Source organism: Temnothorax curvispinosus, unplaced genomic scaffold (genome assembly GCF_003070985.1).
Source record: "Temnothorax curvispinosus isolate PA1 unplaced genomic scaffold, ASM307098v1 QBEX01013120.1, whole genome shotgun sequence".
Lineage (NCBI taxonomy): Eukaryota > Metazoa > Arthropoda > Insecta > Hymenoptera > Formicidae > Temnothorax > Temnothorax curvispinosus.
The window spans coordinates 82,257-139,560 of record NW_020222900.1 but is presented as its reverse complement, the minus strand read 5'-3'; the positions used below and the strand labels follow the sequence as shown (position 1 = coordinate 139,560).

At 37.4% G+C, this 57,304-nt stretch overlaps 5 protein-coding genes across 5 annotated transcripts; all 5 read left to right on the top strand.

Annotated features, from left to right (window-relative positions):
• The first annotated feature begins 6,867 nt into the window (after positions 1–6,867).
• LOC112463178 lies at positions 6,868–9,232 on the top strand. The gene is made up of 2 exons (XM_025029375.1): positions 6,868–6,882; positions 7,322–9,232. Exons 1-2 carry the CDS (start codon positions 6,868–6,870, stop codon positions 9,230–9,232), a joined length of 1,926 nt encoding a protein of 641 aa, XP_024885143.1.
• A 6,696-nt stretch (positions 9,233–15,928) lies between these two features.
• On the top strand, positions 15,929–18,260 carry LOC112463177 (keratin, type I cytoskeletal 9-like). Its single transcript, XM_025029374.1, has 2 exons — positions 15,929–15,940; positions 16,911–18,260. Exons 1-2 carry the CDS (start codon positions 15,929–15,931, stop codon positions 18,258–18,260), a joined length of 1,362 nt encoding a protein of 453 aa, XP_024885142.1.
• Positions 18,261–21,171: 2,911 nt separating this feature from the next.
• On the top strand, positions 21,172–24,008 carry LOC112463176. Its single transcript, XM_025029373.1, has 3 exons — positions 21,172–21,200; positions 21,773–21,890; positions 22,503–24,008. The coding sequence occupies exons 1-3, from the start codon at positions 21,172–21,174 to the stop codon at positions 24,006–24,008; spliced, it is 1,653 nt and encodes a 550-aa protein (XP_024885141.1).
• Positions 24,009–31,154: 7,146 nt separating this feature from the next.
• LOC112463175 lies at positions 31,155–35,573 on the top strand. The gene is made up of 7 exons (XM_025029372.1): positions 31,155–31,286; positions 32,481–32,765; positions 33,037–33,313; positions 33,617–33,861; positions 34,085–34,480; positions 34,998–35,209; positions 35,286–35,573. Exons 1-7 carry the CDS (start codon positions 31,155–31,157, stop codon positions 35,368–35,370), a joined length of 1,632 nt encoding a protein of 543 aa, XP_024885140.1. The 3' UTR covers positions 35,371–35,573.
• A 12,270-nt stretch (positions 35,574–47,843) lies between these two features.
• On the top strand, positions 47,844–51,641 carry LOC112463174. Its single transcript, XM_025029370.1, has one exon. The coding sequence runs from the start codon at positions 47,844–47,846 to the stop codon at positions 51,639–51,641; it is 3,798 nt and encodes a 1,265-aa protein (XP_024885138.1).
• The last annotated feature ends 5,663 nt before the right edge of the window (positions 51,642–57,304 follow it).

Here is a 57,304-nt window from a genome sequence, read left to right as displayed (position 1 = left end):
GCGTCTTTCGACGTAGACGAAAAATGTGGGCAAAAAATCAGAGAGAGATATGATGTCCAACAATCTAGACTGTTAATGAGTCGATCGCTTTCGCGTTTATAGGACTATAAAACGTAGCAGTGAAGATGCTAAGCCTAATATTAATCGTTATTTTATGCAAGTGCGTCATTTTTTGCTGGTTATATAGTATATATGTAAACTAAAATTTTAATAAAATGCAGTGCAATCGACGCCGAAAAGGATATTTTTGTTTAAATATTGAGGTCATGAGACTAACCACTCTAATTTAGAAATGCAATTATGCGGCGTCACCTTAAAAAAATATCTGAAATATTGTATCTTTTTCAAGTGATTCGTGGGCTGACAAGTATCCTTGATCTTTTCTGTCAGGCGGATATATTTACAGATTCTACCCGTTCTATTAGGTCGAAGCAGAATCCAAAATTAGGTATGACTACTGAAAATAGTTCCGTAATCAATGGATGAAATATGAACACGAAACTTTTTATTTATTACTATGAACGGGAAATGTAAATTCGATACAACACAATGCACGTGTCAGGAATCTTAAGCTGGGATTCATGAGCAGAAAGTAATATCTATGAGTACATCTCATAACATTTTCTTTAAATAAAATAATATATTCTCGAAAATGCTTTTACGCGAAACTACGTCTCAGTTTACGTTTATTTATTTCGAGTTATTATTTATATATAAAATTAAATATCATAAATATTTGCAAAAGAAGGCTAGTTCAAGCGAACGGTTTCAAACAGAAACAATTTTGTACATTTTAATTAATTAAACGTGCGTACATCAACTGGATATTTAATTAATTTTTGCAAATGTAAATATGAGCAATCGCATAACAGAATTTGCACCGCTATAGTAAATGTAGCTATGTAACATATAAACAGTCTCGTTGGGATTTTAAGGATTAATTTGTGATGTCTAATAAATCCACATTATTTAGAAATAGTAAAAAGATTTCATAAACCATTTTTGGAAACAAATTTGATGAAAATAATACTATTTATAACTTTACAAAGTTATAAATCTTCTTTCTAGCACACCTTTATTTCATCGAGTATTTGAAAAATTATTGGAACAATTTTAAAAAGCATTCTAGAAATATTTGCTGAAAAATGTTCGAATGTCGCAAGGTGAAACAACTGGATGAGCCAGACATAATAAATTAACTTCATTTGGCTACAATTTAGCCAAAATTGGCCAAATATTTTACTTGAATTTTTCCTGTTATATTTTGGATCGTGGTTTATTCAAAGTGATTCAATCACGAAACCGGTATTATAATAATCACATTTGTATAATTAACTATTATAGTTAAAATCTTTCTTTGTGCTGTTAACATATACAATAATTTTATTTTTTCCTCTTTGCGCAATACGATAATTTATAGTTTTAAAGAAAAATTGTGTAATTACGCTAAAGTACGTGAGGTACGCATAATTAAGCAAAAAAATTACACAGAAAATCTTATTAATAAAAATACTCAAAATAGAGTTTACAAGTGTCTAATAAAGTTTCAATATTTCAAATACATTATTTCTGACATTTTATCAATTACAATGCATTCACAATAATAATTCATGAAAAGTTTTGCTGTAATTAAATCTATTATTTTAAATGACACGTGAAACATTTGAAGAATAAAAACACAGATACACTGCAAATCCAAGTGTGTTATTTTAACCAAAGCTCTTCTTACACATTTCTTGCGTTTTAAATCACGTCATTTAACACAGTTAAACATATTAACTTTTAATATGATTAAACGTGTTAATTTAACACAAAACATGTAAAACGAACTTTAGTCAAATGTGCCATTTTTAAACGTTTATACGTGTAGAAGTAACACTTGGATTTACAGTGTACTCGTATACATATACGAGATAAATATTAAAATATACGCATGTGTGTATTAAAATGTGCACATAAATGTGCATATATAAAACTGTAAATGGAATTTTATTTTGAAATCTGACTAAAGTGAGCTTGACTGATGGGCAATAATTAATTTGCGCCTTAAGGTTTACTGAGCGTGTATCTAGGAAGCGAGCACGGCAGGCAGTAATAATTATGTCATCGTTATAAAACTTTCCTCCGTCTTTGGCAAGTTGCCAAGGTCCCTTGCCTCACCCGAGTTCTATCCATCGAAGGTATGCGAGTACATCGCGGAATACGTGAACGCGATGCCTTGTCAGATCGCGCCGACAAGGATGGTGATAGCGCACGACCGCGAATTACATATGAGAAGGCGTAAACAATATGCGCCGTATAACAACCCCATGCAACAGTTCGCAGGCACACGCGACACACACAAACACACACGCGCGCGCGCGCACAAACACACACACACACACACGCATTCACACACGATCTGGTGCGTCCCCGTGCATTGATCAATCGGCTATAGTGACGCATGCAGAATACTCGGACTGTCGGGTATATAAGCCATCCGCCAAAAAGCAGAGGCATCACATTCAGTTACTGTTCATCAGCAGCTGATCTTCCAAAACTTCTAATCAACTATGAAGTGCGTCTTCGTAAGTATTCAGATAGATCATTCTTCAATATCTTTGCATGCATATTAATAGGATAAAAGCACCGTTCGGACAAATCGCTTGAGAATTTATAATTTTCTGCATTTTGGGGCGATTAGTTGAGCCTCGGCGCATTCATTATCGCGCCTGAAATATTTTGATAGATTTTCAAATTAATTCACTCACCGATCATAATACTCCGATTACAGTCTAATTACCACATTACCGCGATTATCTGTAAATCGATCGGCTTGAGTTTGGCTGTATGTTCCGGTTTCAGATCATGCTTATCATCGTATAATACTGTAATATTCTAGTGTTTCTCCGATAATTAATTATCAGAGAATTTGCTTTTCTTTAGAATCTCTTGCTCCGGCAGGTTTCTCTCCCTCCGGAGATTTGTTTTGATAGTTCCAGTTACTCAACGAATATAAAATAGCAAACTTAAAAAATGTATTTAAAAACTTGCTAAATATTTCCTCTTTAGAATTGTAAATTGTATCTTTGTTTAACTTGGATCTTCGCAATCTTACCTCTCACCTTATTTAGCATAGCTATTAAATATTCTTACATTATTTAAATATATTTATACATTATTTCATTTACGAACGTGTGTGATATGTAGCGAACATATCAGCGAGTATCATAAAATTCTATTGAGCATCTATTACAATAAAGAATGCATTATAAAATTTTGTTTCTATTTTTGTTTCTATTTTCTTATATGTCACAATTATTAATAAAAAAAATACAATAACTCTTTAGAGATTCAGATATATAATATTTTTAAGATATATTTCCTAACATCTTACAGTAAATTAATTTTATTCGAAAATACATCCTTCTTGTGTTAATTGAAAAAACGGCTTGTTTATCTATAAACCAAGTGTTAACTTTTAATTTTTATTTTGTGCCACGTCGACTGCGGATTAATCAACGCGGATTAATCACTTTCAGGCTATCCTTTTCTTGGCTCTCGTTGCCGTCGCCATTGCGGCCGCGGTGGAGAAGACGTCCGAAGCTGAGGAAAAGGCACCGCAGGCTGCCGATCTCGGCAGAGACAAAAGAGGTCTCGCGTATTATACACCATACGCATATGGCGCATACTCACCGTACGCTTACAGCTCACCGTACGCTTACAGCTTGCCGTACGCGTACTCTCCGTACGCCTATTACCGTTACAACTATCCCTACATCTATTAGTTTGAAACGTCGACATGCACAGTGACTCAGAATTAAAACGGGCATAAGACGAAAATCTCATGGAAACCTCATTACCTCATGGAAATCTCATGGAAGAAGTTTTGCTCTCGGACTTTATATCCAATCGATCCCGAAACTCTTGGTGTTTGCAAATATGATCGCGTTTGAGTTTTTTGACTGTCGATTTCTTTTTCCTATATGCTTATTGTAATAAAACTACGCTACATGTGAATGAGATAAGTTTTCTCTGTTAATTACCCTCCTTTTATCCTCCCTTGTTATAACCTTGTTATTTTCCCAAAACTTGAAACGTAATTTTTGTTTCCAAGATAATATCTGATAATCGCGCGTACGCGCAATAAGCTATTAAACTGCAAGCTATTTTATTATAATTTGCAAAAGCAATATTACAAATGAAAAAGCGCGGGAAGAGAGAAAGAAATAATTCATGATTTATTGTAATTGGTAATTTTCGGTGGAATATTACGCTCTGTTTGGAATAACGTTGCGTCCTTAAGCTGCCGAAAGAGTTTATTAAAGGGGTCATTTGCGCTTATTTTATATGAGATACATTACTAGATAAACAGCTCGCGGTAATTACGGCGGATAATTAACAGGAAAGCATTGCGAATTTTAATGATTGCCAAAACGCGTTAATTCGGATCCAATTTGTGTAGCTGCCGAACGTGCGCACAGCCGTTGTGAATAAATTAATGGCACAGGACATTTTCATAGTCAAATCCGGCGAGTTCATCGCGCATGCATTTGCGGTTTCGTACGAGTGTTTAATGTATATGATCGATAACGCGGATTTTCAGATGCGATGTAGGAAGATGTCAAACGGATTGGCGTCATTGAGAGACCGAATCTGCAACGAAATGAGTTGAAGCTCATAAATGCGTATATGGGGTTGCATTAGCGTCGCGTCTCATCATTAGCCGCGAGTATTGACATCGCGGTTTCATATGTGGCACATGAATTTCGTCAGAATATTACGTATCTATGTAGATGGCAAGAAATCATATTGTTAGGAATATGATCTTTCTACGTAATATCTTAGATAAAAAATAGAATAGGTAATCTTTTTCAACAATTGTCGATCAATACATACTCTTTACCGTAACTGTAGAGAGAAACTCACAGGAATAATTTTGTTTAAATAAAATACTAAAGATTGATTCTTCGTCTATTAATTATTTTTTTAATGATATATTTTCGATTATATCATTAAGTAAATTAATTTAATTATCGATTCAATTATATAAATTTAGTTACTATAAAGCTTTTTATAAATCAATATCGGAAATACAATTAACAATTGATACAATGTTAGAAATAATATATCTGAAGTATAAACGTTTTTTTAGATACTCGTATACTTTATTAAGTATTATTTTCAGAAGATATTGCTTGATTGATTTATAATGATGATAATAAATTATATAATAGTTTGTAAAACATGAAGTTGATTATCTTCTCTAAAATGACTGATAAAAAAGTTTACATATAAACTTTGATATGTCGCGAAGCAATATTTCTTGACGGAATCTTTGAACAAACCTTAGCACACCTTGAAGGCAAAGATAATCTAATTAAGAACATCTTAAGGATCGTCCGAAAAAAGTGTAAGAGATCATTTCTGTTCTCTAGCATATTTACTGTGTGTTTCATGGATCTGCGCTGTTCGGTACATAATTAAGTCGCACTTTTCCTTTCAAAAGTTATCTGTTTATGGATTCAGTTGCCGAAGAAGGTCGACGAGCGCGACGTTATCCAATCCTCGATTTCTGTTTCGCGCGACATTAAATCGTGTCCGCGTAATACATGCAGGCGTCGGAACTGACACGGCCGCGGCGCGGCGGTTCGATTTACGCATAATCTCGACGCGTTACACAATACATGTCCCTACGGAAACGGGAACGCTTATTCCGTATTCCCCGAGATTTCGCCCGTTCCCCCGTTGACTTTCACTGAGAGACCCGGGCAAGGAGACTGAGAGAGGAGACCGAGCGAACGTGACCGGAATGGCAGGACGGAGTTGTCCACTGCGTTTCGCACGACATCGTCGCGCCGTCATGACCTCGTCGGAAGTTCACGATGCTCGTTTCCTTTACCGTATTTCCCTATTGAGGACATAATTTACGGACGGATGCGAAGCGCGCAGAGTGATGATCGCAAATTTCGACTTTTTATCCGCTCTTTCATAGGGTGCATATATAAAGCAAAATGCATATCACCTCAACGATGAATGAAGCGGTATGAAGTATTTGGGCGAAATGCGACCCGCGTTTACATTTTCATTAAAATATTGCAATTTTAAATGTCTTTCCTCTGTGCCTTCTCGTAGAAATTAATAGGCCAATTTGGTCTTTCACAGACTTTTAGCCGTTTTTCATTATTTTTTTTTCGCATAGATTTATTGGGGAAAGTTTTTAGAAAGATCAGATAAGTTTTTTTTCTTAATTCCGCTAAATTATGCGCAATGTTATTAATGATTCTATCACTTGAGCTCCAAAGAGCACATCCTTTGATTCAATCTAGATGTTTTTAAAAGATTGTACGTCTAATTTTAATGTACAATAAATAATACACACATGCATGCTAATAGAGATCATTACAGTATAGTTATGTATCCTTTTTCTTAACCAAAATCTTTATTGTAAAATTTTTTATTCTTAAAGAAACATATATTTATATGATGATCACGTTATCGAGAATAACAGACTTCGGTAAGCCGCGGCTATACGAAATTTCGATTACAGGACCGCGCTGAACATACGACGTACTTTGCATCGATATGTATAACATCACGAATCCGTAACAGTATTGCTTAAGTTCGATCGATGAAAGCCCGTAAGAAAGTCTATTATAATTCGTGGATGGTCGCGACCCGATTGTATTTATACATGTGCTGGTATGGCCGTAGCCTTAGTCGACGCGGACTTGTCCATCCTCAAACAAATTAGTTTCTTGAGTAGAGCAGTCTAATTCAATGTTGAGACCCCATGGGAAATAGCGTAGTTTCCTGTTGAAGAAGATAGCTGAATTGCCTCAGTGCAGTGTTAAGTGTGCAAGAAGGATTATATGTACGAATTTGAAAATGCGGATACTTCTGGTATGTAATAGTATACAGTAAATAAAATAATAAAACATTCTTTGATGTGGATTATCGTATTGTCTATTCACATATTGATTCGCCTATATAATGTAAAATTTTGATCTTTTAATTTTTGTAAGAAACATAGAATTTCATTACGTTAATATTTTATGTATAAATTGATTGTAAGAAAATTTTTTACATATAAGAGAGATAGGCAAACTAATTTATAAATAAATAATATAATATTCAAACAATGTTTATGCCTTTTCTTTGCAGTTATAAAATTTCATTATTTTAGAAAATTAATTTAAAAAATATATTTAGATAAAAATCACTTATAAAATAATTACATTTTGTGATTTAGCTAAAATATTTACTTTGTTTCTCTTATATCTTTAGTTTTATATTAAAACGTTTGGCTATCTTTGTGTAAGAAAATCTGATTTACTCTTAGGTCATCTACGTTCTCATACTGGTGTTTTCGCTGACTCAAGCTAAGCAGAAAGCCGAAGTGCAAAAGTCACAAGTCACGAAGCTGGAAGTAGTGAATCTCGGCGAGATCGAAGTTGAATCCAATTTCAAGCAATCCGACGTCCAGCGAAAACGAGAATCCGGATACACCTATAACAGGCCGAATCGTATCTCTTCAAATGCTCGATTTCGCGTCCAAACGCATCCGTCCAGAAGTCAAATCGCATTCAAGGTCCCTGGCCAGTTAAGCAGACCATTTACGCAATATGGGCCGCCAATTCACTCAACGTCCGGTTCGACGACACACGGATATCATGCTCAGCAGCAACATCGAGACAAATTGCAGCACGACGTCAGTCAACAGCAATCGATCGGTTTCGGTGGAACAGGACTGATGGAACAGGAAGTACCAAGCCCGATCAGAAACGTTGATTTCGCGGAGGTGAATCCGATCGCTAGTCAGAATGACGAGCCGTTTGGCATGAACACCGCTAATTATTTACCGCCACAAAATCAGAAACTGCCGACTTATATTTCAACGGACAATTTCGATCCGCAACGCATTCCAGGTCGGGGACAAATTCACGATACGAACTTACAGAGCCAGAACTTCGTGCAGGCTCAAAATCAAATTTCTGACGCCGCGCTTTTCCTGGCCGAGAACGCGCAGGCGATCCAGCAACTTTACGGCGCACCCGCGAGCAATCAGGACTTCGCGCCCAGCAACGATCAGTTTCAGGATGTCGGCAATCCGATTCATAATCTGAACAGTCAGTTCGAGAGTACTTCGCAGAGCCCTGAGGGATTCCGCGGCACGTTACCGTCGTATGCGTCGGGAACGCTCGATCCTCGAAACACTCTAGAACAAATTCAATCTCTAGAAAAAGATCGTTTGATTGTCCAATTGCAGCAGGCCCTTGCTCAAGCTCAGACTAACCCGAACGTGGCGAGAAGATATGCTCAGAACCAAGCAGGTTTCATTCAGAATCAGGAACTTCTCGCCTCTATAAGCCAGCAAGTGAACTCACATATTCTTACAACGCCGCAGTCTGCAGCTTTTAGTCCTGGAAACACCGCGTTCAGTCAGTCTACCTTCCTACCAGAAACTACGGTCAATCCCATGAGGTTTCCCGTTAACTACGGTATTCCAACCACTACGCAAACTCCGACTACAACAACTACGGCCGGAATACTCACTACGCAATCCCCATTGCAACCATCCAAGAGCGATGGTATTGCCCAAGCAGTGTCATCGCACCCCGCTTCTAACCAGCCTGGTTCTTCCACGACCGGATCTCCCGCGGGAATCCCCCTTTACGGTGGATTTGTACCGTCTTTCATCACGGGAACCAACTTTCCCAGCTACGGCACCAGCATCTTTACATCTGGCTCCGTCAGACCTGTGCAATCCCCCGAAACATCGCCCACCCATTTCGGGATACCGATTCCCACGGAACCGCCTCAGAAACCGGTACCGGGATCGGCACCCTCGACCCCAGCGACGACAATACCTTCTCTCTCGCCCGCCTCGTCATCAAATCGACCGGGGTTCGCTCTGACACCGGTGGCCCTGCCAATTCATCCGATACGACCTGTTGCTCCTTTCGCGACACCGGTGCGTCCGATCGTCGCTCCCCTGCTACCAGCGTATCCCGCGCAAGTGCATCCGGCGCAAACCGCCCCGGCCGTATCATCCAGCGTGCAGCATACGTTCAGCGTGCAGAACGCATTGATCAATCCCGCTCTCTATAAACCGGTTAAAGCGGTCTATCCGGTGTACTACTATCCCGTGGACATCGCTTATCAGCTGCAGAAGCCTACGTCGCCGAGTTATCCGTGGAATTACGCGCCTTCGTACACGACGCAGACGGGACCGGCGAAAATATGGAAATGAGACGTTCAAATGGATCGCAAGTCGATCCGCGGTGCTGTGGCTGACTGTCTACTCGTGTGGAAAAGGGAGAAGGAGAGATTGAAGAAGAAAGTACGGTAAAGAAGAGTCACTATCGCAATCGTGATTTTGATGTGCTAATGACGCGGCGCTACATCGTCTGCTAAACTTTTTCACATAAAGATTTCATTTTCTTCTTTTAGTAAGAGTTTTAAGCTGACAAAAAGAATTGCGCTCTGCTAATCATCCGTTACAATAGGGAGTTTTATTTGTTTCTGTTGACATAGAACATTCTTTGTTTCTGAATTGCATTGTTATGAGAAAATTATAAGTAGATGCACGATTTAATTTAAATTTAGCTCATATTTATCTATTAGAATTTCATACATTCTAGCAAACTATTAATTTTTGTTTGATTTATCATGAAAAATAACGTAGAGTTAAATGAGAAGTTTTGTATAATTGTAACAGATACATTTTCAACATTTGTAGTTTCTTTACAATTTTATAGACAGTCGTGTATACAGAAGTTTATACGTACCTATATAAATTCGAATAACATACATGACTCTAATCTGACAAAACTTATAATTTCTAATATTTTAAATTTTAGAAAACGAGATTATTTTTCTCTTTCTCTAGTTCTTTATATAACGTTTAACATACTTAGCCTACTTAAGTTTCTCGCTATTGAAGAATAACTACGATGATTCTTCAATACACGCCTCATACATCCGCTGTACCATCTGTCATTGCGTATCCGCTGATTTCGAAATTCATCATTGAGAAAGTGACATTATGCAGGTGATAATTAGCGCAATTGTCTCATTGGAATTGGGGTACTGTGACAAGAATGTCAAGTGAGCGTTTCTAAGCGTCACTCGTCGTTCCTAGTTGTCGATCACACGTAGAAAAAACTTCGCCATTCATACGAACGTTTGAAGTGTTAGTTATAGAATAGGGATATTCGTTGATTTTTTTAATATAGTGTTCCTTTCACTTTGTCCTATTGTTGGATTATATAAGTTAATGTATGTATGTGTGTGTGCATATATAATAATATTGTATATATTATTATATATACATAATATAATAAATAATTTGCTGATCGATTTAATAATATTAGTATATAAATGATGATTGCGGAATCTCATACGTACTTCTTCTGCCGTCTTAGATTTATCTTAGATTTATCTACATATGTAAATACACATGTTCTATTTATTTTGTCAAATAAATATTTTTTTTACTTTGGAAAGTGTTTCTTCTTTGATAGCGTCTCGTTTTTAGTTTAATGCTTACAATTAATCTACTTTCAATCAGGTCAATTAACAAAATCGATATTGAAACGTAGTTTGAGCATGAGCAGCACTATTAAGGAACTGCAAACGGCTGAACACGTAAATATTTTTTTTACTTTGGAAAGTGTTTTTTTTTTATAGCGTCTCGTTTTTAGTTTAATGCTTATAATTAATCTACTTTCAATTAGGTCAATTAATAAAATCAATATTGGAATGTAGTTTGAGCATGAGCAGCACTATTAAGGAACTGCAAAATGGCTGAACACGTGCGTCTAATTATAAAATGCATTATACATAACGTTAATCTAATTGCAGATAGACCGTGATATGCATGTGGCGCATCTCAAATTATCGCGATGGAAAGCTGAACCGAGGAAATGAATTACTGCCACTTCCGGCCTCGAATGGATCTACGCGAGGAAACTCTCACCTGTGCATTCGTGACCATCGGGCACGATCCTCATCGCCACGCCGTTCGATTCTGACCTCGAAAGTCATTCGATAATTCCAACCACGGTCAACGCAGTCGGATTATCCGAGCAATCCTAAGCATGCATGACGTTTGCTCGCAGGTGTAGGAGATTCCCGGACGATTTCGTAATCCTTCAGGTTCTTATTAGGAGATGAGGAAAGACACGTGCTGCTGCTGTCAAGTTCTAGATCATCGAATGGAATCCACAGATCGAGATCTTCAGATAACCGAATAGAGGCGCTTTATATTCATTTAACAATCTGCTGACGCTTTCTAATCCTTTCCGATTATCTACGCTTCTTTTTCTTATTGAAATCGATAATTCCTCTTTTGATCGCTAAAATTTTTAAAATCAAAATAAGATAAAAATGCATTACTTTCTATTGTGAATATTGTTAATATTGTTAATCACGTTTTATTGTTATTTACGATGTAAATGTGAAACATATATTTTTGAAAAAACGATAATTGAATTTATTCAAAATTACAGAGAGAATTGAAGAAGTTACTGAGTTCACTTGGAAAAAAAGATGAAATTTCGTAAAACACCTATTACAGGAGACAATAAAGCAGTATCTATGCATCTGTAAATCATTTTTATTTATATAGCACGCATATGTGTATGCATACAGGTTACTGCATCTCCCTTATGTTAATATTTAGTCGGTATTCTCGAGGAAGTTTCTAAGTGAAACATGACTAAATCGTATACCGTTACGAAAACCAGATTTCCACGTAGTTTCCCCAAACGTAGTTGCGAGCGGTATTTGAGGGGTCAAGCATGCACATCTCGAGCCCGGAGAATCACGAAGTCACCGAGAGTCTCGAAAGCGTGGCTTGACCCTGAGAGCCCAGCAGGCTTGTCGCATTAAACCTGTTATCAACTCACTTTCCGCAAGTGACCCATATTCTACTGCCCGGTTTCCGTTTTATTCCGCTGCACTTTTGTCACTTTATTTTATACGAACTCGCATAAAGTTTCTCGGACATTTTGAACCCTATTTAAGAAATCTTGCATTTTTCATTGTCAGTTATATAAATTGCTCTTGTTACACACAAACTAGGCAATTACGTTCTTTTTATTCAATACTCTTTCAATTATTATGGACAGTTAAATACCAACTGTTTGAAATAGTCTAATAGCGAGAAAGCGAGAGTTCCGGCAATGCTCACGACTAAATTAACAAGAAAGACGAGGAAGTAAGATGTAAAGAGATTTATAAACATATAAAAAAAAGTGGGAAGCAGTGGGAAAAAGTTAGTGGGAAAGTGAAGGAATTGTTGAATATGAAAAAGGGAAGACAAATCTTAAGTGACAAGAAAGTAAAAGACGAAAGTATTGCCAGGTAATGGATTTAAAGAATCATACGTTCTAATGAAAGAGTTAAGTTGAGTGCGAAAAAGGAGTTGTGTGTGACGGTGCAAGAAAATTATAATAAAATGATGAGAACGCACGAAAAGCGAAAGCGATTTTAAGATGACTTTTATCCGAAATCATATATGAAACAGAATAATGAATCACTGACATTGGCACATTTCCAAGCAGCGTTAATTCTAAATGGTTTTCTTGATAAATGATAGAATCAATTTTCTTCTAAGACTAACTTCTTTAACAATGTTCTAATATTATTTTATCAATTTATTTATATACTAGCCTTTATTTAAAAATATATAAATTGCTTAATACAACATAAATGTATTATATGTACTTTTTTAGTATAGTTTAATACTGTGGCTACTTATTTTTTTTTATCGAATAGAGTAGATTTTAAATTCTATTTTAAAAGCAATATTTTTGAATAAATAAAACGTTTTTTATTTAGTTTTATTTCTATATTTAATTAAATTTTAAATAAAAATATTTCATTATATTTTATTTAACTTTTATTAAAATTATAATTTTTTTCTAACAATTTCAAATTTTATAATAATATAATTATTAATAATAATTTTTTAATTAAATTTGAAATATATTGTAGATTACTCTTAATATATATAAATAAAATAATTTTAAGATAACTATGAAATATTTTATATTTTGTATTTATATTAAATTTAATTTAATTTAGAAATGTACATAATTCTCAAGAAGATTAATAAATTTATCTATCTAATTTAATTTAATTTAATTTAATTTCAATTTAAGCGGAAAGAACTAATATTACTAACAAAATCTGAGCATTTCCTTGTTTGTGCGGAACATTGTCTTTAATGCTTCGTTTTAATGCGTGTTTTACACAATAATACATATGCACTATACTTAGCTCTTATCAAGATGTTAACGGCGTGACAGGTATATTATTCGCAGCACACGAAAGGTGCGATAATATCTGACGTTTAAGGATACTATATTACGCATAGATATGCACTGTATAAAGATAAGGCAAAGCAGTTTTCGATGCAGCTATCTCATCACAAGTTTTATTTGCGGTTATTAATTAACATGCATTGATGATATATTTGCATGTACATATATAAATGTTAATAAGCTTGCATAAATATATACAATATTTACAGTCGCCGCATTGTAAATCTTAGCAAACATATAAGTTGAAATTAGCATTTGGATAAATAAGATACAAAACTAATATCCATATTAGAAAAAATTATAAAAATGACATAAAATGATTGCATACATTTTAAATATAATTTTATCAAAATTAAAACTGAGGCATTATCAACTTATCATCCTTATTTTTCTTATCTTCTATCTCTTTTTCGCGGAAGTAGTCCGCGACGATTGTCTTAAGAATTCTCGTAATTCCTTGCCTTTTCAATTGGATGATAGCCGTAAGCAACAGTCTCTTTCTTCATCTTGCTAGTGAAAGTAAAACGATCGAATGTTTTCAGATGCTATAATTTAGCATGTTGGAAGAAGTTAGATGTATTGCTGAGAGAATGGTCACAATTATCTTCTTATGACTGCGTTTATTTCTGTATGTACGATGATATGTTTATTATACAAAAGCGCAAAAACGAGGAACAAGATGTGGTAACTTTTTCATTAATTTTCCTAAACGTTTATTTTACTTTCGAATATCGATCAGCTTTCAATACATGGCAGTAGCTCATCTTTTTTCATACGCGCGGTTCAAAAATATTTGTCAGCGAGGGTCAACATCTTTCACGTCCTAATTCTTTGTAAAAACTGATGAACGAAGCTAACTTGCAAGCATAATACTTGATGTTGCGAGATGTTTATCTTACACTTTCTTGCAATCGATATTAATTGTAAGATAAAGTTCTCTATATTTCTCTAAATCCAGAACACGGAAGGAAATGTTTAATACTGAAGGCAGATACTAAATACGTAGCAAATCTAAGAAACTTTAAAATTTTGTTAAATATTTTGCTTTGTTTTGCTTAAAATGCACGGCGGGGATTTGGCTTTAACTTTTACAATAAATAATGGGATTAGCAGATCTATTTTATTTTTTTGCTGTATCTCTTTCTTACAATTAGATACACTGGTTTTTGCATTTTACGACACAAGACAACTGAATTTCAATAAGTTGATAAAGAGATTTAAAATTTAATTTAAAAAATAAGTATGCTAAAGATAAATTGAATAAATGCACGCACGAGAAAATGCTTTATCTTTTAAACGCAATAATTCGTTTAACAGCGTTTTTTGTCAGTTTGACGTGAGCCGTGAAAACGGCAGTTATAAACGTTCCAGAAAGCTACACGCTGATAGAGTTTAATGCATGAAAGAAACATTACCAGAAATTAAATATCCGGAAGAATAAATAAATAATTAAAATTTGGACAAGAACTATACCGGAATTAAGAATACCGGAAAAGTAGATTTCTAAAATACAAAATTATAATATAATCATTTATAACTATTATTATTTTGCCTTTCACTAAGCGTAATTAATAAAAATAATTGCTAGAATTTATGAGTAATAACGGCACACGTATTATGGCTTAATTCGCGACATATGTTGTACTTACTTTCTTTGGATTTGATGCATCTCTTGCGAGTTCAAATCGAAAGTGAAGAATGCAAAATGATTTAGATATTTTTCTGTGATTCGGGCAAATAATAGCGTTTTCTCTCGATGCTTGACCAGACAGTGCTTCCGCCTGTCTATAGTAATTAATTGCACTGAAGAATAAAACGAAATAAAATATCTTGAAGAAAAAGTGGAATAGAGTGACTCGACACTATAGTAACTCTTATCGCATTGAAATTATAGATCGCCAGTTCTGCAAGAGTGTAGTAATTAAAAACGGCTTAGCGTATCCTACTACCGCTGGCCTTCCGAGATTGTCTTGATTAGGATTGCACGATATCGCGTATGGAAATATACAAGGAAGAATACAAAAGAGCCTGTAATTGAAAATATCCCGAACAGGAAGTACAGTAGGTAGTTGACCTTTAGGTACTTTCTCGAAATGCTTTACAAGTAGGGGAAACAAGAAATAAGGGGCAAAATTTTAATTTGTTACGCAAGAGAAGCGATAAATCTTTTCGAATTTCTTTATGTGTCCACTCGGTTGACACTGTTCGCCAATGAGTTTCGAGTTCCTCTTTTTTTCATTTTTTTTCAGACAGGTTGTTAATTTCTTCGAGAGGATGTTGTAGTTTCTTCTATTTGGCGAGGAAAATATTGCGGAGGAGGATTGAATGGGCTCGCTTTTCACCCATAGGTGAGATCTGATTTGCAAAACACACGCGAGTATTTCCCGCGTCGCAGTTGACTATACTATCTGTGCCAAACGGCGACGATGCGACGCGCTCGACATATCAGCGCGGGGAGCCTTACCTTCACCTAGACCTTTCTTTTGCCGTATGAGAGGGGATCCATGTATAAAACCTTTCTTCTTGCTAGCAATGGCACCAGAGACCATAATATCATTCGACCACTGGCTGCTACCAAGTTACGGGAAAGTTACAAGAGCAACCGCATTTCATCAAGCATGCGGTTTATTGTAAGTATCACATCTTCACGAGTGTTCGCGACAATTTACAGCTTTAATTTCTGTCTATACCAATCAGTGTTCTATTTCTGTGTGTGTTTTATACGTATTATGTCCGTAAAATTACAATTTTTTGCGTGCAAAGTGTTTAACAAAGTCGATGACTGCATTAAAACTTTTTATTTATTAATAAATATTCAGATAAGTAAATATTTAGAAATTATAAAGTTTAATATTGAAGCTTGAAAGCTTACAAGAAATTAATCTCTTAAAATTAAAATTTATAGCAAACAGTTTACACAAAAATATCATTTGCATAAAATTATTATTATAATAAAACCATTTGTGTATTGTAATTTATTTATTAAGTATTATAATAAATTTAATTATGTATATAGTTTATAGCTTTTTAGATCTTTTAGCACTTTTTAATAATTATTAATTATATGTATATATTATCCATAATCTCTAGTTATAGAAGAACTAAGAGAGAATTGAGTTAAACTAATTAATTACCTATTATTACTTAAAATCTTTATACTACATAACATTTTATAAATTTAATGTTAAATTTAAAGCGCTTGTATCTATCTAGTTCAAACTGCAATTAAATACTCTCCTACGAATATTAAACTAAGTGATAATAACACTAATTATTACAATGTAGTTATTATGTAACTGCTCATCTAACCATTGTTAGGTTACATATCACATTAATAATCGACTATTAACTCCAACACTGCATAATTATGTGATTGGTCATTCAATTAATATCCATATACTCCGCTGACTAATTAGAATTGATCTGCTTTTTGTTCAGTTAATACGACTATTCATAGCTTAAGCAGTTTAATTATAATTCGGGTAATTGGCCAACAATTTTGTATTCTACTTTCACGCAAACCGATCAAGCCCATGAAAGTGGGTCACCCTAGAAAGTGATGTACGACGAAGTGCGATAATAACTGATCTGATCGCGTAGGTGTTTCTGGTGGCTTTCGCCTGCGGGGTCTACTGCAATGAAAATCTGCCGTCTCGACTTCTATTGCAGCCGAAGGACAAGCGCGGCACCAACGATCACTCGGTGACTTTCCCGTCGGGATCTTCCTCCTCTTATTCGGCTCCCGTTCACGCGAGTTACGAGATTAGTGGATCGTCTGGTGGCTATGGATCTCTGGGGCACGGTGGCCTCCTCAACTCGGGCGGTTCCATCGGCCACGGATATTCCTTAGCGTCGTCCGGTGGTCTCAGTCTCGGGTCCGGATACCAATCGCCCGGATTGAGCCATAATGGCCTGAGTCACCAGAGTGTCTCTTTGGGCGGACACTCGGCTCAGAGTACCTACTCCGTGCCCAGCATAGCGAGTCTGGGAAGCGGCGGAAGTAGCAACGGACTCTTCACTCCAGCGAAAACCGGTCCCGTTACCTTCGGAGTCCACGGTGGCGGTGGCGCAAGCACATCCGGCTCCAGCTCGTCGAGCAGCGCGCCGGTCTACGCTTCCGGCGGTCACGGACTCTCGGCTTACAGCAACGGAGGGGCATCTAACCTTGGTCTTCAAATCGTTCTGGCACCGCAGCATGGTCTTTCCTCAGGCTCTTCGTCCAGTTACAGTCTTCCTGTTCACTCCGCATCCTCGAGTCCTTCGCACGCTGTAACAGGCGGTTTGATTATCGCCAGTGGTTCACACAGTGGTTCCCCCAGTTACAGTTTCCCAACGTCGGGCATTCACGGAGCATCATCCGCGTACGCTTTTCCAATTAGTTCCGGATCTCATGGAATCTCCGCGTTGTCGTCTAGTGCTGGATCATCCAGTTATCCCGGTTCTTCAGGATCTTATGGCTCCGCCAGCACTCACCCCGGATTCTCGAGCGTATCATCCGGCGGTTCCAACTACGAGCTACCGATTGCCTCGGGATCTTACTCGAACTCGGCATCGTCCAACGCTATCTCACACACGAATTACTTGCCGTCCCATTCGTCTAGCAGCAGCTCCAGCTACTCCAGCCCCAGCGTCTCCTACGCGACACCGAGTATCAGCCACGGAGGCTCTTCCGGTTCCGCTTATCCCGGCGGCGCCGGCGGTGCCTACTCCGTCAGTTCGAACTACGTGGGGGCCGGTTCCAGCCCTATTGTAATTCACACCGGAAGCCATGGTTACACGCCCATGTATTATAGCTCATCTAGCTCCCACGGGACACCCGCGGACTCGCACGGAGCTTACGCTAGCGTAAGTCCGAGATATCTCGGATACGCTCCAGAAACGAAATTTTACAATGTAGGTAGCGCGAAGTATGACACGATCTCGTACTCGGTTCCAAATGGAAAACATTAATATACGTTTTGTAAATTTTTCCATATGTCTTGTCACATTGCCAGGATTCGATAACGGCTTAGGATTATAATTACAAGATCCGTGTTTGGGTCTCGTGACGAACGGGTAATTCAACGTCAAATGCGTCGTAAATTTGAAATTAATAATTACCTAATCTTATGCTGACTCGATCTTGCCATGAAAAGTAGCAATAGTATTTTCAAGGTAGGAGACCACGTATGCTGTTGAGAGTAAAAGTAAAGAAATATACACTTATATTTCTCTACTTTTATACATATATTTAAATTTTCTATTGTACGATTTATATAGCGATAGAAATCTGTACTGTAATCGTACTTAAATTGTTATCTGTATTTATATCTCTGACAGATGTTGTAGTATATTCCTTCCTGTTATCCCTTATCACTGATAATTGTGATTTTTTTGTTACATAGTTTTATATCTCTTTTGTAATAAATGAGTTGATTTTCCAACGCACACCAGAAAACCCACTTTAAATCTTCAAGACTGATCGTGACTGCGATATTGATAAATTAACGATCGGTAATTGATTTAGCGATATTTACGATCGACCGCTCATAAATCTCGAATAGTAAAAATTCAAATTCGAGTTTCTCAAGTCGCGAAGAATATTGCCAATAAATTTCGCCTTCATGTTGCACATTGCACGTAGCGGCGCGCGTAGATGCGCCAATGTTTCGCCTCTTAATGATGATTAAACACGCACTATAATTGAGATGATCAAAGAGATCGGAAAAGTGAAAGTGTATCACGAGATCGACAAGAATAATATAAATTATGATCCTAATTATCTTAATTAATTGCAATTAAATCAGTTGCAATTAAATTATATAGAGCGCTGGTTTACTTTCGCACGTGTTTACAAGTCTATTTTCGCAAATAGTATAGATAATTGATTCGACACGCGCGATGGAAGGTAATACCCGTATCGAAAAACACTTGAATGAATTCTGTCGTGGGCATTGTTGTCCGTCGGAATAATTGATGTATCTGGCAACGACTGGTGCTGCTTCTTCTGCTTTTATCCGCGGCATTACTGTGAAAGTTATTGACCGCACGAACGGCAACGGTATAACCATACATGAAACATAATAAAAGCACAAGTCCGCCCAACGGACAGAAACGGGATCGCTTTTACTCCAAGGCCAGGATGGGTCGGGGTGAGTAAGAGATACCTTTCTAAACCTTTATATATTTATTTGAGAAAGTGATTGCCGGCAGAAACGTTGGCTGGTTAGATTTATTGAACGGCTAATGCACGTAGGAATTGATAATGTAATGTTTAATTTCTTTTTTTCTGATATTACATACATGTATAGATAGCACTAATAACTAGCATTAAAAGTGAAATTATGCAACATAATAAAATAATAAGCAAAAAAATAATATATCCTGTTAGCTTATATTACGTACCGAAAGTGTTACACATGAAGCTCAATGTATCGTTTTATTTAAAATAATAAATAACAAAATTATAATTATTAATATTTATAAAATTAGCAAAATAATTACTAATTAAATATTTTTATTTTACAGCTTTATCTTTCTATTTGACTTATATTGATCTGATATTTTTTATAAATTAAAGAAATTATAAAACAATTTATAACATATAGATTTAATATGTTTTTAATTAATAATTATAGATTAAATATGTTTTTAAACGTTATGTGAAACATTAGCATAGTTTAATTTAATTTAATTTAATTTTAACCTTATATAAATAATGCTACGCCCGATTAAATATCAGGCTGATTAATGGATCGTGGAAATCGCGATCTATCAATCAACAATTTGCACGGCCAAGTGATCGGTTGTTTTCGTTAATCGAGTTTTTTACATGATTACACGGCCAAGGAGATTGACCGCGTAAGAAAGCGACTTTAGTTAGTCGCGCGCGTTATTTCTTTCGCGCATCTGACCCAATTTCTGCTCGTATGCACTGAACACGTGTGTGTGTGTGTGTGTGTGTGTGTGTATACGCACGCCGCGAGGACCGCACGGCACGACGTGACATGACACGAGAGAGCCGTACGTATGACCTGGCTCCTCGGATGTGTAATCCGAGATGTATGACGTCCCCCACGCGTTGCCCAACCCAATCAGGGTATCTCGCAAATATAGAAAACGCAAACGTTTCACTATTTTCTGACTGGTTTTGCGAGAGACACGCTCGGGCTTCTCTCACTCTCATGCCCGACATGGCGAGAGCGGGAAAAGTTCGCTCTTACTCTTCGCGAAGGCGTTCCCCCGGGTGGACCCCGTCACGCATCTCTGACTTGATCTCGGACTTGCGAGTGTCCAGCCTGTCAGGCGACTGGGAGATTCACTTTTGTGACGTACCGACCTGTAATACGAGACCTTTTTTCCAATGAAGTAATTGAACGAGATTCGAGTATGTGCAGCGAGAGGTAATGTAGCAGTTAGCAATAAAGGGATATTTGCGGAAAAATTTTAAACTTATAAGAAGATGGAGTTTGTAGTTGAGTAACGACGATATGTAATGTAAGATTTTCTTTAATTTATTTGTGCTAATTTTTTAAAATCGGTTTCTGAAAAGAAATCTTTCGCATTTTTAATAAACATTTAATAAAAATTTAGAAAAATTAAACCATATATGCTAATATACATATTAATATTATTTATCATGAAACTCTAAAACAGGTTCATCACATTCACATTATTTATTGAGTACTTAACGAGCCGCGTCTTATTAAAGATATATATTTATTTGGTATATGAACCAAGTAAAAACTTGGCACTTTATCTAAATTAAGAGAAATCGACAACGACACCAAGAATTACATTTTCCCGGATGTCGCGAGGACGCAATCGTCCATATCAAATGTTGTTATCACGGATGTGATCTGCCTGATAAAGATATTCGCTGATGGGAGACGGCGCATGGGTGAAAGTAAAGTAAATCGACGTTTTCAAAGGCATACGAGAGCGTCATCGCGAAAGGCGTTGTTCGAGCGAGATTGAAAAGATCTTGCTTGAGGATGCCGGAGGGCGCTCCACTTCCTGGTTCGTTCGATCTTGAGCGGCCATCGTCTTGTTTTCCGACCGGTCACTTTTAGTCAGTCCAACTCGGACTTTCGCGAAAATCATGCGTTGTCAAATATGTTTCAATGGTCGACAAAAATGTTGGTTACATATCGTCACAGTAGCTCAGTTAATAATTATTTAATAATCGTTTGTCTCGCTGGGAGGACACAGAATTTTGCTCGTTTCCTCAAAATGTCCGGTAGAAGATACACGATAGCCCGATATCTATTGCACTACCGGGTAATGACGGATCAGCCTGTCACATTCGCCATTTGACGGCGATCGAACGGCATTCTATACATTTTCACTGCGCCGTCGAAGCGTGCACTATCACTTCCAGTTGCCTATATGTAAGAGCAGAGAAATGTTAAACTAGTTTCCGCAATTTTTCCGGTGGCCGGGTATAAAGGAGAAATTCAATGTCGGCCGATGTGTCATTAAAGGTGGAACCGTCGCGTTGGTCTGATCTGCAAAATTGCTAGTGTGGACAAGGTGCCGGATAAAATAACGATTAAACGGAAGATAGCATATAGCTTCGTAGCCAATCTCCGACGGCAACAGGTGAACTGCAGCGGAGATGGAACGACTGATTAGTATAAACTGTTATACTAATTGTAATAAATGTGTTAATTAAATGTAAAAGATTCCGTATTTTATTTAATGCTATTGTATTTAATGCTAATTAAACATGGTGTCTGATTCTTTTTACACGGTCTAATTATAGACAGGTATTTTAAGGAAACTTTATGTTTTAAAATGCTTTTAAATGTAATGATATATATATTTATATTTTTGTTCCGAGAGTTTTCGTTTTTATTGTACATATATATATGCATCAAACCAATTATAATATAATAAAAAATATTTTAAATTATTTATTAACAAAGAAATAGAACTTGCATATAAATATGATATTATTATTTAAATGTATTTTTTCACATATTGATTATATTATAATAACAAATACTGAGAATTATATTTTTACACATAATTATATAATACTTATATTAATTATATATTGATAGATATTACAAAATAATTGTAATGGTATCTTTTACTAATGCAACAATAAAAAAATATATGTATATAATTTATTTTTAATTGATATAATTATATATAAAATTGGCAATTGTGTATTTTATTAAATATATGAATACAAATGTTTAATTACAGATACTGCTCTGCTTGCTGTCACCAGCAATTTTCGCTCGGCCACAGAATCCTAATGACGAGCCATTTCTACCGATACATCCGATCTACCCTTACAGCCTTAAATTATTTAAGCGAGGCACCGAGGGAGAAGCAAACTCTCAATTAACATCGGAACTGTACGCGCCGAAAGTCGACGCCAAGGACACCTACAGCTCCAGCTACAGCAGCAATTACCAAAGGGCTTCTTCTTATCCCGATAATAATCCGTATCTCACAAACAGCACACCCTCATACGTCTATCCCTCGTACCACAACAGCGGCGAGGCCTATGTCTACGCTAACGTGCCGTATCCCGCCTATAATTCATATCCCGCCTCGTACGCGGTGAATCCGGCGTCGTATCCAGTGCCGTCGTATCCAAACTATTACTACCAGCCGCCCTATTACTACCCTCATTACTTCACTCACGCCCTGTTCCTGCCACCGCCGCCGCCGCCGCCGTCGTCGTCAGGGATCGACTATCGCGAGACATCGCAAGTTCCCGTTGCGGAGGGCGATAAGCAGGACGCGGATAAAAAGGGTGAGAGAGCGAACGTGGACGGGACGAGCCAAAACGCGCCTCAGTTCGTGGACGGCGGAAACTACATAGCCGGAAACTCGCGGGACCTCGACGTGCAATCCAGCACGTACAAATTGGCCAGTCCGTACAACCAACTCGCGGGAGTTCAAGTGAAAAATCTGAATCTGCCGATTTCCTTGCCGAGGACGACGTATGGAGTCATCAACGTAGGGGGGCAGTCTGTAAGTCCGGATTATTCGCTGCCCACTGCGTACGTCAGGGCTCAGCAGGTTGAGCAGATGACTAGCCAGGCGTTGGCCGATCTACTGGCGCAGAACGCGCGACAGCAATCCGGTCATTCCTATGAGAATAGCAGGGACACTCTGAACTATGCCAACGATGGATCGTACGAGAACCAGGGTGCTTACAATCCAAACGCGCCGTCGTACATGATTCTTTCAGACGCGAGGAGCAAAACCGGCGGTGTCACCTACGTGATCGATTCCGTCGGAATCGCCAAAGTCAATGGGGAACAAATGAAGCAGCAGGGCGCGTCGTCTCAGAAAGCTTCGAGTAAGAATGCAAAGTACTCGAACGCTTACGCTCAAAAACCGGCGTCGCGGAATCATTCTCAAGCAGCGACGTACATATCGCCCGAAAGTAATCATCGCGCTCGCGTGAGCAGCAATCAATCGGCAGGTCAATCTGTCAAATACGGCAATTATGACGCGTCGCAGAGTTACGGCGGCACTTACAGTCAGTCCGGCAACAAGCAGGAACAGAATTACGGGACGTATCAGAGTCAGCCGGGTTCTTATCAGAGTGAAGGTTTCGTTGTCGCTCCTCAGACACCTCGATTGCACAGTTATCAGTACTCCGCTTACGAGTCGGATCAGGTGCAGCAGCCGCAGCAAGATGAGACCAATACTAACAGCGGCACTTTTGGAACTAAACAATTTAAAGGATAAAATACAGCAAACGCAATCAAACTGAAGAACTGGTGCTATTTATACACATAAGATGTACTGTTTTTTTCTTGTTATTTTCTTCTTGTTGTTGAATTGACGCGGCTTCTTTTAGTCCTAGCAAATTAAATAATTAATTGTATAGAGCATCTCGGATATCAAACACTGTTTTTATATTTATTATTGTACCGATTATTTACAAAAAGAGTTAAGTTAAGATTTTGCGATCAATTTTTTATATTATATGTTTTAATGTTAATTATTTTACCCTTAGTTAAATTCCAAAATTACAAATCAAAATATTAATTTTTTATTATATATAAGACTATAAAATAAATTTCCTTTATAATTTAAAATATAATGAAATTCATCTACCTTTATTTTCAATCTATTCTTTTGATTTGACGTATCCACAGATAAATAACAGATAATATGAGGAGTATCCATAAGGAGTTAATGATTTTAAAGAAAGATTTTAATCTATAGAGTTGTGAGTAAATGTCTGAATTGCTTAAAAGGTTTAAAATTCAAAGTTGAATTGTAAATAAAAATATTGTTGTAAAATATGACTAATTAAATGCTTTTAAATAAAATATCTGATATAAATAAAAATTATGTAAATAATTTGAAATAATATTAAATTTTGCTTGAAATATTGCAAATTTTTCGTAACATCTTTGTCTATTCCAATTTCACTTAAAGCATAAATCCCATAATTAAAACTCCTTATAAATAAGTATTGTTCTGTATATTATAACATTTTTATATTTATGCGCCGTGTTATGTTCTTTTGTATCTAATGAGAAAATTACGAGTTAATTATAACGATTTCTTTCTTTATATTGCAAAACAGAAAAAAACACGCTTGTACATTTCATATATATACACTTTCACTCCCTAATTCACTAATTGTAAGTTAAACAAAATCTGTTTTTAAATCAATATTATTCGTCTAACATTATTGATAGCTGCAAGTCAAAAAATAAAAACTTGACAACCTAACAGGCGCTAATGTTCCGAATGATTTATTTTAGCATCAATCGCTAAATGAAAGGCAAGCTCATAGATGTATGCACAAGATTGTTCCTTAATACGATTACTTATATCATCTCTTCGATCCAGCTTGGTACTTTCTTTCTCTCATGTGAGCGGCGACTGTCGCTTTTATGTTACCGCGAAAACGCGAGAGATGTTAATCTTTTAAAATTTACGAGACGCGTGAAAAGAACGCGAAACCTGTACCTGTTTTGCAAAAGCCTTTTAGCATTGCAGAGCGAGTCTTTTTTAGAGCAAAAAGTCACATTGTCGCATTGGACCTGATCCGCTCTGATCCGACAATGAGGATCCTATTAACTTTACGACCTATATACATATATTTTAAATACGCGTTTTAGTCACTAATATTATAATAAGCGATCCTTTATGCTGCCTTTGACGTTTGCACTCCTTTCTCTTCGGTGTAAGTACTGCAAACCGGTTTCCCTTTTGTGTTTATTTTTGTACTTTACTTTCGTTCGATGAGCGACAGCTTCCTGCTTCTTTTCTACCGTGTTCCTTTCAACGTAATTATATACACGTCATCACAAACTGCGATGTACGTGAAAATCTGGCGGATTAAGACGCGGAAATTTACACGGACGAGGCAATTTTGAAGGTTTACCATGTCATTAAGATAATATGCTTTACGCGGCGCGCTACATAATTAAAACACGTACAATAGAAAGCTCTTATTTTCTATTTCTATGTATCGGCATGTTGCGAACAATGATTTTTATGTTTGTTTTCTGAATATAGCGCATTTATTACTTAATATAAATGTTTAAAGTTTATTTTACACAATCTATTTAACTTGCGTCTGATTTTGACATATAATTATTTATATAACTGCATATATATATTATACAGTTTTATTTATGTGCACATTTTAATAGTACATATTTTTTATATACGTGTATTCTGATTATTCAAGTATTTTTTATATATGCAATACTTAACATTAGATTTCTATTTGATTCTGGCACAACTTACTTAGATCGTCTAAAGTCAATCAATTATCACTAAGTAAGCAGATAAATTTAAAATTACATAATAATATATTGTCCTCGCCGTTTTAGATGATTGTAGAAAGTTAATATGTGAAAGAAGCCGATGTAAATTACAGATGCACCGCGACGATGGACGATGTGTGACTGCTTTATCTTGAAATTCTATGAGAATATGGGACGGCGCGCTACCTTTTCTCTACCGGTGATGAATCCCCCGTCTCTAATTAATTCCGCGCTCGCCAATTAATTTCGTTATGAGCTTTTCTGCGCGCCGTTGCTCCGCACGTCCTTTATTTAGCGCGGCGCTAATTGAACGTTTAAGATATTTTCCGTCTTTTGTACGGTATCGTCTTAACATGGAATCACGGCCGCGGCGCTGGAAAACGGAAGAAATCCGGATCACGGCAAATGTCCGGTAAGATCTACCGGATGAGGCGTGCCGGCCGCGATGGAAAGCGGAAGTAAGGTCTCGTAACCGGTCTGCTTGAACCGGCACGTCGATGGACCGTGTGAATGAGATAAGAAACGTTCACTATTTCCTTTTAAGTTTCACGAAACTACGCCGCTCATATATGAGTACTCGGTCATCCATATCTTTTTTTAGTTCATTCTCGTATCTTTCTTCCTGATGAGAATGTGTAAAAATATCTGGAAGTAAAGGTCCAACTAATATTGTAAAATATTTCTTCGAACATGTTTAATTACATATCTAAAATTAGGGAACTAATGCAAATATCTTTTTCATCTCTTGTAAAACACACGGTTGTATGCATAGAATTAATAAATTTGACGGAATTGCATGTTTCATGCGGAATGCAATAAGTCTTGACGCCAATCTTGATGCGGATATCGTGGCAGATGAGTGAGAGCTGCGCTCGGCGCGCCGTTTTGCTTTATTTTGTTCATTTCACGGCGCGCTCGTGCATACGCTGATGGTGTCTGGAATAAAATCAGATGGACCAAGCCTGTTACTTTCACGCGCGGCGACTCGATCTCGATTGATAATATACGGCGACCCGAAAGTTCGAAGCGCATAAGCGCCTCGCCTGTATAAACGGATAAACAAGGCTGCAGCTTTTGGCGACAGTGGTAGAAAGTCTCATATTCACACGCATGTGTAAGGACATTCATTACTGTAACCGTTATTGTAAGCGTTATTTTCTCTTTATGTTTATGAGCCGTCACGCGTCATGCGAGCCGACAACCGAGCTATCTGCATTATTCCGATAAGATTCCGATCCAGAGAACGTTGCATCGAAAAAAATGTTATAGCACTCTTCTTAATTTATGTAGAAAATGTGTTACTCTATATTTGGCACTCTTCTGCAATTGTGTACTACTTACTCGGTTTCCCTGACTCCGACAAGTAGATTGCATGCGGTGCGATGATTATTTTTATTGCATTTTTTAAATGGTTTATATTTCCGGTTTATATTTCCGCATTTTCTCTTCTAAGTTAATAAATTACCGTCATAACATCGTAATAAATTTAGTACTAATCTTAAATAAATTTAAGATTATATTACTAAATTTTGGCCATGCAAAACAACCACAGAGTTATAGATACTTAGAGAGTTATATACATGTATTATAGTAATAATAGAAAAAATTGTTCGTAATTCTTTTCTGCATATCGGAGAGAGCTGCAGATTTTTTATCCTTTATTTTACTTTCAGAGAAAAGTTCGAGCAATGATTTAAAAAAAGTAATTTCGATCGATTAATTTATTGCAGCGTCTTCGAGATAGATAAAAGAAAAAAAGAATTTTTAGGAAAGCATACTTTACTACTTAAAGATTTCTAATATCCGCCAATTTCCCAGCCTCACTTAATGAGAGAGAGAGAGATGCGCATGCAAATGACGATCGTTACTTGCGAATGATGATCGTATGCGAATGATAATATAATCGATCGAGTGAATTTCGAAAGCGGACATGCGACGGTCAATTCGAGCAAACATAAAAAACGCGCTAATCGCGAACGGACAGCTAATCGTAGGCGAATCCGGGTATGATCAAATTCGAGAAAGCGATCGGCCGGAAAGGTCGAATATTTGCATTTTTTGTTGTCGCTTCGTCGTAAATATGAGAAACTGCGTTCCAATCGGCGCGGCGGCGCGTCGTCAATGTAACGAGTCTAGTTTACTTCCTCGTTTTTCTCCACCCTTTCGCACGCGTTTCGTCGGAGGTCGGAGGCGCCGGTTTCGCGCGGTCCGAGAAAGTTTTCTGACTCGAGGTTGCAGGTAATTCGTCTCAAGTGCAGCGTCGTTTGACGCAATAGCGGGCGATCGGTATAAGGTTTGTAATCCACACCCATGACCACCGTAGAAAGTCCCGGTCCTCCTCCCTCTCTTCAGCCTCTTCCTCATCATTATCTTCCGCTTTAGCAGGTGGAACACACCTGGGTGTGTATGTCCGAGGAAAGGGTCGGGCCTTTGTGCGACTCGAACAGCGGAACGTTTCCACTTCTACATCAGGGAGAAAGAGAGAGCAACAAAGATATTGCGAGTCATTACGAGGCCTCCTTTCCATCCTCGCGATCCTTTCCCTTCCGTGACTCCCGACTGCATCGATCACCCATTCCCGTCAGGAATCTATGCAAGAAAAGCCGCTCTCCACCCCCTTCTCTTTCCGCTTCTTCGATCCGGAGCCCTTTTCCCCATTGTCTGCGACAGAATGGAGCGAGCGAGCGATGGCTTTTCCATTTAGGAATTTTCAGGAACACCTCGCCACGCGATCGTCGCGATAAGCGGTAGTTCGCCCGGATGACTTGTCGGGTAACCGTTATCGCTCAAATTCGATCGGATGAACGGCAGGAATGGTGTTCTGATGTTCAATGCGATTTTTTGCATCATTTTAATACAATCTCGCGAGCTGTAGTCGAGAACACCTTCACCAATTACGTCGTTTAATACGAGAATGATTTATTGTTAGATCTAATCATGAAAATTAAGAGAAATATGAACTTGAACGTATCATCGATCTTACAGAATGAAGTACTAGATAGCAAATTCTACATGTGAGAGATTAGCATGATTAATTACTTACGCGTTGTGCCTATTAATTTTGTAGAGATTTGTTTATCGAACGTACATATTTTGCAAACATATACTGGCTGCAATTTATAAATCATAAAGAACTTGGCATAGTGATTGTATTAAAATTATGTTACAAATTATATGAAATTTTAAAAAAGTAAAAATTAGTATAACCCGATAACTTATCACCAGCGTAAGTTTCAATGAGTTATTGTAAAATACATATCAGATTTATATGAATACCGAAGATATATCGCCGCCTTTTGAATTAAACAATCAGATCGCATGTCCAAATCTCACAACTCAATCTTGCATGCAACTATTAGACACGCAGTGGTGAGAATAATCCACTTTTCCACAAGTGCGTATGCCGTATGCCATTATATCGTTCAATAATCGGAAACCGCCACTTCCTATCAGATCACATCGATCATTCTCTCTATTGTTCGCAGAAGACACTGACGTTGGCGCTTGTTTCTCATTATGCAGAACTTGAATTAATAAACGGTAGATTGTATCGAGAATTGTGATGAATATTATACTTACCTGGATAATAACGAGCTCCAACAATTTCTATTAAATTTCTATCAAATATTAATTAAAGTTCTTTCAAAAATAATATTTTATTATACTAAAATTTAGTTCGTAATATTAACTTTTAGCGAGCATATAATTTTCGTTAAACTTTTTACATATCATCGAATTTATATAATATATCATTAAACAAAAACAAAATGAAAGAGTTATTGTAATTAAAACATATGTTGGAGGACGATTATAATCGTACGTAAAACTTTTCGTACATATTAACGCTATACAAAATAATTTTCGCATTTGTATATTTAATTCATATTCTATAGGAATGTAAATCAGTAAAGCTGTATATCATTTGATCTGTTTATTTGCAAATTGTGGTTAGTGCGAGATCGATTGAAACGCACCGACTCGACCAATTAGGAGTTTAATGAACCAAATAATTGGGCATGGTAATTAGCGCGATTTAACGGCTTCAAAAAATCTGGGGAGCAATTTACGTGAAGATTATGAGTGTCGATAACGCTACTACCAGGCACTTAACGCACTTTATTCTGCGTCGAACGCAATCGGATAGCCGAGACCACCGCGATCGCACGAACGACGTGCGTGGAAATGACGATAATGATTAAGTACGTGAAGCTCATTTCTGGTTTGATCACCTCAATGATATATCACGTTCCCAGGAGATTGCGTTTTAATAATCGACTTTTTCCCGCCTGTTAATCTCGTACTAACGACACGGCATCTTCGACGCGTTTCTTTCTACGAAAAGATTAGTTTTCTGCCGTTTATCTGATGGATGCAAAATGAATCGTTCCAAGCAAATTAACGTTTCCTTATAATCAATATTAATCACACTTACATGAAATCATGATCTTCTTATTTTGCATCTCGGCACATTCTTGAATAGAATGTACGTGCAGTTAACGTCAATTAATTTCATTTTAATCATTATTTTTCTATCTAATTTGAATACCATGAGTATGATATAAAATTTGAGTATTAAAAAGTAATATTCTGCTTAAAACTCTAGTCACATTTCCATTTTTATAAAGTCCACTTTAAATAATCTATTTTAATTCACTTCAGATTTCGAGATAGGATTTTATTTGTAATTTTATATACCGTATATTTTAATGCAAACACATTTACGTATTTTAATATTATATTATTTTTTTATTTTAATTTATTTTATATTGTATTTTATATAATTTAATTTTTCAAATTCCTTTGTATTACGCAACACATAAAATTATGCATAAAATTATATTTTGTCAGATACCACAGATCTCTATAATGAACTTGACATAATATTTTATTAAAAAACAATTACTGACATTATTTCTGAAGCAATTATTTCTGAAAATAATTACAAAAGTTTAAAAATAATTATTGTGAGATGTAAATAACTTAGGAATGTAGCGTTTTCGAGACACGTGTTAGTCTTTCTCTGAAATGAGATCCAGTCGTATATTCTCAAAAAAATTGAGGAAGTAATTTAAGGAATATCTTCACTTTTACTCGTGTCATGATGGTATTCTATATTCCGTGGACCACCGACACGGATTATCACACACGCTTTAATCAAGAAGTGAAGTGTAGCTCGACAGGAGATACATCTGGTAGGGATAAAGGCTATATAAGAGAACGCACGTCTGATTCGGTTTTATAGTAGAGCTAAGTCCTTTGTGTCGTGTCTGTATTTTTTTTTTATAATATATATATTTGCAACATGGTAAGTATGCCCCCGTTATATAGATGTTTCCACTTCAATATTTTAGTGAGATAATACCGCACATTATATAACTGCCACGAAAAAGAAATGCATAACGTCGCTAACAAAGAGGAGAGAAGATCGAGTTTTGTAACAGAGTTTCATATTGATTCCCATAAAAGGATATCACAAATAAAATTATTGTGTGAAGAATTTGCTTCTAGAGAAATATATAAAACAAATTTTGTACGGAAACTATTTTTTGTACAACAAAATAAAAAAATGTTCCGTCGTCAGTAATACGTTCTATTAAATTGAGAAATAGCTGGAGTAATATTTCAAAGTTTCGTTATAAATTTTTAAAAGCGCGTAGCTTTTCCTGGTACATGACACACTGTAATGTATGCCTGAAAATTCGTTTAGAGATAAAAAAAAAAGATAGAGAGAGAAATGTACATGCATGCATGTGACGATACACGTGTACGAGGGAGGGAGCGGCCCGCCCGCCGGTGGCGGGATAACACAATCTATATAAGAGTGGTCCATGCCGGATGTTTGACCCAGAACTTCACGTGCAGTGAAAGTGTGCCCGGTGCAAATACGTTTTTGCCGGAAACGATAATGGTGAACACACAATATAATAATTAACCACTAAAGCGCGTAATCGCTAATCGCTTCGTAGCCCGATTATTATTACGCATTGTTTATTAGGGATTATTAATTTGTTCCTCTTACATTTCTTTGTACATCTACGAATTAATCGCATTAAACTTTTATAAATCATCGTAGTTGCATGATGAACTCGACAAGAAGATTTCTTAAGCAGTTAATTTCGCGATTTTTCTTGAATCATATTTCTTGAAATTTATTGAGTTCAACTTTCAACACAATTTAATATCATTAATGCTTTTTCTAAATACACGTTTAAATATAATGATATATTTCTCTTCTAATATGCGTCAAGAAAGCAATTAACATTTTTACTTACACGACACATGCCAATCAAGCTATTTGTATTTCATGCGAAAGTCATTAGTCAATGTTATACTTATACTAGAAACTTATAGATTATTGCAGGTTTATGCACAATTGGATGACGAATTAAAAAGAAAAAAGAAAATGAAAGGACACAATAGAGAATAGCTGACGGACAGTAATTTTAACTTTCTCTTTCGATTACAGAAAATCTATTTAATATTGGGTCTGCTGGTAACAGCGGCGTATGCCGAGAAGAAAATTAATTTAGAAGATATAGAGAGAGATAATCTGAGGGCGGAGGGTAAGCCTGAGAGCATCCGGACTGATGAGACGAAATATACCGCCAAGCCCAATCAGCAGCAGCAGTATCAAATACCAAGCCAATATAATACTTTGAGTCATTCCGAACTGTACATCCCACCTCAGCGACTTCAGGATATAAAATATAGCGTAAGATATTAATTAAATGTTGCAGTACGGAACTTTAAGAGTTTTTACTTCCTTTTAGTTACGTTCCAATAACAGATATAAAAATTTTTATATCAGATAAATTTTATAATATGCTATCATACAGTATATGCGTGCATATAATATAGAAAATAATATTAAAAAAGAAAATAGTTATATCTGTAAAATACCAATATACAATTTTATCGACTATATAAAATAACGCTGTTTTCGTTTATTAACTCTTTTGTCTTCTTCGTTTTGTTATCGTTAGGAGGTACCACCTGAAGAATACAGTCAACCTAATCAATACTCTGTACACGAAGCACAATATAAACAGCCGAGCCAAATTCTGCCACAGCAAAATATTCCGCCGGCACAATATTACGGCGGATATCAACAACAAGTAGAAATAGCAGCCAAAGGCATTGCTCCTATCGCCTTCGAATCTCAGAAATTAAACTACCAACCGGAAATACCAGTGGGCAACTACATTCAAAGTGTTCAACAGAAAGCAGTCACGGAAAAATACACGAAAGCTGTCAATAAAGGTAAAGGACACAAACAAAATGCTTCTAATATTTCTCTATTCTTTAAAATATTCAAGAATTTTTTTGAATAATAATATTTATACTACAGAGCATACTTTAATTACGTTACAAAATTATAAATTAACAATAAAATGAAAATGCTGTAACGATATTTAAATATTTAGAAAAATATAATAAGTGTTTAGAAGTCTATTGTCAAAAAAGAAGAAAAGAAGATAAAATTACTTAATAGAAATAAAATATTTACCTCGATAATTATTGAAAAAAGAATTAAAAAATGAATTATGTGTTTTTACTTTGCAGAACCTCTTTACATCGACGTTCCGGTGACACAATTGCTTCCCTATTATCCCTATTATCCCTTGGATAGTAATCCTTTAGTGGGTTTAAAAGGTGCCGGATTGGCGCAACCTCCGTTACAGTTAGCCAGCAACGCGGCTCAACAAATTTCCATACCCATATATGCCTCCGTGTACAATCAGAAACAATTGATCCCTCCCTTACAACCATCTTACTCTACTGCCGGGCCGGTGACGTTCACGACCAAGGTAAGAGAGTTTAATTTCCGCGAATGTAACTTTCTTAATGAATTGCATTTTTGTGCAAATGATTATTGTAGCAATAATGTCGCAATATCGTGATTAAGAGTGAAACGCTAAACTTTCTTCCTGCATAGTAAACATATTCGTGAATATTTTAGCATCGATTTAAACTGGTCGCACGATCGGAGCTATCTTTTCTGTTTCACTCGTCAGATCGTGAATATTTTAGGCGCCGAAAGGATCGACTTACGCAATCCCAAGTATACCGAAAAAGAAGCTCAGCTCGTCCACCCTGACGACACCCTTGTACGCGCAACCCCAGCAGTCGCTCGCTCAAGGAAAGACCCTGTTGCACACGCAAGCTTACATCACGCCTTCGCAGCCGCAGTATGTGCAGCAATTAGTTTACACGCAGCCTGGCATAGCTTACAGCGATCCCGCTGCCGCTTACAGCGATTTTTACGCTCGTCTACCAGCCTACATTCAGGATAACTACCTTCGCGGACAGTTGAATCAATATCAGACGCAGCAACAGCTGTACATCGCACCGACAATCGGTCACGAGGCGCCGAAGGAAGTCCTGCAGGAGCAGATCAGCCAGGACCAGCCGCAGAACTATATCAAGGTTGGTAGATGTGATAGATTCCAGTGTCATAACTGATATTTCACTCAGCGTGATTTATAGCTTGCGTGACTACGTTACATTTATCAGAAATCGGTGTTTTGTAATGGAAATGACAGTTTTACATAACTGTCGCTTTACCCGCCGGAGTTATAATTAGATATTTAAATTAGCATCGTTAACAGGATGTCATTGCTATCTAATTAGCATAGTTTAATTACCTCTGTCGCCGCGCTACTACATGCCGTCTACGATATTTGTTTTCCATTAGCACTTTTACTTTAATGCAATAAAGAAACGTATGATATTTTCTATAAAATAATGTAGTATATTTTTTATGAAAAAAAAAATAATAAATCACACATCCTGACTTAAAATATAGAATTTTTTTTGTTTCTTTATTGTAAATATATATTTGCAATATCCTGCAGGATTACTTGCTCAGAGCTCTCTTTTATAATTATCGTCTCATTTCACGCAACACAGAAACTATAACTTTGTTTAATGTGTTTTTGAACAGGTGCCTGACGAGCCCAAAACTCATTTCATACCGCCTCAGTTTCCTCCGCATGACTTCAAAGCCGGTAGTACACAACTGGAACCTATTCGGGGCTCCTTCGAAGACGAGCAGGCCTTGTTGCAAGTGCAAGATCACTCCTTGCCCTCGGAGCCGAGGTCGTTACTTGACACATACATTCCAAGCAAAGTCATTGCTGCACAGGACATAGCCAGGTATGATAGAGTGAGTAATAAAAATGCCAGAGTGCCTCTTATTACTGTAATTACTGCCATAACTATATTGTTATAGATACAGAGAAAGACCAATAAAGCTGGAAGGGGGCTTTCTCCCGTCGAAAGTGAACTTCGCTCTTAAGAAGCGCAAATCCGAGTGAATCGCCGTAAGTGGCATGACGATTGACGAATGTCATATACACAAGGGTCAGTACAGTTTGAAAACTTAATTACTAGCGATCACATACGACGACCGAGGCGTATCAGGACGGACATCGAAGATGTGTCGTTTGAACAGAGGTCGGCGGCGTCATCGCATCTAGTCTTTCATCGAAGATCATGCAAAAGCCTTTTTATACTGTTCTCTTTTACGTTTGTAAAGACGCGTTCAGTAAACGACAAATACTTTGTTTACGATTTTTCAATAAAATTTAAAATGAAAAACACAGCTGGTGATATCTTTCCTCCAACTTGTAAAATAAGATACAGAAATATGTGTTAGAATTTGTTAATTATGCATATATTCTATCAACTTTAATAATTATGATATAATTTTACATAAAACTATTTTTTTTTATTTAGAAGTAACTATTTCTTACATATTATAAAATGTTTCTTACGCATATAACGGCAACTAAAAGATTGTGTAAATATAAATTTTAAATATTTTTTCGTTAAATATTTACTTGTGAGTAACATTATTTCTAACCACCAAATTAAAATATTTTTTTTATATTTAATTCTTATATTTAGTATTCTTCTTATTCTTATACCTAATATTTATATATTTAATTTATTTTTTACACTGTTACATATTTAATAATCAGATAGTTAAATTTATTAATTAAAATCATAAAACTATTTTTTTAAATGCAATATTTTTCAAATTTAATATCTTCTTTATTGTATTATTATAATTTGAAGAAGAAATTATAATATTATAATTTCTCCTCCAAATATTATTTCGATTTTGCAACAAACTGGATTGAGATTTTAACACAAATTTGGATTTTAAAATTACCAAACAAATATGTAAGAATGTAAAATATTTACGAAGTTTTTAATGATGATACGTAACGTCTCAAAAAATATTAGGATATTCTCGATATTAGGAAAATTAATTCATTGAGCAATCAAATTTCGTGATAGAAGATATTTATCGTCTACCATTAGTTGATGGTAAAGCCAGACACTTAACTTTTTTCTACGGTTACAAAAGGGATAATTATATGTTACCTATTACACGACATTATTAATCAAGACGTATGATTTGCGATGTGATTTTATTAATTGCCCTATCGAGTACGCGCACACGACAAAATTATTTATCGGTCATTAGCATATCTAATAAACTCGTACGAGATTAGCTCTGACAGTTAATGACAGTATTTATGATAGTTTACGATGTACATTTAGATCGACTGAGTTGATATTAAAAAGTAGAGCACTAATAAAGATATATTTAATTTTAAGAAACATACGATTACAAGTATTTATGTGAGCGCGATATATCAACGGAGAGAATATTCACACGAGAAAGCTGATGCTACGGAGATGAGCCCAACGGTGTAGGCGCGAAAAATTAATCGCTTGAAATTAATTCTGGCTATTATTTTGTTATTAATGTCATCGTGCACGCTTTCTTTTTCCGTAAATGTATAATTTACCAGAATCTTCCGCTGATATACTCTAACTCTTAATTATTCGAACAACTTGAAGAATTAAAGAAACCGAGAGTTATATCCGGGAGAAGTATTTATTGAGAAAAATTATTTTACACGGTAAGCTTATTGATTGGAGAATATAATATATAATATTTAATACAAAAATATTTTATTAATTCTTATTCAAATAATGTTCATCAATATGCGCACTCTTTGCTTTAATTACTGTTTTACAAATTGTTTGCATTTGTTGAACTAATTTCATCATTGTTTCTGTTGATATTTTGTTCAATACTTTTTGTAATATTTCCTTCGTATGAGAACAATTATTCTCTTTGTTTATAGGAAATATAAATTTTAATAAATAAAATAATGTATAATATAATATCGACTATAATTGGAGATAGTTTGATGAACGTTGTTTTAATAATTTAAATTTAGTATATGTATACAATTACAACTAATATATTACAAAAACAGCGTCAATTATTCTAATAAAGTATTATCTGTGTTAGAACACATGGAACATTCACTAAGATTTTAAAATCGGAGTAAAGGATAAAATATATATCTATCATTCGAATAATTATGAGCGGTAGTGTAATAAAAATGGAAGCAACATGCCTATGCATTTCGTACATCACGCCTTCGGACTCATCATAATATATTCTTGTGAACGACGCGTAATAAATAAATTTTTCAGAATTGCTAAAATCAATCTCACGTTGCGAATTCCAGATTCGCGATTTGTTACAGCAAACGATCCACAACATTTCGTTCTCCGAACCCTTCATTCTGGACAAAAACTCTCCCTGTTAATCCGATTTATAGCGCGATACGTACACGTTTATTTGCGTAATGCAAAAGAAATAAAGAACTTTCCTTGATCGGTGCGCCGATTTGTCAGACATCGTTACGCTACTGGCAGATGTCTTCCCGTATCGAACACGAATAGCATTCGTCTCGCCGTGGTGAAACTATAATGACGGTGTCCTTCTCACACCAGGAGCGAGGGCATATAAGGTGGGATGTTCTGGCCTCAGCTTCATCAGTACCAAACACACACACGGCAAGTCCGCCAAGCTAGCAGGTTTAAGGTCGGCCGTCATGAGTTTCACTAGGATCTACGTGAGTACTTGAATCAAACTTTGCGTATTAACGCCCTGTAGAACCTTATCTTTCCTCAAATCCCTATTCCGTTTTATTAAGCGATCACATAATTAATATTTATTATATTATAACGTACTACATTCTAATTGTGTTACAAACTGTCAGAAATTATATTTAATAGAAACATTGATCACATACTGTCTGTGATTCTTGTTATAAAATTTATAAAATCGTCGAATTAAAATTTATTTTTCGTGTTTTGTTTTTATCAATGTTACATTTTTTGACAGAAAGAAATGAATGTACTATATTCTCTTGAATTTTATTAATATTTCGCTATGTAAAAAATATATTAAAAGAATAATACATTTTTTCTCCGTACTCTCTTGTCATATTTATAATTTTTTGTTTATTTCTTTATTTATATATAATAAGACCATTGAAATAAAAATAAAAATAATTAAAAAAGATAACAATTTTCGCACTACGTGGTATTAACATTTTAATGATCCTAAAATAACACCCTTTTGTAATTGTAATAATGAAACTGCAGTAATTGCGATAAACGTTATTGACGTAGTTACACATAATTGCGAAGTTAACAACCGCGTGTTGACATCAGTACGGATAATATGTTATTGACAGAAATTGATCGCGCGTGGAATTTCGTGGCTGCAGCTGTTCAACCTAAATTTAATAATCCCTCCGGATGAAGTTTTAACGCCGAAAATCCATGGGAAATATTTTAACGGAAACACACGTCACTCGTGCCATTTTTCGCAACAGTTCCAAAAAATCTTTTTTTTTTTTCTCTCGATCGAATGAACGCTTCCTGGACTCGACCGGACGTAATTGCCGGTGAAAGTTCCGCGTATTTTTCCAATCGCGGTCCATACGTGAAGAGGCGGTGATAAAGTGGCCGCGGCAGATGCTCTTGAGCAAGCCAGTGAAAGTCCGCGAGAAGGATAAGCCACGCATCTCATCTCGCGATTCGCCGTCGAAGGGAGTCCCGAACGCACTTTTCGGCATTGGGTAACACCGCGGTTTCGCACGGGCGCGACGTAACACGGACGTCCGACGAGATCCGCGTGAAATTTGACGTCTCCTCAATTGCGCGATACGCCGCTCGCGTTTTTACATCCCCGTCGCCGCCAATTTCGAGTTGATTGACGAGCTGACGAATGGCCGCGGTCGGTCACTTCGACACGCGTTGCATGCACATCTATTTTCATCACGTGTCGCGTACTGAATATTTATTGGATCATTAATGCCAAAATTGTAATTTGAGAGCAGTAGGCATGGTTGCTTCAGGAAAACGGGAATAAAAAAATCTGATTGATTTATAAATAATACCGCTATTTAGATAGACATGGTTTATATATATACGTTTCTAAAAAATTTTAGTAATTACACAAAAAGTGTTAGATATCATATAAATTATTTATATTTTATTTGCAGTATTTTAATTGTACATTTAGTTAATTTTCACTTTAACGTTCTTAATTTCTATATACTTTTCAGATTTATGTATTAATTTTTTAATTTCTCTCATACCAAGTTACTTTCGCCCATCTTTATAAAATAAGAATAACTTAAGCCTATTCATGGTTTCTTTGTTGATCTAACTTTAATTAATATTTTAATATAAATGCTTAAATAATGTAATATATAACCAATTTTTAAAGTTATCAGTAAATTCTTATCGGTACGATTTATAACTGTTTAAACTTTTATTACTCAACTGGAAAGCAATATTTTCATTCGTCGTTACCTATAGATTGCGATGCTGATGTTTAAAGAAAGCGGTGAAAATTGCAAGTGCGCAACGAATAAAACCCGTTTTAACGATGCTGACCGACACACTTGACTCTGACCCTACAAGAATATCTCTCCATATCTTCAGCTCTCCCTCCTAGATCGCAATTATGCGCTCGTTATTTTCGTAATTACATATATAACCGGCTTATCGTTCCGAAGATATCTTCGTATAGAATATGAACATTATATCTAATTAATACATCTTTTTGGAAATATATCTTATAATAGTGGAAACTCAATCCGGTATAACTTAACCGGCGTATTTCTTCGGGACGATCGTACATACTCGTCGAACAGGGAAGGGAAGTGAAAGTGAGATATCGCCGCAGATCGATGACCAACACATTGTTACATCGCATCTGGCGCGATTTCTTTACACGTGCCCCTGACTTTCAGATCGTCGCATTCCTGCTGATACACGCGCTCTGCAATGCGGCGACTACCGGAAGCAGAGAGATCAAGGTAAACGACTCGGACAGCGTTGAACGTCCCATCGCCGCCGATGATGCTGCCGATGCTCCAGATGCTGACGAGGGGGGGAAAGAAGAGGAGGAGCAGCAGCAGGAGAACGTCGAAGAGATCCTACCGATCCTACCTCCGATAATACTTCTGGATTTCGATAACGGCACGATCGAAGGTAATACGACCGACGAGAAGTCGAAGCGCACCGTGAATAACGGGCTCGGTTACGGCTTCGACCGGAATTCCGTGCCTATCCCGCGAAAGTACAATTATTACTTTCCCGCGGGTAAGACGGGAACCACCGTGAGCATAGAGGAATCCATCAGCCCGTTTCTTCCGAGGACCATAATAGAGAAAGTACCGCCGAGCGATCAAAAATCGATTTCCGACTCGTTCGCGGATTTTGGACATCAGAGAACCCACGGTACGGCAAGATCGAGCTACCAATTTTACAATCCCGCAACGAAGTCGTCGCCGGTATTCGGGCTGCGAACGAAGTTGACAAAGACATCTGATTCCGAGCCTTACCAAGGATTCACGCCGATTGCGCGACCCTCCGTCGACGCGTACTCGCACGTGGACTATCAAGAGGGTGCGTACGCGTCCACAACGCCGCAATCTTTGGCCTTTGGCCCCGAGGAAGCAGTAACGTCGCCGGGTTACGCCACTCCGAGTCCGCAGAGTTACACAGCCTCCAGTTCAAGTCGATATACCTACGTCACTCCAAGTCCGTCGTACGTCCAAAGATATGTGGGACAGAGTTCTCAGCGCGCGATAAACGTGCAGGGTTACCCCAGACCGAAACAAAGCGCAGCGAAACCCCCGACGTCGAGTTCCCTCGAAGCCGCTACTCTCTTGGAACAACTGAATTCTCACAATTACGCTCGACCAGGCTCGAACGCGGCGGAATCCTCGACTCCCAGACCCGACGACGTGTCCGGCTACCAAGAGAACGCTGGACCGTTCCCCGATCTGCCTCGATACACGGTGGAAAACGGTGTCAGATACGAGAACAAGATATTTTGGAAGTATCCAGACGGTAGAGTGTCCGACGTACCGCCCATGACGTACGAGACTTACTCCGACTACCCGTCGTTGGCCGCGTTACAGGCCGCCAAAACCCAGGACGCATCTTCGCAGATCTACGAATCCGCCTCTACGGAGAGCAGCGTGATGTCGCAGGGCCCGGTGCAATTCCCAATGGCTCCAGAACCCATCGGTCCGCGAACTCCGTTCATCTCGATGAATACCCTGTCCCGCCTGCAGCAGCAGCAGCAAGCTTTTCGGCTGGGCTATCAGAACTACATCGGTCAGAAGCAGGCAGTTTCGCAGCAGGCCAAAGCCGGCAGCGGAGTCTCGCCCACGTATTCGGTCTCTTCAGCAATCTCGTCGCCATTAAGGGACTCTCTCAAGTCAACCGGAAAATATCAGAAGAATCGGTACGAAACGTTGAGACGACCGACCTCGAAATACATGGTGAACAGTCCAAATCCGGAATACATTGACAACATTGAGAAGAATGCGAGACTCACCAGACTCTACGCTCAATCAGGTAAACTAAACACTTTATGCTTTATAAAAATACATACCGTGATCGCATGACACACACACACACACACACACACTACTTGAGAATTGTATTTTTAGCTGGCGGCAGCTCGGCGAAAAAGATTAACGCGGCAGGAGGCAAGAATCTGGATGGCTACTCGAATCTGCAGTATTCAGACCTGCTAAACTACAATCCGTCTATCTCGCAATATATCAAGAATCCCGCATCAATCCTCAACGTGCAGCCGACCTTCGTGCAAGCCGGGAGCTCCCTGATACCGGTGATCATTCTAAGAGTGGACGGAGTGCCGCCCATACAACCCAAGGCCTCGCCGAACGTGAACTTGAAAGCTCTGCTGCAGCAATATCTCGTTCAATACGCCAAAAGTATCGAGGAGTTGACGCGACAGACCAATTACGATCTCGGCGACGATCAAGCCCCGAAGGATCAAAATTCATTCTCCACGAGCCCCCTGCACGAACTGGCGCGATTGGCATCAAACAATGGCGCTCGAGACCTGATCGGCAATCCTACGGAATCCTACATCGGCAAATCGAGTTACGAGGCGAGCAATCTGGACGTCGAAAGAGATCTCTCGGGCGGAAAATATGGCGAGCGCACAGCGGCCCGACCGAAAGTGAAGAGCGTGCAGATCATAGAGGATCCGAGGCTCGCGAATCATAGGCCTTAGAACGAAATCACGTGTAAACAGTGGAAAGCCGCGGAGATATCTCTTGACTTTTGTGTTCTGTCGAAATATATTTGAAATATATTCAGATGTACTATAATATGCATTCAGATCGATACATTTATTTCAAGATATACTATTAAAAAATTAAAAAATTCGGGAATTAATAATCTTGTTGATTGATAAAAACGAAACCTTGTAAGATAAAACGCACATTTCCATTTGCGTTTAAAGGATATTTGTGTTAATATAAAATGTTGCGCATTATTAAATAAGAAACCGATAATACAACAGAACACGAAAGTTAAGTCGAAACGATTGATCAATATGGCATTAGCTACCAATGACGATATCAAACTCGGAATACGAAAGTTTCTGTACGGAAAGATATTTTTTTCTTTTACGTTATTCCCTATCTTTAAGTATTAATTGCAATGTACATTATTTGGCACATAACTATTTCAAAGAATGAAGCGCTTCGTGCCATGAACCGACATCAATGAGATAATAATAGTAATCGGGCGTTAGCGATACGGTAGTATTTATAATGTGGGAATTGTGCAATATATTATAATGCATACAAACGTACCTGTGTGCGCTACTGATTTACTAAGAACACGCGAAAGTTTTTTTGGTGTTAATAAATTCTTTCGTCGTTTTCGAAAAAGTAGTAGTAAGCAAAGCACATTTGTTGCTCTGCGAATGTAGCTATGAAAAATCAGCCAAATCTCCACACTTCAGAAAGGTACCTTATAAATCATAGTACTTAAGTCCTTTTAATCAATTTAATGTAACTACTTATATACTGCATTAATATAAGCTAATGAAATAAGAAATTTTTTATACAAATTAGGCTTGTATTATTTTGTGCCTCAAATTTTTATGTAAATCAGTTATTTTTCTCAAAAATATAAATATTTTCATTTTGTACTTTTTATCGATGAAAACTTTTGGTAGTTGTATTTTGTTTATTGTTTTCCCTAAAAATCGATTACTCTGTAAAATTTTGTGGTATACTTTACTAATACAAGTATTTCTTTTAAATGTATGATAATATGTTTATTTAAATAAATATAGATGCATGTAAAAGTTATTCAAAAGTAGAAAGCTATATAGTAGTGGTTATAAATACTATATATTTATACATAAAACATTAACCGCTAAAACATAGTTTTCTACTTTGATCTATATTTTTGGTTTTTAATGCTCTTTGATACAACTTTCTCACGCAAAATTTTGAAACGTGATTTTTTAAAATAAAATTTCTAGAATATGACTTGAATATACGGCGCATTATAAAAGTTTTAAATAATATAAAATATAAAACATATGAAACATTAAAAATTTTATAGTACATGTTATTAAATTAATTTGACTTCAATTAAAGTACTGTTCAATTTTCGCCCAGTTAATCATTAAGATGAAGAAATTACAAACAAGAATTAATGACAAGAAAATTAAATTCTCTTTAATTAAAAACATGCTATGTTAAAAATTAAAAAAAAACTTGGGTAAATTACTTCAAACATTATTACTAGGAAAGGTCATTTCTGAAATGATTAGAGAAGCCGCAGTTTAAAAGGCAGTTCCAGGATATCCTGTATAGCATATTACATGGACAAGGTAGGTATCATCTGGTTACGGAAAAAAGCCGGTAAATGCATGTTAGACTGTGAGACTTACTTGTTAACTTTTCCTAATAATCATACCACATATACGTGCGGTTATATGTACAAGTAAAGTAAAAGTTTTTGCCTTAACAGAAATTGTTATCGATCCACGCATACCGAGCGGCTAACGAGCTCTATTACTCATCTACTCGATACGGACCGATAAGGCGATCATTCGCGAATGCCGATGTGCGTAAGAAAAGTACAACAATCCTAAATTATTAATATAAGAGATACTACCGCGACGCGCGGGCATGTCTAGAGATACGCATCGATGTCGACCGATGCTGTTGAACCGCAATTAACGCTAATTGTCTGGCAGGCGCGTAAGAAAAAAGATCTTAAGCTCGCTCCAGCTATTGTTAATTCCACGTTTTCACAACGGACAGGCTCCGATATCTGCGTTGCATCTACGGCAATTGCGGCACGGCAATTAGGCGCGAGGCATGAAACTGCTGCTGAACGCTGAACGCACGGGCACGAGGCACGAGCGACTCCGCACGCAGGGAGGAGATCGGCTCGTGTTCATTACACACGGACGTGCACCTTCGTTTCCACGGCGCGCGTCGGGAGGAGTATAGGCGCATCGGGCATAATGCGTGTGTTCTAGAGCGCATAAAACTACGGCGGAAAAAGTACTGACGAGAGAATACTCGGGCTCGATCCAGTCAATCGGAGACGATGAGAACCGGAGGCTGCAAAGCGCCGGAAGTGGTATACACTTGAATCGAAGCGATTCCCAATGTTAGACAAAACAATGCTATTCAAGGGAGAAATCCTCGGATCTCTCTTATTTATTTGTTTACGACCGGAGCCAATTATCTCGCCGGTTACAAATAAATATCTCGCGAGTGCATTTCGCAAAATCGCGATTGCCCTCCTTCAGTTCGTTACAAGAGTCGCGACTGGTGTCCCTCGGGCGAACTTGAAATAAAGCGATTTCGTTTCCAGTCGAGAGCATTTTGTGAAACGCACGTAGCGAGTACGACATCTCTCCGTTTCCGTACAATGGCGATCCCGCTGCTCGAATTCCATAGTAATGACTAGAGACCGCGTCGCATGATACGCCGGACAATACTTATCCAGGCGCACTCGCGTGTCGCAAATGAAAGTTATCTTCTGCGGCTGTGTGGTGTATAAGATAATATTTAGAACGATATTTTTCACTTGGCCGCCAGACTGTATAAAGAAAATCGCGTATCTACTATGTGGCTCAGTTCTCGCGTGGAAGCTCACCACGCGCGGTCCTCGAGATTACGAGGCGAGGATACGGGAACGAATGGTCGTGATCAATGTGTACGCGTAGTACAGTGTGGCGCACGGATCCTTTTCGTTTAATGTTTGATCTGGAGGAACCTTAAAAAAGTCAAAACTTCGACGAAAATGATTTTTTATTATGTAAGTACTTAGATCGGAGTACTTTGTGAAAGTGCGAAGTTTTGTGCGGTGAGAGACAAAATTCATTATTTATTCTCTTGTGTGGATTAATGGAAAAGGATTCGGTATATTAACAATTTTGTATACATTAATAATGTGGAATATTAAATACAATGTTGCATTATATGCTCCGAATTTGAGTGACAAATTTTTCATATGCATGTGAAATAGTGTGAAATTCTTTCTAAGAAAATATAGATATAATATATTGTATTTCTCTCTATTTTTTTCTCTCTCTCTTTCTCTCTCTCATAATTATCAAAATATACATATAGAGAAAAAGAATATATCAAACTTATAACTCTTCTCTTTTTATTTCTTTTTTTTAAGCAATTTAAACGTTTAACTTTTCGTTGTAAATCCTTTTATTTAATTCGTATTCTCTATAGATTTTTTGGCAGTAAAGTTGTATTATGAAATTGATAAAAAATTAATAAATATTAACAAATTGCAATGAATAATACTTTTTAACTGTACATATAACTTTCTTTTCTCCATCTCAGCTATATCTATGTATATTTATGATATATGTGCTATATATTTTTAATGCTTTATATTTTTTTATAATATATGTAAAAACATAATTTTATTTTTACCGTAAACTAAAATAACATGAGACTAAAATACTTTGTACGTAAAACATATAAGAGGAAAGTTCCCTATTATGAGATACCACATCTATTTAACGTGATTGCTGGAAGTTTATGTGCAGAATTGAAAAATGTAGTAGGCGAGTGCACGCACGATCGAATAATGAATTTTCCACTAAACAGATTTTACTCTAAGGGCAATAAGTCCATGATGGAACCAACAGATAGAACCTATTAGTTTAGCAGAAACCTCGCTATCGCATATTAGGAGCCTATCTCAATAGGGAACTTTTCTCTATTATAAAACACATTATTTTATTTACTTTTATTTTACATTATTAAGATATTTTAATTATTTTTTATTTTATTATTATATTATATATTAGTCTGTGTATTTTAAATTTTTAATTTTTTTTAATCATCATTCTGCTATAAAAATGAATTGATTTTAAAAATATTTTGTACTAAATGCACAACATAAATATATTTTTTTAAATTATTTACATAAAAGTCGCTATTTAATAAAGTCTACATAAAAACAATATTATACAGAGATTGCACCTTTTTCTTGTGTGCTTTAATACTTTAATGCACATATTGTTTAATACAATAATAAAAAATAAAATGTAAAATTATGCAAATGCTATAAATTAGAGACAAATTACTACGCAAACACTATCTTTAAATGCTTTTGAAATCTGATCGACAAGACTGCTTTTAAATAAAGACATGAATATTAACGATGTTATATTTCAATCGACAACTTCGACCGACTTGTTTAACGATAGGCATAAAGAATAGTTTAAATTGGCTCTGTTTTCTCCGCAATTACTTTTCACCGACACTCTCTAAACGGATAGGCTATGTGTTAGTTGCTCGGATTTCTGCATTTTACAAAAGAAAAGTCTTTTATACGATTGCATTCCAAGCTTTGAAAAAATTTTTATACTTGCCGTTCAAAATCATTACACTAACGATGACATTAGTATAGGAGTCCGTCATTGTCAAATAACAATTCGAATGACCATGAATCGGTGAGAAAGTCCACGAACGATCTGCTTCCGTGCACATCCAGTCCTTATTTCCATTACACACGCTCGCATTTTACTTTTCCAGTGTGTCTGCTTTTCTTTTCTAGGTCATCTCCTTGACGAAACAGCAATTAACACTGCTTACTATCATGTAGCTGTCCAAACTTTGCAATGCATATATGCTACTTTCTTCTTTAGCGAGACTTACGATCAAAACTATATATGGGATGTATCTTTTAGATCTCATACTTTTATAATAACTTGATTTCTTCGATGTTTATCGCCAGTTTAATGATAATTATGTTATAATTATATCGCACATGCACGTCTTGTAATAAATCCTTTATTTTTAATCGACAAATTAATACATGTTTTATACAAATTTTATATAAGATTTTGTCTTTTATATTGTCTCAAGTACATTCCTTTAAATACATATATATACACACTTATACAATTTTTATTTCACATATTTTATTTTGTATCAAGTGTTGACACATTGTTACTTAAATTTATTAAATTTATTATTAATTATTTGATTGCTCAGACAAATTGCTAATGCTCTCAAGTTTCAATTTAATAGCGCAATTTAATAGAGTTTCTCAACTTTCGTAGATGATATTGCTGTTCCTCAGCTGGCCGCAAACGAGATGCACAGAGACCGCCGACGTAAAGGGTGAAGAGATCTTAGATCAACTTGCAACCGCCTCGGAGACTGTGGTACACGCTGTAAAGCAGAATGAAGACTCGAAGGATCCTGAAGAACAGCCCTCGAGCGTATCATCGTCGTTAAACGCAACCGTACTCTATGAAAATTCCAATGGCTTCGTGCCTATGGTACCGTCCGCCTTACAGTCCGTCACGTACGACGAATCTGACTCGTCGCAGACCAATGACGACGAACAACAAGACAGCACCGCAACGATTGCCGTAAGTGCTCAAGACAGCTCCAATGCGAGGGCGAGAAAGATGGAAGAGGACTTAGCATACTCCTCGGAAGCGAGGATCTTCTTGAGTCTGCCTAGATCACTGACGAATCGCAGGTCTTTCGATTTCCAGGACGAGCGGCTGAATGAGTTCGAGCTGCTGAAGGTGAACAACGACACCCCCGCGGTGGCCAATTACCAGGACTTTTACGAGAACGTGCGCAGCACGGTGAGCACCGAGACCGACGGTGAGTCCAGTAAACCTTCCTCGAGGCGTCCAAACGGCGATAGAGGGAAGAGGCTCGAGAACCACACTCGCAATTACGGTTGGCAGTCGCAGCAACAAGGCAACAACGGGGAGGATATCTATGCTCAGTTCTACGCGTCATACAACAACGCCCAGGATACGAAAAAAACTGTTTACGAGCAGGAGAAAGTCGCCGGTAATTATCAGCAGCAGAACACCGCGAATTACAACGGGCTGAGCGCGGCCAAGCAGAATGCAGCAGCGGACCCGTCCTCATCAAGGACGAATTACGAGGCCAACGAACTCGGGCATAGCGGAACTTATAACGATGCGGCGGAATCGCCGAGGACACGCCATAGATTCATGAAGCCGGTCGTAGTCGCCGAGCCGAGCAACCACAAGGTAGACGTGAAGTTCAGCAGCCAGCTGCGAAACAGCGAGTCGGATAACGATGACAAAACCTTGAAAAACCTGGACTCTTCTAGCTTGGAGACCTCGAATCACTACGATCCTTATAACAGTAACAACAGGCAGCGTAGTTATCACCGCACGGAGGATTCCAGAGATCTCTCAAACGAGAGCACAGAATACTCCGATTATATCGACCGGCCGAGACCGAGAGTCGCGCAAAAAAATCGGAGACGTCCTTCTTATCCTGATTCTTCCAGAAAACTTCCTAAAGAACATCGAGGCACGTTGAACGAGAGCGCAGAGGAGGATAAATATACGTACAACTCTGCGAGACTGAAGTCACAGCGGCACAGAACGAAGGCAAATCCATGGCTCGATGATCCCAGCGCGAATCATAGCGACGAGAGCGTCGAAGACATCAGACACGACTCTATAAGAAACAGCGGTAGCACGAAAACGAAGAGCACCAATGCCCAACGTGGATCCAGGTTGAAGAATACTAACACGTGGAATCAGGTATCACCGAATCTCGAGATCTCTCATTCCAGTGGGATCCAGTTGGATCAGTTGGAGAAGCCGAATTACGTTGTCAATCTTGTGCCCGTGGCAAACTTCGACCACGCGACCGCGTTAGGTGGCAGCCAGGGTTTCGACGTGTCCAACGCGATGCTGCAGAATCTCGCCACCGTCGCGCCGATCGGCGCCTTCAGCACGCCTCAGTCTGTTCTCGCTCAGAATTTAGCGAAGAACCTGGTCTCCACGCCGGTGCCCGATATCATCGTCGGCCAGAACACCTTCCAAAATCCCGTGCACGCGGTTCTGCTCTCCCATCCGAGCGATCAAAATAAGATCACGGATACCCTGAGAGCGACCTACGTTCCGAGCACTATGACACCTGTATTCGCCTTCACGCCCGGGCTGCAGAGCGTGAGTGTTCAGGGCAACGTAACGCCGCGAACGACCTTCACCGTGGTGCCGCAGTCGACCATTCAGACGTATCCGAGTTTTCTACAGCCAACGCAGATCCAGGTGAATACCCACGGATTGCAGGGCCAGAATTTGATAAATCACGGTAACTTGCAGGGTCTGCCGACAACGCCCACGCTGTTGTCCAGCCCGGGGGCGCCGGAGAACAGGGCCAATCTAGAAACGCAGAGCAAGAAGAACGCGTATCCCACTGCCGGCGCAAACTTCCTTGCTACCGCGACTTTAGCCGTTGATCAGAATGGACGGAAGCAAGCGGCTAATGTTAACCCGTATTTCGTGCAGAATCAGAATACGCAGAATTTGCAACAACTGCAAGCTCAAATGAACAAACAGCTGGCGAAGGGCGGCAGACAGCCCGGTATTGTGTTGCAGGCCGCTGAAAGCGTGACTAGTCATTCGATCAACAATGCGCTTGGAGCAGCTCATCTTCCGAACGTAGGCGCGAAGAATGTAGAGATTGTGAATCCGAACCTTAAATCGAGTCTTTTTAACACGAATCAGGCGATACACTATCCGACTACAGTTGTGACGACGCCCATTCCGATTTTCAGCACAATCGCCTCAGCTACTCCGCAAACTGCGCTAGGCCTGCAGAATTACGTAAATTCTCTGACAGAGTCCGGAGCCAAGGGTAAAGACCGACCAGTGTTCAATCCAATTAATTTTGTTCCTAACATTGACGTTATAAAAAATCAGAACGCTCTTAACAGTAAATTGCCAATCAACGAGCCTCTTCAGTCTGGTTTGAATCTGGTGCCCGTCATGCCCGGCGGAAACTTCTTCAAACCGTTTTCAGGTCAAAGCGAGCTGCTCATGAAGCCGAAGCTTGCATCGGACTTGCAGAAATACGCGGAGGAAATGTTCAAGGAATCCCTGAAGACGATGTACAACTCGCAGAAGTGGAACAACGACAGAAGGCCGGGAGATGGTCAAAATGAAGCAAGCGACTTGGCCAAACTGAGACTCGAACTGCAAAAATTAAGGAGTTCTTTGACGGACGCGAAGTATAGAGATCTTCTCGAAGCGGATCAGAGCGAGAACAGCATACGGACAGCAGACGCGCCCAGATCTAAAAAGAAACGGCTGCTACTAGAGACCTTGGAACATTTGCTGAAAACGCGAGGATCCGCGGGACCGATACATATCTATCACGGCGAAGTTAAACCGGGTCGCAAACCTAAATTCGGAGATTCGAGCTATGCTGGGAGTTCCAACTACGAATTCAACGACGACAGCCATTTGGAATTTCTCACGCCACCCAGGCCGGATTCATTCCGCTCGAAAGGTCGTTTCCACGATAAACCGTTGAAGAAACGACCAGGCTCGAGATTCAAGAACGGCCCGAGAAAATTAGTGAGGCCAGGCAGTTCGTTTAGAACCGGTGGGATGGAAACGTCCGCTAGCAACGTAGAAATGTACATGGACGGAACGCGTTACCGTAAGTCGCCCGTAGATTTCGATTCTGAAAGCTTCGACTACGATTTTGGACACCGATCGTTCCGTGATTTATATCCAACGTTCACCACGCCGACACCGGAAGTCTTCGGCAAGATGTTAAGGGAGATCGAGAATAACAAGTCCTACGACATCAACCATCCCAGGATGCACAATCTTATGGGTTTACTAATGAAGAACAAACAGTTGCCGAGCAGAGGCCCGCCGAATTATTTTCACAACAAAAATCAGTTAAGGCAATTCTTCGAGAGGGACAGGCGTCAGCGGCAGCAGCAGTTATACGCTGATTCCTTAAGAGACTACATGGACCTTAAGAGATCCGACGTTGCGTCGCAACCTGTTTCGGTTACCAACGGAAATGTCTTTTCGGGGAACGGCACCGCGTGAATTTGTAATCAAAAGTACAAGTAAGATGTCGATCACATGACGCGTTCGTTGGGTCTGCGCGTGAAATCGTAAATTCGCTCGCGAAAGGACTAGAGTTAATTAGATAAGTACGTTTTTGCTCCGCGGTAACGGACGATTTTCCGTCCGTTTTGTGTATTAACGAATGCAATATCACCCGAGTATCGAGCTGCGCTGTTCGCACTAACAGTAAGTGTTTGATTATAGTACGATTATAGTACGATTATAGTACGTTTGATACGAAAATTGTAAAATCGTTAGTATGGCATGCGCTCGCACGGAGTGTTCGGTTCGAGGGGAAAGGAAATTCATCGGTCATCATTATAAAAGGCTGACAAGTATTGTATGTACATATTAAGTTAAACAAGAAATACATACGTCTTGTAATTTGTACGGCGTTTGTTACGCCTGCCAAATCCTACCTGTTTTCTCTTCTCGTAGATTTTCTCTTTTCTCTTTCACCTATATATATCTGTGTTCAAGAACACGATAAATAGAACTGGAAACTAGACAGACTTTTTCTGTACTGAGGAAAAATGCAGAGAATTTTGTAAAAGGTAAGTATTAGTAATGTTTTTTTATTTAACTAAATAGATGTAATTATATACTAGTTAACTTAGATACATTATTCTTTTATTATTTATCTAATATATCTTTAATCTATAGTCGTATTGCGATAAATAATATTAATATCTTTTAATAAAATGTGTTTTTTTTATTAGATAAAACACATGATAATAAGTATATTTATTTTTAATATTTATGCAAAAAGAAATGCAAGATCATGCTCTGGAAATTGTTGATTTTAATAAAAATGCGATATGTGTCAAATTTTTACATCAACATTCTAAAGGCGAGATGTTTTCATGGCTGCATTAATATTCATAGCATCCATATTCTTTTCAAGCTCTTCGTGACAAAATCGGATCAGGATTTTAATCTTTATCATAAAAGCAATAAACGTAAACCAATAAAAAAGTTTCATTATCTAGCAGGTACCATTCTTTTTAAAAACTGAAAAAGTTTCATTATAATCTCCGATGTTATAATACTTTTATTTAGTAAGATGGTAAGATAGATTTATTAAAAACATTAATTAAAAGAATTTTGCGTTAAAAAATTTAAATAATTCAATATTTTTATAAAATTAATATATAATTTTTGTCACATATTTGTGTTATTACCAATTAAGATTAAAATTCATGAACACTATTTTACATAAAAAGTATTAAATAATACAAGAAGAATGTTTCTCACAATTGAAATTAAAATCAGTCTTAAATGATTACTAACTTCAATGAATAATTGTTTTAAAATAATTGATTATTTAAAAAATAACAAACAACTTAAGAAATCGTAAATTAGTATAATTGCAATTTAAAGCAAATATTAAATTATATTAAAATTGATTATTAACAAATAAATCAGCAGTATGGCGAAAATATATATAACTGCATTCTTTCCAGTTGGTTAGTATAATAATTCAACCGTATCCCAGAGGGAAGAGACGTTCACCTCGCAGTATGTAACAATCATTAGCTTGAAGATTTACTCAATGAAGCCTGTATACATAAATCCATTGGAGCATTTTTATTGTGCAACAGCCACTTTCTCGTAAAATAACTTGAGAATTAGGCAGAAATTAGTTTGGGATCAACGTTAATTCACAAAACTATTATGCTGGATATGCTCGCGCAAGTTTTCTTAGAATAACGGCTACTAAAGGAAATAATCATTTTTCTGGTAAATGGTACAGTTATTATTACCTGTACAAGATAGTCAGTAGACATTGAAAAAATATATAATTATTCAATAATTTTATATCGTTATCCCATTTATATTTTTTAAACTCTGCATGATAAATATTTTAATATATTAAAAATATTTTCTATTATTATTATTTACTAATTTTATTTTTATTAATTAATTAAACGAGAAATCAAATTTAACCAAATTCGCAGATTTCACATTTACGATAATAAGACTCAACCGTTTAACGATCACGTTGCATTACAACTTGCATGATGATGATATAAATAACAGATCACAAAAGAGAGAGAAGTGTAAGTTAATAAAAAGATAGATCAATGGTTATGATTATGGCTTCACTGATCAGGGAGAAGCGAGGTGATTTGACTCGGTTTTTCTCGATACGCTTTTTACAAAGTTTAGGAAAGTCTAACCCATTCTGTTGTCTCGCATCAGTAAACGCCGAATATAAAAGATGAGAGAATGTCGGTCGCAGCCAGTTAACGTTAAACTTTGGTCTCTGCTCGTACCGAACTGTACGAGTACCATGTTGGTACGTGTTTCTCCAGTTTCTCAATTATTTTAAACAATGAACGCTTACCGCGCGTCGATCGTTTATGTTTATGTGTAATATTGTAACAGTGATTTACTCCAAATTTACTACAAATGTGATTTGTTTTATTCCTTCGATATATGTTGCAATGTGTGCTATCATATAGATCTTTATTATATATTTATAATTACCGTGTATTAATAATATTCACGATTTTTGAGTTAAAAGCGTATAAAGTTTTAATGCCACATTTTCTAAATTATTTATTCAAATCGCATACAATTTACATACGTCATCTTAAACTTATTGTTCAGATCTGCGGATTAATCATGCAAGTTATCATGCAATATAATATTTACATTCTTAATTAACATTTTTTTCATATCAAACATAATCCGATGTCTAAAACGCATGTGCGCTGAATACGTTCCAGATCATAAACATCATTCTCTTTACGTCTGGGATATGTTTTGCCACGAACGTCGTGCCATCGACTCGCGCTTCCGTCACGTCTATCAAATCGAAACGCGTAGTCGTAGATCCCGGCCACAATATCCGCAATAATCAGGAGCAATTCAGAGACACTCAAACTACGCCGAGAATCCCGTCGCCTCAGGATATTAACTTGAGATCAGCCCCTCGTTATGGAAACGCCAAGGCGACGGACGCTCAGAGAGTGCCTTATACGAATCACGGGCCTGGCTCTCACGCGTATGGCAGCGTGCCAGAGCGGCCGCTTTCCTACGTTTCGTCCCCCGTCTACCAGATCAAGCCTGAGCAGAGTCGGAGCAATCTGCTGGCTCCGTATTTCGGCATATTGAATAATCCCGATGCGTACAAGGCTGCGAGGAGCGTCGAGAAACCGCCAGACGCGCCGAAATCGATCGTGTCGCAGTCGCTCCAGAAACTGCAAGGCATCTACTCGCCTGGCTACAATGCATTTTATCAGGCCAAGCCGATTGAATTAGCCAGTTTTTCCGACTTCGAGTATCCCTCGTTCACCAATATCAATAAACTTATCTCCCAGAGCGCTTCTTCTTCTGCCGTACAGGCACCGGTGTATAAAACGAGCTATCCTCTATCAAAAATTACCGATTACTCGCAAGTGTACGCGCCGAGCATTCCCGCGGTGTCAAGCATCACCCAGTTGCCGGGCAAAACAACTCAGAACCCTAAGCAGAAGGACGAGGTTACCGTAGACGTGAACGGTAAGAAAATTTCGGTTCCGGTAATTCAACTTCAGAGTAATCTGGACTTCTCCAGTCCAGGAGTTTTGCCCGCCTTCGATAGTCAGCCGTTTCTACTAAGCTCGAACTATCCGATCGAGTCGGATGTGGGTTTTAAGTTTGGAACCGGGCCAAAATTCAACATGGCACTTCAATCAAGTAACGTTTCGCCGTTTTCCTCGCCTCTGTCGAGCTTCCAAGGTCAAATTGTGCCGATCCAGACGGCCAACGGTAGCCCGCAATTTCCGCTGTACAAAGGCGCCAGCATAGAGGCTCACCCTGTTACTAGTAATGTTCCTAAAGCGCAAGGCAATTACGAATCCCTTTATAGTCAACCACAATTGCACTTTGACAAGGAACATAATGGAAACGTGCTGCCAGTTAACGCGCGACAAAATACCGCTCATCCTTCTGTTTCAACGCAAGGCATTCTGAACGATGTAGAGATTATCAATAAGAAAAATCCACAGCCGCATACACCCCAACCTGATGATGATGATGATAATGATGATGAAGACAGGGACGATGAAAGTTTGTATTAGCTTGCAAATTACATGTTTAATCATAAAAAAATGTAATTAAGTAGAATACAAAAAATAATAAAATTTTACTTTATTTAAAATTTTAAAATAAAAAAGTATTAGAAAATATCGCATTTATTAATATGCTTGCAGATGTAATAACAAACTAGTGTTTTTACTATTCAACTTAAAATAATAAAATAGGTTTGAAATGAATATTTATACTAAAAATATTATTTCTAGGATACCAAAATCCGGATAAGGAAGATGATCACAGTTCCGAAGCTGACGAGGATGAGCGTCAACCAGGAAAGTATTTCAAAGAGTCACCGTTGGAGAGTGACTTTAAGCCTTCAACGTCTTATCCTTTCAAACAGTACGACGAGGTGTTTGGGAAGCATAGAGCACAATCTGATGAGGACGAGGATAAACCGTACTCCAGCTATAAGAATTATTCATCGGACGACGACGAAGAGGAAGAAGACCCGTCATCAGAGTACCGTGCTGAATCCTCAAAACCATCGCACGACTCGTACGAAGAAGAAGAAGATGAGGATGAAGAGGAGGAAGAAAGCCGTAAGCAGGAGAAACGCAAGGAAGCCAATGAGAGTTCTGACGAGATACAACCAAAACGATCCAAGTATTACCAGAAAGACTTTGAGCGGGAATTTGAAGAATCTTACAGGGAAGAGCTACCGAAACAAGGTACACAGAACTGACAAATCGTGTGCACGTAAACAATTTAGGCAGAATTACATATTTATAATGATTTTATCTAAAAACTTTCAGTGTTACATGTATATTATTAGACAATTCTGTTTAAGAAATAGCTTTAGCCCTGAAAATTTCGTGACTTTAAAATAATAATGTTATACGAGAAGAGATAAATTATTTGATTTATAGAGATTTGTAAATTAAATTATGTTTGTTAAGGGGATCCTAAAGTGAAGGCTGAACTTCCTCGACGTTGGTAATGTCAACATTTCTAATTCTGTTTTCTTGTCATATATCTATATCTGTCCTTGTCTAACGAGAGGCATCTGTCTTTGTTCGATTACTGCGCCATCTCTTGCCACACGCAATATTGCTTATCCTGTCAACCTGAATGTGCTTTTGCACATATAAAAGTTATATAAAGTAATCTTTTTTTCTAGATTTTCAATCTTAGATCTAATTGCACGATATTGTTCTTAAATGTTGTCCCTAGGTCATGCCGGTCTAATTTTGTGGATATTTATCGTGGAATTTTTGTACAAAGCAAATATTGTCGTCACGTATACCAAAAATTAACAAAAATATTAATTTTTTTTCGTTTTCGATATAAATTTGACCACCATGACCTAGATTTTGATGCGTACTTTAATTCTAGACAAGAATTTTGCATTTCTATAAAGTCAATTAAAAGATTAGTGCTAAGAAAAAAAGCCGGTATTACAGACGGCTTTAGGATCCCCTTAATTGAAATAATAATCTAATATATTTAGTCTGTAATAAAAGTAATTAAATTAACATTAACACTTGCAGAATACCCGCACGTGAAAGAAGTGCCAGAAATAGACAGTTATATTAGCCCGAGTCCTTCTAAACGGCAAAAGA

Coding starts and splice junctions, on each gene's coding strand:
- LOC112463174 (XM_025029370.1), top strand. CDS start 47,844: ATGATATTGCTGTTCCTCAGCTGGCCGCAAACGAGATGCACAGAGACC.
- LOC112463175 (XM_025029372.1), top strand. CDS start 31,155: ATGGTATTCTATATTCCGTGGACCACCGACACGGATTATCACACACGC. Junction 31,287..32,480: donor GAGAACGCACGTCTGATTCG/GTTTTATAGTAG, acceptor AATAGAGAATAG/CTGACGGACAGTAATTTTAA. Junction 33,862..34,084: donor CGGTGACGTTCACGACCAAG/GTAAGAGAGTTT, acceptor TGAATATTTTAG/GCGCCGAAAGGATCGACTTA.
- LOC112463176 (XM_025029373.1), top strand. CDS start 21,172: ATGGGAGACGGCGCATGGGTGAAAGTAAA. Junction 21,201..21,772: donor GGCGCATGGGTGAAAGTAAA/GTAAATCGACGT, acceptor GTGTCATTAAAG/GTGGAACCGTCGCGTTGGTC. Junction 21,891..22,502: donor CCAATCTCCGACGGCAACAG/GTGAACTGCAGC, acceptor GTTTAATTACAG/ATACTGCTCTGCTTGCTGTC.